Source organism: Scardinius erythrophthalmus, assembly GCF_964197995.2.
Source record: "Scardinius erythrophthalmus genome assembly, chromosome: 6".
Taxonomy (NCBI): Eukaryota; Metazoa; Chordata; class Actinopteri; order Cypriniformes; family Leuciscidae; genus Scardinius; species Scardinius erythrophthalmus.
The window spans coordinates 13,636,583-13,708,671 of record NC_138226.1 but is presented as its reverse complement, the minus strand read 5'-3'; the positions used below and the strand labels follow the sequence as shown (position 1 = coordinate 13,708,671).

General features: G+C 36.8%; 4 protein-coding genes across 6 annotated transcripts; 3 read left to right on the top strand and 1 right to left on the bottom strand.

Annotated features, from left to right (window-relative positions):
* The first annotated feature begins 27,986 nt into the window (after nt 1–27,986).
* ccdc80 (coiled-coil domain containing 80) lies at nt 27,987–38,948 on the top strand. The gene is made up of 7 exons (XM_081368516.1): nt 27,987–30,145; nt 30,239–30,395; nt 32,748–32,884; nt 33,759–33,910; nt 34,757–34,860; nt 36,175–36,258; nt 38,297–38,948. Exons 1-7 carry the CDS (start codon nt 28,508–28,510, stop codon nt 38,602–38,604), a joined length of 2,580 nt encoding a protein of 859 aa, XP_081224642.1. The 5' UTR covers nt 27,987–28,507; the 3' UTR covers nt 38,605–38,948.
* Nucleotides 38,949–39,201: 253 nt separating this feature from the next.
* Nucleotides 39,202–43,887, bottom strand: slc35a5 (solute carrier family 35 member A5). The gene is made up of 7 exons (XM_081367883.1): nt 43,834–43,887; nt 43,000–43,210; nt 42,770–42,868; nt 42,491–42,624; nt 41,779–41,846; nt 40,940–41,705; nt 39,202–39,743 (listed from the first exon to the last, which is right to left on the bottom strand). The coding sequence occupies exons 2-7, from the start codon at nt 43,160–43,162 to the stop codon at nt 39,675–39,677; spliced, it is 1,299 nt and encodes a 432-aa protein (XP_081224009.1). The 5' UTR covers nt 43,163–43,210; nt 43,834–43,887; the 3' UTR covers nt 39,202–39,674.
* Nucleotides 43,888–45,434: 1,547 nt separating this feature from the next.
* On the top strand, nt 45,435–58,291 carry f5 (coagulation factor V). Its single transcript, XM_081368130.1, has 25 exons — nt 45,435–45,626; nt 45,960–46,042; nt 46,187–46,309; nt 46,764–46,976; nt 48,368–48,529; nt 48,609–48,830; nt 48,996–49,161; nt 49,247–49,427; nt 49,558–49,654; nt 50,427–50,632; nt 51,265–51,415; nt 51,509–51,721; nt 51,822–54,105; nt 54,213–54,381; nt 54,479–54,715; nt 54,883–55,099; nt 55,213–55,392; nt 55,471–55,587; nt 55,686–55,757; nt 55,838–55,923; nt 56,015–56,170; nt 57,369–57,513; nt 57,593–57,744; nt 57,838–58,020; nt 58,114–58,291. Exons 1-25 carry the CDS (start codon nt 45,484–45,486, stop codon nt 58,258–58,260), a joined length of 6,105 nt encoding a protein of 2,034 aa, XP_081224256.1. The 5' UTR covers nt 45,435–45,483; the 3' UTR covers nt 58,261–58,291.
* Nucleotides 58,292–60,846: 2,555 nt separating this feature from the next.
* On the top strand, nt 60,847–71,509 carry gpr161b (G protein-coupled receptor 161b; the record flags this gene model as incomplete). Of its 3 annotated transcripts, none has more annotated exons than XM_081369555.1 (7): nt 60,847–61,125; nt 62,109–62,517; nt 63,675–64,393; nt 64,483–64,590; nt 67,590–67,709; nt 70,282–70,548; nt 70,729–71,060. In XM_081369555.1, the coding sequence occupies 6 exons, from the start codon at nt 62,156–62,158 to the stop codon at nt 70,977–70,979; spliced, it is 1,827 nt and encodes a 608-aa protein (XP_081225681.1). In that variant the 3' UTR covers nt 70,980–71,060. The 3 variants fall into 3 exon arrangements, 2 of the variants coding, with proteins under 2 accessions (XP_081225681.1, XP_081225682.1); XR_014030383.1 differs by having other exon boundaries at nt 60,862–61,125; nt 70,282–70,626; nt 70,729–71,509; XM_081369556.1 differs by lacking the exons at nt 60,847–61,125; nt 70,729–71,060 and having other exon boundaries at nt 62,156–62,517; nt 70,282–70,682.
* Nucleotides 71,510–72,089: the final 580 nt, after the last annotated feature.

Below are 72,089 nucleotides of genomic sequence, written 5' to 3'. Positions count from 1 at the left end.
GGCAAAACTGACAGTAAAGACATTTATAATGTTACAAAAGATTTCTATTTCAAATAATGCTGTTCTTTTGAAATTTCTATTCATCAAAGAATCCTGAAAAAAAAAAAAAAAAAAAAGCATCACGGTTTCCACAAACACATTGAGAAGCTGTTTTAAGCATTGATGATAAGAAATGTTTCTTGTGCACCAAATCAGCATATTAGAATGTTTTCTGTAGAATCATGTGGCACTGAAGACTGGAGCAATGGCTGCTGAATATTCCAGTGATAGCAAAGCTGAATTAATTATATAAATATATTCAAATAGAAAACAGTCGCGTTTTGCATTTGGATTTAAATAGGCGAATGCTTAAGAGTATATGATTGGATCATTATTTCAGTGATTATTTTGTTTCTAGCATGTTATATGTTTGACAACAGTTCTTCTAACCCTAATTGATGGAGTGTGTAACTTTTTATTTCTTTAACAACCATGCAGGAAGACACATCATGGCCATATTCCAAGATTCATCAGACTCAAATTGTGATAGAATGGTTGAGAATGTGTCATTCTCACACATGAATTAGCACCTCTGACACTCCTGCATTGTCAATACAAGATCTCAGTATCTTGTATTGACAATACAAGAGTCGAGCACTCTGTAAAGTCTCCTCCAGCACATCCCAAAGACTTTCAATGAATTTAAGGTCTGGACTCAGAGGTGCCAATTCATGTGTGAGAATGATTCTTCATGCTCCCTCCCAACCATCTTTCACAATTTGAGACTGATGCATCTTGAAATTGTAATCCTGGAATATGACCATGATGTGTCTTCCTACATGATTGTTTAAGAAATGAAACCTACTCACTCCATCAATTAGGGTTAGAAGAACTGTTGCCAAACATATACTGTAACATGCTACAAACATAATTATCACTGCAATAATGATCCAATCATAGACTCTTAAGCATTTGCCTATTTAAATAAAAAAAGCCACTTTTTTTTTGGCCAGGCAGTGTATATTATTTGTTGTTGTTTAGAGAGTGACATCATATCCTGTTGCCCATATTCATTGCCTTTTCTTAAGTATTTAAGTATGTTCGCCATTTATGTCAGTACTGTCCGTTTCTGATCAATGGATATGTGCTGTAAAACCGACACCTTCTACACATACATCTATCTAGGGAGAGAATAAACATCTGATTTGCTCAGATAAATTCCTAAAGCATACCTGAATTGATAGTAGCGTTAATAAGTGATACTATTTTAATCAATAACTTTATTTAAATTAATTGTTCATCGCAGAATTCCAAAGGCTCTAAATACTTTATTCTCACAATTGTAACTGACTGTATATAAGACAATGAGTGAGTCTAAAATCTTCCTGACCTAATTTAAGAAGATAAGATAACGATTAATAGAACATTGTCATCCGTAGAACAGATATCTTCAACACAAGGGAAAAAAAAGAAGCATAACAATGGTCAAAAACTGAATAAAAAAAGGCCTGATTGTTTCAGCTACTATAGCTTATCATAGCCATGAAATTAATTTTTGGAAGCCAAATTATTTGCACTCATTGCATCATTATGCATAAATGTAACATATCATTAGCAGAAGTAATTTCATTTTAAAAAAAGAGAAAAAAACTGTACATTAAGTCTTTTCTCCTCAAATTAAATAATGTTACATCATCTGTGATACAACAGCTTAGAATTGAACACTGAGCAGAATGTGCGAAGATGCAAAATGAAAGAAATAATAAATAAATAAATCACAGCCAACATCACACCTGCCATGTTGGCCGTGGTTTTATTCCCTGCCTACAAGTCAGCAAGAATTCTTTCTAAATACCAGCTGAGGCCTTCGATGGTAAAGGGATACTTGTATAACATGTGACGTTTGCTACTCACTGCACAGTTTCTAGGCTATTCTCTGCACAGTTCTGTGATCTCGTCACACCACCAATGGCGTGTGAGGGCTGCTGGGATCCCAGCTGATCAGATCAAGGCAAACTGATAAAACCATGCCACGTTTAGTCAGAAAAGGAGAAATGATTTTGCCGCAAGTGTTTCATGTGCCCATAATCAAATGGTTTCGAAGGGCACGAAGGAAAACATAACTCAGATAAGACCATCCCCTGCCCTTTTATTTGGCTAGTCAGGAGGTCGCTTTATCAGGTCGGCCCACTTTGAAACACTTTACAAGGCCATAAATGTGTAAAAAAAGGTATTTGAATATTGAGGAAGCCAGCCCACGCACTCACACCTTTCTTATATTGGTTTTGGATTCTTCGACTGAAGTCTCAAAAGTTTCAGAAACCTACATTTAAAAAGTAATACTGACTTGAATTTGTATGAAACAGGTAATTTTTTACACAGGGGGGTTGATTGTTTGTAAAACCCATGATTTTACAGATGATAAAAGAGATCAGATGGGATAAGGTTACTTGAGTGCCTAGCAACAATGTTCAGTACACAATTAAAAGAATTCGGAGAAGCGAACTGTTTTGTTACCGCACCGTTGACATCAGTGGGCTTTCACAAGCTGATGTGACATAATCAGACTGTAAACTGGAAAGGGCACAAAATGTCATTGACCCCTTAGAAAAACCACTGCACAGAGCCAAAACAAAGAAAATGCCAACAGTGCAAAGCATAGTTCAAACCAACATGATAAGAGCATTGTATGTAAAAGATCACTCTCAAGGGCTCATTTAATTTGAACGCTTTCATAACTATTTTCTTACACATACAGTCAGTAGGCCTACATTTTCCAATGTAAGGAAAATGTGAGGAGAGTAAACCTAATGCTTTTTTCAGACACGGAAATTAGCCTACTTGAAAAATGTTTCTTGAAATCGGTGGCCTTCTTAGCATGGCTGTCCTGTACTCGTCTCCTCTCACCTGGCCTTACTCATCATCACTAAAGTCGAGGGCTTTATGTAAAGCACTGTGACATCTTTACGGCATCAATCATCCGAGGGAACGGAGAGGGTGGCTAAAGTAGATGCTCTTGACCTGAGGTAGGCAGTGTGTGGGCTTGTCTAATAAGCACACACTCCTGGCCCCTCAAAGGATGTCATCCACACAGGTCTGAGTCGAGAATACGGCAGGTTAATGAGGACTGGCTGAGAGCTGCATGCAGCATTCTGCTGGATTATGCACCGGTTTGACTGTATTGGCTGATGCCTGCCCTGCTCGTAGTCGCAGAGTCTGAGTTTAGGTCTCGCACGGGGGTTTGACAAAATGACAGAAAGAATCACGTGGATCTATCAAACTTAGTCTCAGACAACGCACCCACGGTGGCCATCTGATGCATACCGCAGTGCACACAGAAGGGGCTGAAATTGCCACTTCTGATTGGCTGATCACCTCGCCACATGCATCACGTGACAAATTACTTGGGAGCAGCAGAAAAGCACACTTCACACTTCTAAGAGCCCTCAAAATGTTTTTTTTAATTAAAAATCAGTCAATCAAATTTGAATGGCTGTCAATGAAGAAAGAGAAGACGCAGGGTACTTAATAGCAAGTAAATACATATCTGCAAGCATACGTATACTTTGAGTTGATCACACATTTTACAGATCTTTCTCTTCAACCTTCACAGTTTACTTATAGTTTATTTATAGACTTGTAATTTAAAGATTAACGTATAGTTTATTGTTTGTCACCATTCATTTATAGTTTAAAGGGGTCACGACATGGATTTTAATGTTCTTAAACATGTAATATGTTCAGTTGGCTGCTTCATCTTGCCACAAAAGTTTCTTTGCAAACTCTCCATTACACTGTGCCTCGTTAACAAAACCAAATGCTCCAAACAAACATATAATCCTAGGAAGTGATCCGGGATGACATTAAAATAAATCACTCATTTGTTTCCGAAGCTGGGAACCTACTGAAGTCTGTACAGAGATGCAAACAAGCTGTTAAACTGGACGCGTCAAAGCGAACATTCTTTCACTCTTCCATTTGTCCTCTTGTCGACAGACTCAAGAGCTCTGAGTACATCAGAAACTGAATGGGCATTATACTGTATCCCATGTGGACAACCTCAGTGATTTATAAAGGGTTCTATTTGCTTTTGACAAGACCCTTGCATCCTTTGGAGGCAAATATCAGCCATTAAGGGGCTGAACACCAGTGTGCGATGTGATGTGCGATCAGTGATGATGTAAAACTATTCGTCAATGTCATGCTCTGGAGACAGTCAAATGTATTAGCCTGTGTGACATCACAGATCCCGCAATATATATATAAAAAAGCTGTTTTTGAAGCTTTTTCTTCCGATAAAAAAAAAAGAGCTGTTTTTGGAGCTTCATTAAATAAATGCTTTGTTTATAATGAGGATGATGTTTTAAGTTATGAAACATTAACTTACAGAAATGAAATTTCCGAATTTATTTTAATATTCATGAGAAATTCTATTTGAATATATTCTTATAAGATATATAAGAGATATATAAGAACTATAATATGATAATTATCAGTATTAACAATAGATTTAATCGTTTATACCAGCCTATTAGTGTGGCATCATCAATTTAAGATTCACTTGTCCATAAATGATAAAAACAAAAACTGTGGTTGGTCGTTTTACGTCGTTTCCTGTATATCAGTATCTTCCTGTCTAAGGGGGTGATTTTTGGCCACAACAAGCTACAAAGTGAACCAAACATCATGTCATTAGTAGAAAGGCTGGCTGAGCACCATCAAACAGATGTGTGATGGCTTTTTGATTCTTTAAATAGAATAAGACAGGGAATTTTCTGTGTACAGGTGTATTATAAAGTCACTTTTTTGTGTGGCAAAGGAAGTAGTGTACACTGCACCGCATGTGCTCAGATATGTGCGTGCATGTGTGTGTTTAAGTATGTGAGAGTACTGGGCACGAAGTTACGCCCCACAGTCCTGTTCCCACAGCTGGGTTGGGCCAGGCAGGGAGGATAAAACAAGAACCACAAAAGCCCTTAGGAATGCACTTCCACTAGGACTGGGAAACAAATCTGTTTCGTTCAGGCATCAGAGTGAAATGTGCATTTGTTTGAATGCATGCATCTGGATGTAAGAAATACACTGAGGATGCAAATCATCCTAGAAAAAAAAAATGTTGTTGACAGGTTGCAATGCAACTTATTGTACAATATAAAAGCAAGAATTTAAGAATTAATTTTCTTATTGAATCTTCTCAGCTGCCTGCAATAACCTAACACAAGGTATACTGAAAATTGTAAAAAATAGAACATTTTAAGGCAGCAGCGAATAGAAATCATCTAAATCTGTTTTCCAGTGGTGCCTGAAAAAAATATATTTTTTTAAAATATATATACACATATAAAAGAAATCCAAGCATATCCTGGCAACCGCAGAACACAGAATGAAGAGAAGACCTTGGCATTTCTCTTCACATACCACATTTCATTCAAAGCTGTCCATCTCCATCCCTTATCTGGGAAGGAATTAGCTTCCAAGACTGTTTCATTGTTTCCCACACAAGCATTGTGAGCTTAATAACGCGTGGGTGTAGTTTCGATCAGTCAGGTAGGTCAGGTTTCTGTTAACGTGACTGCATACCTTTGAGCCATATCGGCATGCACAATGATCTGTGGAATTCTTGGCATGCCTGCCATGGTCGCAAAGACAGCAGTTTAGAGAGCAAACAGTGTTGACCCTCTTGTTTCAATCTGGTTTCTGCATTTGTGCAGCGAGTCACAGGTCAAAGCGTTCAGAATTCACACACTGCTGAAGCACTCAATATTCAGTCAGTTCTTTCATTCATTATCTCTTGAATTTGTACAAACATGGACACGAGAACGTATGGAGCAACTGATCTGACGTTCTCTAGATGAATGTGTATGTGTGCAGGCTATAGAGACCACCTGATATTCTTCCAGTCTTTGATAAGACAGTGAAAGCAGCTCTGCAGATGTTCAGTGCTTGATGTTAAATAATTACGCAAATAATATCTGTCATACAAAGCTTGGTTAATTAGTAATCAAGCTGCTGCCATTGCTTTATACAAACATTTCTGAAATTCTGTCAATTTAAAATGTGGTCCCATTTAGCTAGAAATAAACTGTAATTGCAACATCTGTATAATGAGCTAATCTGATTGATGCCACTATGACTTAAACCACAGACAATAGACCCAAAGTCATTCGTTTCCAATTAAGACCCAGACTGCAGATGCAGATTTCATATACAATATTGCCACATTAAACTATTTCAACTTGTGTGACGACACAAAATGCAACCATCCAGATGTGATTCATTCTTTAAATCCCAAACAAACTACTTGCAACTTCCGTAGAATGTAACTTTATAAATATTTACGCCGTTTAACACTGCAGCCTTGGGCAAAAGTATTGGCGGTCATTTCTTTTATTGCATTTCATGCATTAATAATTCATTCCACCATGGTCAATAAGAGGAAGGCAAATACTCCTACTTGTCCTGATTCTGTACAGGAGACGAAAAGAGAAATATCACAGCTTGTTTGGATAAAATTCGACTTCACAAATAAATTAATAGTTCATTAAGAACAGCATAAGGGGCGAATTGCGAAAGTCAAATTCTGAGGTAATTTGGCAATAACAGATATTGAAGTACTGGAAACTTTGGCTTCTCCAGCAACAGCTGCCAATTTTTTAGGTGTTTTCAATTCCTGTGTTACAGGGTTTGTCTACAATAAATTGATTTTACAAATGCTAATTCATCTTACTATTACCAGAGAAATAAAAGCTAAGTGAAATCTAATCAACTCTTATTAAAGCAGAATCAGTCTGAATGTGTGCAGAGCTTTTCTACAGCTGCTGATGTCCCTGACACAGTGGAATAGATAGAATGCCCTTTATGCTAACAATACACACCTATGTGCCTGCTCTCTTTCACTACGAGCGTGGAGATGTCACACACTTCTCCTAAAGACACAGCTGAGGGAGATGGTCAGCATCCAGCAGCTCTCATTTCATGCCACACTCTGGCAGCAATGCTGACTTTCACCGTCATGCTGTCATCCAACTGAAGCAGGAATATCTTTTACAGAGGGAAGAAATAAATAGAGGTTTGGAAAATAATATGCAGAATAAAATGTCCTGCACTCTCTTGTACTGCATGAATTGGAATGAGAAGGAATGAATAATGGGAAGGGTTGCAGGCAGTGAAATTTACTGATGAAAATGTTGATACATGTTTAACCTAGAAGAATGCATAAAGTAGGTCAAATTGACCTGACATACTATGATTTATTTTTAAATATATTTTATCAGTGAAAATGTTATGCATAAAGGAGGTCAAATTGTCCTGTATTCATTTATGGAATTTTGACTGTTTTGTTTTTGTACAGTGTTTTTTGGATACATCCTTACTATATAGTAGGTGAAAATCAGTATGTGAAATGACTAGTTTGTCTGAATACACAGTATTCATAAAACAGTAGGCAAAAAAAGATGACCTACTACTTCTGCCATGATTCTCAGGTGCTCATCCAATGGGCATTTTATTATCCATAGACCTTGAGAGATGAATGGAACGGATACCATGCATCTCACTCTATATCTCACATGACAATGCTGACAAAGGTACATTCAGATTACACTCATACAACACACATTCATGCTTCATAATACTTTTCATACTGTATTCATTCTGTGCACATGCACACTTTTTTAATGTAATGAAGTTCTCAGTATGCCTTTTCATATCTAGTATGAGTAAAGGCCACAGGAAAGGACAGCTGAAGGCCCAAACAAAGGAAGAGGGGTAAACTCTGCACAAAAGTTATGCTTAGAAAGGTGCAAATCTTAAGTGAAATGTTCTCTCTCTGTCTGCAAAGATCATTTTTACATGGTCTGTGAGAAAAGTGGGGAGCAAAGGTTCAGATCAAAATACATTTACAATAGATCTTTATTAGTTTAGAGTTTCTTTAGAATAAGAACAACTGCATTTTAAAAAGAATTACTTGAATCTTTTGTAATGCATATTCAAGGAAAGTGGACAAATAAACATGTTTGATATATTTAAACATTTGTGTATCATAAATTATTTGAATTATTTCATTAATTTTGTTCCTACATGTGAAGGGGAATGGGATGGATTTAGCTTTAATCCATTCTAGCAAATGACTTACTGCATCTGCGGTGCTCAAAATGATCATGTTTCCATTAATTAGCCATTGATTGCACATCGTGCCCTTTTGCTTGACTCCGAAGATGTTCATTATTAACCTCCTATACAGGTGGCTCACATCCCTCACCCCCTAACTGTGAAATCTTGAAACTTCAATTGTGACTCACATCATTACACTCCAGGCTAATGTAGTATATTTAATATAATACGACTATTGATATTCCAACTGAATTAAGTCTGTACTCCAGTATCAAATGGCGCTCCATAAACGTGGTACATTAAGATTAGATGAAAGCATTTTTACATTTATGTCAAGAAAGCACACAAAAACTGCGAGCTCTGACTCGGTGAAGCAACTCATCATTGTTTGCTGCACAAAAAGCATCCAGACCCAAGTCGCCTCTTCTCTCCCTCTCCCACTCTCGCGCACAGCCTAACTATCTGTGGCAGTGATTGAATTGCTCTGTCCTTTGCTGCGAGGGCCCTACCTTATTTAATCCTTTACGTAGCAGGTCACTCTGTGAGCGGATGCTGTGTAAACAGTGCGGGCCCTTGATGTGGGGGCTCTGGGGTAAGAGAGCAGGGGCCGAGGGTTATGGAGTCTCTCGGCTCTTGGGAACAATGGTCCTTTAGAATGTGGGGGCAATGGTGCACTGACCCTTAGCAAATAAGAATCATGTTCTGGCATTCCAGCCTTGATTGGCACTTTGAGCTTGAAAAAAATCTCAAAGGAACACAGGAAATGCTCCTTGTGTAATTGGTTATATATTAGTGCTGCATTCTCCTCATTTAAAGGATGGCAAATTCCTGGGTGACACATGGAAGAGACTGTGGCATTTCACGGGTTGAGGTTAGCCGGGGAGGAAGGCAAGATCAAACCTGGGGGCCATGGCGAAGAGATAACTACCTTAACACTACTTGCAGATAAATTATCTTTCTGGCTTGTTCTCTTTCTGTCTGTCATTGTTTTATCTCTCTCGCTTCAGAGTCTCTACTGAAATTGTTTGACTCACAAGTATGGATCAGTAATTGCACAAGCGGCATGTATTAGCACACAAATCAGATGGGCAAGAGATCACACCAATGAACGGTCAACTTGAAATTCATACAACTGTACTTGAGCGTGTCAAAAATGGGCCAATATTTTACTTTTGAAATTGGTTACGGCAATGCATTGCTTCAAACAGCTATGTGAAGCATAAAGGTACGGTAGCATGTACCATTGCTCTGCAAAAATTTGCAAGCGAAAGAAAGCGGAACCACATATGACAAAATATGATGAATGACATAGACATAATGACAACAAACATCCCAAGGTATTCTGCTAGGTAGCAAATGGCACAAAATAACTTTTCCAAATGCCTCTTTTTGATGGATCATTTTATAGTGTTGAAGTTTAATGTGATTCAAAACTGGCACCAGGATGAATGCCTCTTCCAGTGTGGATCTTCAATTTTGTTATGAATCTCCACCCACAGAGACCACTGCCTAACTGAGAGGCTTGCTAATAAGTCATGTTACCAGAAGAACAAGGCAAAATTCTTCATCGCACCAATTACCATTGAAATTGCTGGATTTCGCTCGTGGAATTTTGCCAAATAATGGTAATATTAACATTTTGAATAAATAAATGCTACAAGTGAATTTAGGCATCACAATTTTATAATGTACAAAAATTAATTTAGAAATTTGGTAAATATTACATTTAACTATTATTAACAGATTTTAAAGATAAACTTTAAGTGAGCGTTAGATGATGGCAAAGGTCATTAAAATGTAGAGGAAATGAGTACAATAAAATATCTGATATTGACTGATATGATAAATCTAAAAAAATCTATTGTCGGCCAATAACCAATACAGATACTGTGCATCCCTAGAGTAGATCTGTCGAGTACTTGAGTGCACACAGGATGGCAAAACTGAAGTCAAACATGAAAGAGGATGAATTTTGTATTCTATTTTTCTATCTAGCTATATAGTATGGATTTACCAATGAAATTACAACTTAATTTCTTAACTTAAAAACAACTTAAAAAAAAAAGTTTAAATTATTTTATATAAACTGAAACGTCTGAAACATACAGACGTAGATGACAAGGTTCAAATCATAGACGCGAGTAGACATAACCATCTATATGAATTCCAAATCTGAGGCAGGCCACCAAGCAATTTCTTTCAAGATATCATCTTTGTTGAACACAAACCTCAGGATAGGTAGGGCAGATAACACAACACAAGACGCCAAGCCAGCTTAACAACAGTGAGACCATTGCTAGGCAATGGAAACGTGAGACCAATTCTGTGCATGCAAAAACACACACTCTCTCTCTCTCACACACACACACACACACACACACAATCCTTGGTATGTGACCTGGGGAGAAACTACAAAAACAGGCCCATCTTCTCATAAATTAAACAAAGCTTGTCAGATTCCCACTGTCTCAGCCCATTAAATTCTAAACAAGACATGGGAACCGACTCGGACAGGACCAACCGCCAGCCATCCCTCCTTCACTCCTCATTCCTGTTTTTCCTGTGGAGAGCTGATCAGCCAGGAAGAGTTCGCCTATCACCTGCTCCATGTCCGACACCACAGTGTAGGCCCAAAAATGAGTCACAGAGGAGGGATCAGAATGAGGGCAATGTAAAACATGTGAAATCAGCTCAGGAATTTCAATAGCTCCACGGCATACCGCCACCCCCCGACAGCACCCCACCCCAAGCCAGAGGGAAATCTGATCAAGATAAAGTGTTGAGGTTAAGGATATGACCTGCTTTCACTGTAACAACCCGTTTCTGCTCTTGGGTGGGAAACCTGGAAGGGAGATTCGGAAGAGGCACGATAGTATGATTCGCAAATTTTGGTTGACACTATAAGATGGCAATTATTTTCATGTAATTGCTGATAACCAATAATTGGCAGATATTTAAATTCTACACTATTTTGACTAAAACCAAAAGTCATCAAGCACAACTTGATCTATTTGGGTTGTATTGATTCATTGATATGGATCAATGCCTCGATTAATTACTTACAATAAAAATTCAGATTTAAATTTTTTTTATTATTATATTATATTATATTTAAAAAACAAATCTTTTTTTTTTTGTGGAATTCCCAATTGAGATATAGCACTTGCAATTTTCAGAGAGTTGAATGAAATTTCCATGTTTTTGGTTACATTTGTGAGTTACTAAAAATGTAACTGGTTGTGTATTTATCACAATATCGTAATACTGGTCACAGGCTTCTGGATCTAATTCTAATCAAATCACAATCATATCGCAGCATTTTTTAAGGTATCAGCAACTATAGCTGGTTAAGATAATCAGTGTCAAATAGTATCATGATGAAACGTCCGGTATACAATCTTAATATCTATGGACAGCATTCAAGTTTATTTGGTCTGCTTACAAAAAATGTCTTTGAAAAAACACTGGGGGAAAAAGTCATCCATTTTAAAATGATACTGTAATGCAACCCTCAAAAAACCAGCACAACTTTAAAACACAAGTAAAATATCCAGAATATTTAAATATAGGGCTGATACGGATTAAGCTGATAATTATTTTCGTGAATGAAAACGAATATTTCTTTTGAGATTTGCTAAAGATTACATTTAACAGTGTTGAAAGTATTAAATTATTAATGTTTTAAAGATTACCTTTAATGGAAAGTAATCTAAACATAATAAATAAATAAATACAAAGTTCTGTCATGAAATTCTAGATGGCACAGACTGATAGGTCCTTCAATCAATCTGCTTGCAATCACATCATTCTCTATAGGGAACAGCTGATTGGTTCCTGCTGTATCAGTAGCTAATGACTGATTGGTCAGCATTTGCTATAGCAGTGCAGCAAGCTTAAAGAAACCCTCCACCATCCCCAGCTCCACCTGTGTAGATCTGCAACAGTTAACTCGTGTATGCTATTCTGTACAGCAGCATGTCTTACTTGCTCACAGCAGTGTGTTTTGTATATTGGCAGTCGCGAGTCCCTTACTTGCTCTGCAGCAGCAATAACAGCAGCAGCAGTGTACAAATCTATTCCGCCAATACCAAACATATCAACAAGGTTATATCTATTTCCATGCCAAACACTCCAAGAGATGTCATGACCTAAATAAATAAATGAGCAAGCACAATTGGATATGCAATATTAACCAACATTTCTCTAATATTTGTTCTTATAATATACGGGCCCCTTGCAGGTACGGCCTCTTTTCACAGGCTGATCTGATCTTGTCTACTTAACGGGTGCTAATACCTTCCACGTTGGAAAAGGATGTACACTAGGAAGATCATGGGTAAAATTAGATGTTTAACATTGCAGCTTCACAGAAACATGTTCCAGACATGACCTATATTCCCAAGCCTCACCGAAAGGCATTCTGACTGATGTCTATTGTATTATAAATAAACACACATACACATTCACTCTAATATCTTCTGGACAAACTATCCTCGTCTCTGCAGTGAAAAAGAAAGAATTGTTTCAGCTTTATTTCTGCCAGTCACATCTGATGTTCTCCCATCTAAAGAGTAGGATCAGGAGGGTTCACTCCCGGCATTCCCAAGCAGGGCAGAATTTACCAGTTTCTATCCAGTTATAGACTCTTTAAAGAGCCATAAGTGAACTCTGACATCCTGCGAGAGCTTTTAAAATGCCTCTGTAATCCCTTGTTTGAGCAGTCTGGAAACGTCTTGTCAATGCCTATCAGTGCGCCGTGACTGATGGCATGGGCAATGGCTATAAAACACGCTTATGGGTGGCATACGGTTTTGAGCGACTGCAAAAACAAACGGGTTACGAACACATCCCTGTTTTGAATAATCGTAGATATGGTGCCAGTTAGCCTGCATGTTATTTTGAATGTATGCTAAAGGCATTCCCTCTTAAAACAAACCAAGCTGCTGTGCAGTCTACAGCCACATGAACCTGGGAATGATCTGTTAAACATGGCTGATGGAAGACAGACCGATCAACTCTAGCTCCCCCAGATCACCACTATGCCTGTTTCTAAGTGCCGTTACTTGACCCTTATGTTCATCTTTAAAGGAAACGCCAAGGAATGCATGGGTTTGGGGAGAAAAACGAGATAACTTGGGATGTGAATCGACATGTCCTGTTTACACCACAATAACAATCTGAGCGAACGCTGCGGAGAACAAGCTTCAGGCATGCCGGTTATGCACTGCACCACACTGGAGGTGTGTGGGCAGCGCTGGAGGAAAAAATATGAACACAATAGAATGAAAATATGTTTATGTAAGTGAGGAGGGGTCAGGAGTAACAGTGTGCAAAGTATTTAAACGCTGGAAGGTGCAACATATATTGTTTGAGATCTGGCACCTTAAATTTGTTGATGCTGCATCTGCGTGAAAACAATTAACTGTTTGTTGGGCAAATAGACTATTAAAAAGATAAGAGAGTCTGTTAAGACTGAATCTTTGCACAAAACACTTTGTATAATGACTGAATCATACGAAAATGTAAATAGACCACTGAAAACTCAAGTACGAGGCTGAACATTGACCACACACATACTGACATGCCATCCATCCATTTTTTACTCAAAAGTAGCTCTCAAACATCCAAGTGACTTTCTTGCAGAGCAAACCATTCAGTATGCAATATCGCCATCATCTGGTGGTGTATTGTTTAAATGTACATTAGTGTTTGACTAAATCAAACTGAATGTAACAAATGTTTTCGCTCTCATCCATGCAGAAGATTACACACCCTATTGCTCTGTCCAACCTCTCACCTAAATAGCAAGATGTTGAGTCGGAGCACCATAAGAGCAGGCAAGTTTGAACAAGGAGGAGGCAATTTGTGGTTTTGGGAGACCATTAAAAAGATGATAGGTGCGGTGTTCAAAGCATAGCATTTACTTAATCATCACCACAAACTCATGTGCTAGTTATGAAAACAGTCTTTGGCATTTAAACAATATTACACAGACCAACAGCACTGCAAGTGTGATATGCTTTCTATACAGTATTTCAAAAGTATATCGTATAAGTATACAAAAGTTCATGTACAGTAGATTTTAAACAAAATGTAGTTAGCTTGTATATTATTTTTTAACGCAAAAAAAAGTTCTTAAAAAAAGTCAAACCATTCTGCCACTTTGCATTTATTTTGGCATTGTACTTGTTCAATTATGTTGTGGTGTGAAATACAGAAATGTATCAAATATCACACGCATAGCTGCAACTTTACTAGCCTAATTAAAAACAACTTTATTTGTTGTTTGTATTTTTAGTAGCATTTGTATTTTTTTATGCATAACTGCATAATGTTCAATATTTGCATTTGAATGAAATTTTATTGAATGAAAATGAAATGCTATTTATTAAAAACAAACAAACAAACAGGTATTTCCAACTTACAGAACTGGAACTATTCATGAGTTGAGTGGATCACAGCTTCCACTCTGGGTTTTCCATTTCTGCGCCCCACTTCAAGTGAACTTGGATTGATGGAAGACGCTTATAGCCCGTTGACACCAAGAACGATAACTATAAAGTTATTTAAATATACTAGCGTGCACGCTAACGTTTAGCTTACTATAAGCACACACTGCAGTTATGTCATCTGCCGCTTAAAATGCTCAAGCTCTTTAAAGTCTGTTGGTTTCTGATTTGCTGTCAATGTTTTATCGTTCATGTGATTTTTAACGATATCGCTCCGCTGTGCCGTTATCGTTGTAGTAGTGATGTGGACCATGTCATTCCTTATATGTTTGGAACGATTGTCGATATCTCTATTGTTATCGTCCTTGGTGTGAATGGGCCTTTAGCAGAGCTCCAAAGACTATTCTAAACTCCAGGCAAGTTCACGCAACTCTACACTGCTCACATACTCTGGTGGTCTGAAACGCCTTTAACACAGACGGACGGAGTGATACATGGACATCTTGCTGTTGCACTAGATACCAGAATGAATAAATAAATGGAACTAACAGCAACAGAGTTTATTACATGGCTCTGTGAAATACTTGATTCTGATTGGTCAATTGCGTCATCCGGCAAATTATTCCCAGATGACAACCACTCAAAACAGATAACGCAGGCTCATCCGGGTTACTGAAGTCAGCATTGCTATTGGCCTATGCCTGCTCGGAACGGTTTTTCTTTCATGGAAGTTTTGCACTTGGTGAGCTAATAGAATATTAAAACTCAGTCAAATCAATATTTTGTAGCCTATACAGTCATTTAATTATGCCATCCAGTATAGTGGACCCGCTCTCTCTTGTTTCATACAAACGCAGCTGCTGCCATTTTGTGATTGTTTCTGTGGATTATAGCCTAAAATACAAACATTGGCACGATTTTAAAAGAGTTTAATCTGAAATCAATATCTCTTATCTCTATAATTACTTATGTGGCGAAATGCTGTTTAATAAGTGGTATGATTGTAAACCGTATCTCTTGAATGTCCGTCTAGTTTGAACTTGCCGCGCTGCAACTGCACTCTCCGTGCTTTGCGTTTAAAGAGCTAATAAAATATTTCAACTCGGATCAATATATTTCGTGTCTAATTATTTACTTAAGTGGTAATTACCCTGTCTGGGGTTTATTTTGAGAGAACAACCGGCTGGATGTACATTATCCCTTACATAATTTGGAATTAAATGGGCATCAAAAGTGGATAAACAGTGACATCTACCGGAGTTTTTTTAGCCTATTGCAATGACTTATTAGCAACGACAGCTTGAACTCTCAGAATGGCACTTTGTAAAATACTGTAGCAATGTTTAAATGTTAAATAAGTGTAATAACCATGGATGCACCTGGCCCCTATCATCAGAGTCAAAATTAATTAGTTTACATTAGGGGTGTAATGTAACAATATATCGAATCACAATAGGCTACATCACTATACAAAAATGCAACAATATGTAGGCTATCGTGGATAGTGACAATATGTATTGTGTATAGTTCACCCAAAATGTGTGTAAGTACTAGGCTACATTAAACTACTAGCCTTTAATGTTGAATATAATGCCTAATAATGCAATGGGGGAATATGTGTGGGTCCCGGTAATGCCAAATGTCTTATGTTACCAGTAAAAAGTGTCCTATACATTATTTTAAATATATCTAGTCAGTGAAAGAGTGCAAGCTGTACTTTCAGCTTCAGAATCATGAATATTTTTTATTCTGGTGTCACCATTGTCCTGTGCATTGGGTTACCAGCACCAAGTCCAAGCCTATTTCCACACTCAATTTAATATCAAATTTAGCATTTTAATCAACAGTTTATTTTTGTGAACCTTTTACCGTATGACGGAGTATTCTAATAATTTTTGTTTTGTTTGTTTCTTTACACATGCAGTAATATGTAAATCCAGTGGTGTCGCTACGGTGATTCATTAGTATAGCTGCTATTCGACTTCCTTCGTCCATATGATGGTGAATATTTAAAAGGTTAGTTCACAAAAATAGAAGAAAAAAAATAGAAAATTCTGTTATCATTTACTCACCCTTATGTCGTTCCAAACCCGTAAGACTTTCGTTCAATCTGATCGATTTCTGTCCCTCCAAAGACAGATACTACCACTTTACCGCTTCAAAAAGTTCATAAAGAGATCCTAAAACTAATCCATATGAATCGAGCGGTTTAGTTTTTAGCTTTTATTCACATAAACATTGATCAACGAACATAAACAGAAGCTCAACCGAAAAGCTTGAAGCACGAGAACAAACCTCATTGGTTCTTTCTTGCAGAAGCTCAAGCGTGCTGCATAATACACGAGAAAAAACCTTATTGGTTCTCTCATGTCAAGCGAACATGCTTGAGCATGCTTGATCATAACTGATGTGTGCATAGATTAATGTTTAGTTTTACAATCTCATTACTAACTTTTTGAAGCATCAAAGTGGTAGTTGCATAGCTGTCAATGGAGAGTAGGGCCTACAGAACTGGCTCAGATTTTAAAATATATTCATTTGTGTTCCGAAGATGACCAAAAGTCTTACAAATTTGGAACAACACAAGGGTGAGTAAATGATGACAGAATTAAACATTTTTGGTGAACTAACCAAATTGGGTGGTTGGGCATAACCAAAGTGATGCTTGACACTAGCTACCAGTAGGAGGCATTACAGCCACATCTTATTGATGTAATGTCTTGAAAACCTGTCAAACATTTGCTTGCCAGTTCTTGTACCTTTTTTTCCAGCATAAATGCTCAGTCATCCTCCATTATTGTTCATAGACAAATAATTTTTAGGCTGTGAGCCAAACTAGAATACATCATGCTGTAAAATGTAAAGAGATATGAGATGCAAAAGCTCCATGTGTATACCATTTCTGATTTAGTTTTGTGGTAAAACGCATACCAATGCAATACATTTTCCAACACAGGTCCCATTTCTCTGGCAGAGGAAACAGGCTTTCTGATGCTTGTGTTAATTCTGTGTAAAGATTTTCTGCATCAGGACACCCAATTCAAGATAGCCAACTGTTTCAAGTATATTTTATGAGCTGCCAGCTTAATCCATGGGACAAGAGGACATATTTTAGAGGCTTCCGTGAGAGTGTGACAAACCGAAATAAACAGCCCTCAATTAACAAACTAGAGGGCCACATCACCATTTGAACGTGTGCAATAGTCACTGGATTTTTAAATAGCCTATGTTGCTCATGATGTCTGCAAAATACAGCGCTAAGCTTATCAACCTTCACCAACAGTCTTTTTCTGAAAATATCAATATGATAGAAAAATGTATCGACCACAGAAGGTAAAATGTACCACAAAATTTTTGATTATTCGTTTTTACTCATTAATTGTTCTCTGGAATTTATTAACAAGCTTATTTTATATTTTAAATGATTTAAAAATAGAAATCTGTGGTCTTTCTTGGTACTAAAAGTGTTAGCACACACTTGATTTAATGAGACATGCAGTTCTACGAAATTAAGATCAGCACATATTTTGGCAAACATACTCTTTAATATGGGATCCATTTACTGAAGTTAGCATTATTTCATTTTTATCCATGCCAAAAGCACAAATGCATCAGCAATTGCTGTTTCTGTATGTGAGAAATGGTTTGCCTGTACATTTTACATTTTTTTGTAAATTTGGAGTGCTGTCAATACAGTCGATTACTATGGACTTCGACCGAAAACAGGATGTAAATACAGGTATGTGCGCTGGCTGAAATAACATTATTTTTATTAATATCTTTCACATCTACTGCAGTCAGATTCACCCGTGATCACTCTGAAGGAATCACTCACATTAGCTGTGCACTTGTAATGACACATCAAGGATGTTAAGAGGCTAAAAGCAGGTTTAAAACTTGCCCCATTGAAGTCAACAGGGTGCAAATTTTTAAAGAGGATAACATGGTGTAGGCAACACTGATTTTTGTCGTTGTTCTCTGTACTGACACCACTCCAAATTTACAAAAAAAATGAGCTCAATGTTAAAATTGTCCGGAGTTCTCCTTTAAGGGAGCATTAGTGGTTTTTGACACCTGTGCATGGAATTGGTTGTAACTTTTTTTTACGTCTTTCTTCAATATTATTTACCCAAGGGCCTCATTAATTTACATGTGACAAAATATGTCCCTCTTGCTAAAACCACCTTATTATAATTATTCCCCCCACATTCCTCTCTTTGAAGTAACAACAACCAAAACACAACTTTTATTTGGGTTAGAGACCTCTACATATCATTTAAAGTGGAAATTCTCATACTTTCCCTGATTCACAAAGAAACGTGTGATGGTCTAAGTGAATCACAGCCTTTTCCTTGCTTTAGTTAGTTATTGGAAAGAATGTTCTAGTTGGATGATTCAGTTCCCTTTTTGTCACTGCTAGCTTTAACTGCCAGTGAGTTGACCTTATGAAGTTTCCATAGAAGAGGTCTGTTAGATCAATTAGCCTCTGTCATCCTTTCATTATGCATTCGTGCAAGGTTTGTTCAAGCTCTTCAACGGTGCCATAAAAAGTGAGCTTTACAAATTAGTGTAACACATCAAATTATTTTATTACCAAGGGCGTTGGATGAAGAATGTTCTAGAATTAATTGTTTAAAAATTGGAGTAAAACAAGAATGATGTAAACTCTATGCATAGGTTTTGTTGAATTATTAGCTGCAAGACACATTAGTTAAAACTGACACCCTGTCTCTACACCGGACCTGAGCGGCGCGATGCGACATGTCAAAACCCAATAGAACTCCTAAAAACATGCAGTCTACAATGGATGCGGCGCAGTGCGATGCGTACTTTAGCAAGTGACTTCATTAGCGGTCACATTAGTGACATTTCACTGGCAAAAAGGTCCATTGTCTATGGTGCAATGTATGAAGCACAGTTCATAAAGTCACTTTCAAACCAAACAGCTTTCTGTTGGTCAGCACTTGGTCCTGCATTTCTACTCAATTCACTGTGAAAAAAAAAGAAAAGAAAAAAAAACACTGAATAAAGGTAAATGGATAGCCTATGTCGTTCTATTTCTGACGTACTCCATGCGCTTGCTGTAATTTTGAGGACAAACGATTTGGAGCGTTCGCTTTGAGTGTCCAGTGTTGACAAAAACATTTTGTAACATTCAAATGTGAATTGCATGAACACCCTGCAGAACGCTCAAGTGTTCACAAACCATCTTCAATTATCACAGAACAAGAAGTTCAGTAATTGCAGTCAAGAGGTTTTCAAAAAATGTGAACTTTAACACACTCCATCTGCAGCAGAACCAATCAAACATGTCCTGACTCCACAAGAAGAGGTTATGGAAAAGTACTGGAAAAAGGATTTTTGGACACAAGCCCATCCAAATTTACAAGAGCAAAGAATGTGTCTCACGTTTGAACTGTGTTGATTCAACACATATAGCATATGCTTTATTTACTCTGGCATTTAACAGTCTAATTTAACCCGTGCAGATTTAGTTGTTGTGTTTATACATGTCAAAGTCAAAAGGGATTTTTTTTTTAACTTTTATAGAGCGCATATTAAATGAAAGAAGTATCCTAATGTTAACATAATTTATTTTGGTATAGTGCGTCTGCTTAAATTTTCAGACACGTTCTGTACAATATAATGGAATAACATTAATTGATAAGAAAAAGACAATAACAGAAGGACACATTTCATGCTCAGTATGGTGAGGTCAGCATTGGGAATAAACCACTGCATTGTAGCAAGAAAACTCAGCATCATCTACAGTTATTCTCATGATTGTGGGAAATGGCAGGCACTGAAAAAAAGAGGGCTGGCAATGTGGTATTTGAGCACTTGGAGAGAAACCTTGAACTTGCACTGAAACACTGTTCATTCACTGAAGTGCTTTATAGGTCTTTTTTCTCTAAACTAGAAAACTTTTCTCTAAATCTAGGTGGAAAAAGGTAAGTGGATAGATAAGTTGATAAAGTAAATTGCGTCTACAATGTTTTTTTTTGTTTTTTTTTCATTTATTCTGATATCGAATGATGTTAGGGTCTGTTTGTCTTGAATATGGAGCTTAATTCAAAGCTGTAATCCAGATATCACACACAATTCACTATCATTACGATTCTGAGGAAATAAAAAACAGATGTTCCTCAAGGTTTTGTCCATAAGAAATCAATTACACTGGCCCTCAGTAAACTTTTCATTGCCTCACAAATCAATAGATGTCTCACCCGCAACACTGCTATATTAGCCTCAATAATCAATAGTTTGTAAAAGAAAAAGAAAAGAGTATAAATACTAATGTGACTGTCTAAATTGACGACATTCTTAATTGGCCCTTAAAAGTCCCTCCCAGTGGTGATGTTCAGAAGACCACCATCATAAACATAATTTTTCCTGCAACCAAACATTTCTCAGTGTCAAGTATAGTCTTCAAATTATTTACAGCTAAACAGTAAGTACAACAAAGGTCACATATTTTGTCATAGCACAATAAGAGTCATGTAACCCACCAGATCTGCTTGGGTGTGTCACCACAAACGTGAAAAGCTCTGGTCCGCAGCATACACTCATACACAGACACACACACACACACAGAGAGAGAGAGAGAGAACAAATGTCCACAGGAAACCCATGAGACTAAACCACCACTGATGGTTCTTATTAGAGAACTACAACAGACCATCCTGGCTTTTACAGTCAAAGACACATGTCTGAGTGCTTTCTTCTCATAAAGGAATTCCTCTGAAGAGTAAATGTGTTTTTAAAGTGCTATCATGAAGAGAAACAGAAAAGAAGAGGGTGAAAAACTATTAAGATATACTGATGATTACGAGTACTACTAGTGCAGCAATTGCTTATTCATTTCTGTATTATGTATATTTGCTTTGAATAAAATCTTCTGCAAAATAAATAGGAGTGGTGACATTCAATGTTTTGGGCACTCAAAAAAACAATTAAGTTAAATAAATATGGTCCTGTACAAGCTGTACAAATCTGTTTAATTTCTATTCAAGCCTGCAGAACGGTGTCGAAGAAGTGCACAGAAATAACATGCCACAGCATTCCATCACTATTGGCTGAATATTTTGCTTTATATCATAAACACATAGGCTATAACATTAAATCATCACTCATAAGTAAAAGTCATCAAGTGGCTGGTTTCTTTTAAAGGGATAGTTCACCCAAAAATGAAAATTCTTTAATAATTTACTGACCCTCATGTTGTTCCAAAGCTATATGAGTTTGACCTATCCCTTTAATTTGACTTAATGGCAGAAGCAGGTCTTCAGAATGATGGATTCAGCCTTTTTTATTTTAATTGAATTGAATTTGAAGTTTAATGTTAAACGCCATTTTTTCATGTTATTTCCAACCTGTATGAATGAATAGAGACTGAAACACAAAAGCACCTTTAAGTAAGTCACTATTTCTGCATCTTAAACAGTAGAACATGGGGGTTCGATTCTCAGGGAATGCATGAATTAATGAAATGACTTAGTAAATGTTAGTTACTTTGAATAAAAGTGTCTGCCAAATGAATGAGCATATGATAGCTTTGTGTTCAAATGTTAAGTTGTGATGCACTTGCCTTGCCCTGCAATTTACAGTGTATAATGGATTAAAGGAAATAATGTCAATTGTGAATTTTCCCCATGGAATTGGGCTGCTTTTAAAATGCTGTTGCGGGTTAAAGGTTTGACATATTGCATAAATGACATTTGACTAAAATGCTTATATTGAAAAATGTTACATTTTACCAATGATAAAACTGTGCTAGATTTTGTGAAGGAGGGCCACTGGTGAAATACAGCCTTTGAGTTGTATTTATGATCACTATCATATAGTGGTTTTCAGTTTTCATAACAGTGACTGTAAAATATGTATTTTAGGTTTGGGAGTGGCATATTTAGAGTTTTGATATTTGGAATATAGTCATATAGGGTTATTTTTAGGCTATTTTTGATTTGCCATCAGGCTAGTTTTGTTAAGCAGACCTGTGCCAAATGTTACGACTTTTTTTTAAGACAAAATTTGTTTTACAGATACAAAATACCCGTTTATTTCCATTATGATAACCTCTCGGACTGGATTCACTGAATTAAACATGCAACTCGATTAAGTTATTTTATATAGTGGGATCATTTGACGTGGCGTTCTAATTTATTTAAAAGATCTATGTGTGTGTGTGTGTGTGTGTGTGTGTGTGTGTGTGTGTGTGTGTGTGTGTGTGTGTGTGTGTGTGTGTGTGTGTGTGTGTGTGTGTGTGTGTGTGTGTGTGTGTGTGTGTGTGTGTGTGTGTGTGTGTGTGTGTGTGTGTTGCAAAAAGGAAGTGGAAACTGGGAGAGAGGTGAATGTGTGGGGGCGAGGAGTGGGAGAGGTGGGTGAGTCCTGCCTGGAGCTGAGCACAGAATGTTGTTCTAATGCCTGAATGTGGAATGCCTTATTCAAACACTGAAGTCAGAGCTGGCTCCTTAAAGGTTTAATATAAAATAGCGGGCTATCCTTCTTCAAACATAATTCCGAGGGACGCATTTGATGTTGTGGGCTGACTGAAAGGTACATCAAATGAACAATAATGAGGTCTTTGAATTCTAATTTTTTAAGAGAGGGAGGTAAGTAAACATTTTCAAACGGGTTAAGAATGAAATGAAAGCATAAAACCCCCCAGTAAGTTGAAACATTCTCATAACGAATGACATCTGAAATGACATACAATTGTTACATTTTTTCTCAATAAACAAAATAGATTAGTTTGTTTAAACTAGGATTTTTGACATGCTCTCTGAGAGATGTTCATTTAAAACGCTGCGTTGTTAATACAAACTCTATTTATTATAACAAAAAACAGGTGCTTTATCTGGTAAAATTCAAGATGGTCTGGATCTTATTATGAATAAACCCTATACTAAGAGCTAACTATGAAGACTGAAAATGTGGCAGCAGATTGATGATTAAACACACTAAAACTCCAATAATAATGTGTTTCCAGGGAATCGATTTTATATCATTGACAGTACCATACTAAAGCAGTTGAGCTTCAGAAACATCAATCACTTTGCTAAAACAATCACCACGATTATATTTTAATAAATACATTTAACAACATGTTTTAGTGAGAGCTGTGTCGTCCTGATCCCATTCCAATTAAAGGAGAACTCCGGTCAATTTTAACATTGAGCTAATTTTTTTGTACATTTGGAGTGCTGTCAATACAGCAATATTTTTAAAATTTGCACCCTGTTGACAATGGGGCAAGTACTAAACCTGCTTTTAGCCTCTTAACATCCTTGATGTGTCATTACAAGTGCACAGAAAATGTGAGTGATTCCTTCAGAGTGAACATGAGTGAATCTGACTGCAGTAGATGTGAAAGATATGTATAAAAATTATGTTATTTAAGCCAGCGCAAATACCTGTGTTTACATCCTGTTTTCGGGTGAAGTCCAAAATAGTCGATTGCCGAGTTCACGCGCGTGATCATAGGTACTAAACCTATGCGCGTGAACTCGACAATCGACTATAATAATGATCGAATTTTCTAAATAAAAACAAAACGTTTTAGTCATGCTTATTATTACTAAAACCAAAACCATAAAAAAAATCATTACTTGAAATAAAATTCACATTAACTGAAATAAAACAAAATAAAATAAATGTATTTAGTTTAAGTTGAAGTACTAAAATAACTCAAATTAAATCAAACTAAAACTTAATAAAACCTACAGTATATAGGTATAAATAAATCATTTAGAAAAAAATAGCAAAACACAAAGCAACTTTCCCTATAATACATAACTTTTACATGTCCATATAACCTATTCTGGGTCACTACATGGTCAAGCTCTACACCTGACAAAGACTGACGGCACTCTGCTGTAATGTTTGCAAGGTCATATGTGCACTCTGTTGCAAGCGGTCCAGGTACACAAACAGTGAGAAGGAAATTTATGATTTGTCCTAAGGGTTTAATTTCACATGGAGCACATACACTTCATGCTCTTCCTGTACAGTCTGTTTGACAGAAGTCTGAGCTATAGTGGAAATACCCTCGGAGAGATTATGGGTTTTACCTAGTTTTTATGGGCTGTTGAGGTCATTTCAACTGGAAGCAGGATGGGACAACAAATGTTTGAGATGCCTTCATTTGATCTGTGTAAAACAGAAAGGAACAAGAGTTGAAAATATTAGCACAAAACATTGTTAACAGGCAACTTATGAAAACCAGAGATGTACAATTTCAATTCATTTTATCATAAGTAAATATTTTGCTTGGATACAGTGACATTGAAACTTACATTAAACACTGTATTTTACTTACTATGGTGCCTTGTATTTGTGTGGGTAGATTTCAGACATTTTATTTTTAATATACAGGTAGGTAGCCTACTCATGCATGCAGCGTGAAAGTGACACATAGTGTGCCAAAAACTATAAATGGAATGATTTAATGGCACATTTGATCTGAAGCTTTGGTCAGGCCATTTATTTTAATACAAACAAACTAAATAGCTAGTTTTAATTCTGTTCTCCGCTATTCAACATGTGCCAACACACTGGTCTGTTTCCTGGCACATTCACCAGTAGTTTTTGCTCTTTACTCAGTGAGGTCCTTACAGTCTTGTTGTGTATAAAAGCCTCCAAACATTATTAAGAGTGAAAATATGGCTCTGTCCTTAAAATTAAATTTGATGGCATATTAGCCTACCTTTCACCTCTAAGTTTACAATGAAGACTTAACATTTGGAAACAAGAGCAGCTGTGTATTCGATTGAAAGAGGACTGTGACGTTCATGAGTACAGGTTTGAGCAATAGGAATTAGGCATTCTGTAGAGGTCTGTGTCCATAGCCATATAAACTTTTTATTGTTGCCAAATGTTCTCCTCCTATTCATATTTGACATTGAGGGGGTGCATACAACATATTTGCCCACCGGCAACTATAACCGTTGCACATTCAAATACAATTTTCAAGAAGAAGAAAAAAAACCTGGGGAAAATAAATGCAGAACATGTTCATATAGGACACTATTAACATGACTACAGTATATGCATGAAACCATTCAGAAAAATTTGGGCACAAATGGGTTAATGGCCGATTAAATTAAATGAATAATAGCCAACAATAGAAAATGTTGTCATAATTATTTTAAAAAGATCTGCAGAATCCCGTGCTTCTGAGGGTTCATTTAATGGATTTTATCCAGGCTGTTTTCATCTCTTCTATCAAACCTGATAACAGGGGACTCTGAGGTGGACACTATTACGTCAATTTTCAATTACAGCTCTGTAAAATTAAGGGAATATTGCCAGTGTCTCCTTGTATTATGGTTGGATGTGATGAATTGTAGCTTCCAATCTTCATATCCCTCATTTTTGTTTTCTGCTATTTAGTTATTTTCATTACCTTGTAAAAGGCATTCAGTTATATCATGTTTCCCCACTTTTTAAAGCAAAAGTCTATTTTTATTCTTATATATTTATGCCTCAGCTCTGCTCAGATGAATGCTTAAGTATAGCGTAGAGAGCCCACACACAACTTCTGTCCGCAGAACTCCTCAAAATGTTCCAAAGATAAAAATAAAAAAGGACATAATTTACAAAGTTCTACACATCCTCTACCCATTGAATGTTTGTTATTAAATATCATGCTATTTTAAATCTTTTTTTATTTAATTTTTTTAAGCATTTCGCCATTTCTCAAAATTCCACAGATTAGCAAAGAAAATGTGTGAAAAGTCAGATTCCATTTTGGCCTAATTAGTAATACGTCTAATATTGGCACAAAGATGTAAAGTGTTATTAGTTTAATTGCACATTTCTGAGATTCCCATCATTTAAAAGGCTTTGTTTGTATGATGTGATGATCTTAGCTGTTTACGCAAATGTTTTTTTTACAAACTGATGCACTGTATTAAGAGCCACATGTGTCAGGAAGCGAGTATGAAGGCTAATAGTGGATTGTAAGCTAAAAAAAAAAAGCCTTGAGCATGTGCTGCTCACATTGGGCTGCTATGAGAGTAAAACCCAAAAGTATAGGTAAGAAAGGTAAGAAAGACACTGGGCTTATAAGCAGTAGAAAATTTCAGCAAACCAAGCCTGATATCAGATGATATCAAATTAGAGGAGAGTGGAAAATAATGGAATAGAATGTGTGCACTGTATAGACCTTCCTCTAGAAGATGTATGGGACCTTTCCCTCTCATAAAATAATAATAGGCCTCATAATAATTATTTCACCTTTGCAATATTTCAGAAATCTGTGTATTGAGTTCAGAGACATAATGTAACAACTGCTCAGAAGAATCTGCGTGTTTAGTGTACTGGTAGGCTATATATATTTTTTATCATGTAGGCTAGCTGGTGTATTATGGTGATATACTCATACCCTCTTTTAAAGGGTATATACACCATTATATACCCCTGGATTCTCCTCAGCAGCTGTAATCCAGTTACATCATCCAGGCCTGATATCTGGGGCTGTTTTAAGGCACAGAGCCAAACATGTGCTGAGTATACATGTTAAAGCACGTGACTTTAATTTGATATTACACATCTCAATTGTTGAGATTGTTTAGTTAGAGTATTTTGACCTGTTAGTTTGATTCTTAAAAAAAAAAAACATTAAGCCATATGTTAAGACTAATTAAAAAGTTAGGTTACTGTTAGGCCTTCTGACAAAAATATTTAATGATTTATTTATATATTGTTTATTTATGTTGTGATAACAAAAACGTCTCAAGATTCAAGATTATGAATGTAAAATCGGTATAATGAGAAATATTCTAAAATATGTGATCCCATTCCCAATCCTTACATTTAAGACTTACATTTAAAGCTATTTTCTTTACTCTGAATGAAATATGACCCTATCATAGATTACCAGAGTTACGTGATTTTCATGATATTTTCTATGGGTTGCCAGTTGTTGAATATCTGTGCAATGTATCAATTCAAAATCAGCGACCTTGAAAATGAGCAATGATAGGAGATTCAACATCTATGTCATGTCTTGGCATAATCATATGCAAATTCTCCCATTGTCACCTTTAGTTTGCTCACTATTTTCTTGAAACAATATTTATTGAAAATGTTTCCTTCAGATTTATAATTAACATTAGGCTACAATAGTGGGAAGGGCAAAATATATAGAACTTTTAATCAAAACTATTTTCCAGATACTATTTTAAGAACTTGCTTAATTTGGCTTTAGAACAGTGACAAAATAAGACATTTATTTAGTTTGCTATAGGCCTATTTCTCACACAGTATAAATGGACCCCTATACATACCTTTTTAAGAAATGTTCACTCGCAAATGGATCATCATATGTTTAGAATTTGAAAGCCAGTTTTAAGGTAAAGGTTCATTCTGATTGCATTTACAGGAGTAAATCTATGCGCACTGGCATCCCTCGGCTGCATGGGTTGGTCCCGTGCGCTCGTCAGAGGATACGGAGGCTGCTGTGCTGTTACTTTTTGACATGTCTGGCAAAGCTTCCAGTGATAAGGAGCCGCACAGAGCGTTTTCCATACTTTTGGAAGTATTTTTGACTTCTAATTTTTCGCGACGTGCATTGTGTTGAAGTGGCGCGTTTCAAACTTCTCAAAACTGACTAAGACCGGAGCTTGACTTCATGGAAACTATTTTCAGTTGGTTAAAGGATTATATGTATTTCAATATAGCTACAATGAGATGAGAAAATTTGGCGCTGGGCAGCTGTTAATGCCCCTTTGCTTTGAAGTAGCCATATCTCGCGCTGAATGTTACAGGTAAACAAAGATCGATACATATTTTGTCTTTATTAAATAAATAATTGTATTGGTTTGTTAAGTATCTAAAGATGGTTTTAACGAACTTTTGCACTGTTTTGCACTGAGCATCCGAATTATAAACTCGATAAGAATACATCGGATCTTATGACTATTTACTGGATTCTGCTGACTTAAGTGTTTCTGAAGTTTTCAATCATGAGGGGAAGGTACATGCTTGGTTTCGGTGTTTTGTGTCTGTTTGCATGGGCTGTTTACGTGTCAGAGAGCAGCCCGACCGATAAACAAGCAAAACTCAGACTGCTGTCCATAAGACGAACAAGGCAAAACAAATCACGACACAGTCAGATTATCAGAACACGTACTTCTTCATGGATCAATGATAAACGCCAGCAGTTGCAGGGAGATGAAGGTATAAACGTTACCAGGAATGTCCAATCCAGAAAAATCTTGGGACAAAGGAGACCAGCACAGGGTGGGACTATGAATCCAATCCAGCAAGATGATGGAACACCTGGAGCCAGGGCCAGGGTATCCCGCATGCCAAACAGTGCCGGTTCTCCAAACTTATTGGCGTCATTTGCGGGAAAAAATCGCCTGCTGGTTATTTCCGCACCCCACGACTCTGATGGTTACTACAGATTGATGATGAGTCTTCTTAAACCAGAGGTTTACTGTGAGTTGGCAGAGCGGCACGTGCATCAGATTGTCATGTTTCACCAGGAAGGGGAGTTGGGTGGGAAAATCAGACGCATTACTAATGAAGGCAAAGTGATGGAAGAGCCGTTGGATACGACTCTTATTCCCAGGCTCATTAACTTTCTTAAATTAGAGAAAGGAAAGTTTGGGATGGTCCTTCTTAAGAAGACGCTTCAGGTAGAGGAGCGCTACCCATACCCTGTCAGACTGGAAGCGATGTATGAAGTTATCGACCAGTCGCCTATGCGCAAAATGGAGAAAGTCAGGCAGAAAGGCTTTGTGCAGAAGTGTAAAGGGGCTGGGGTGGAGGGTCAGGTGGTCGAGGGTGTCCCCAGCACTGACTCCCATATGGACCCACCAACAGAGAGGAGAAGAGAGGAGTGGAAACCCAAGCGAAGACCAACCACAACAACAACTCCAACTCCAACAAGACCAACAACCACTACCACCACTACCAAAGGAACTACCACCACCACACGTCCCCCAACTACAACTCGATCCACCACCACAACAACGACAACAACGCGGCCGACCACAACGCGGGCCACCACCACTCCAAGGACGACCAGAGCTCATACTACCCCACAATGGATCCCAGCCCACAAGACCACCGCCGAGCCTTACTACAACGGAAGGGACAGATTCCAGACAACCTCACCCACGACACTTCCCGTCTACACCAAGGCTGACACAGCAAAATACAGGGACAACCACACTGATAAAAAAGAAAACAACCACAGACATACCAACATTATACCTACACAACACAAACCACCTAAAGTTAAGCCTACGAATAAAAAGAATGGTGATAAGGAAATTAGCAATGCTCACGAGGAGAAATATGATGTAGGCGGGCCCACCGACGGCTATCCTGAAGAGAAGGAGGAAGAGATTGTGCCCGTCAAGAAAGGCAAGGGCAAGACAGATAAAAAGAAGAAAAAGTCGTCCAAGAAAGACAAGGCGGAGAGGAGGGGAAAGGATGGAAAGGGCAGTAAGAAAAATGGAAAGAAAGTTTCAAAGATCCCCGAGAAAGAAGAGTATCAGAAACCAACAAAGAGACCACCGCCGCCGCCTCCACCACATAAAGGAGCTCTGGCAACCTTTTTGGACTATTTTGAAAGCAGAAGGAGACTAATTGTGAGTAGCTTTGCAAGTAGTCTGATTTAGAAATGTGGATTTCTTTATTATAATATTATTAACTGTTCTTCTGTTTTAAACTCTTTACTTCAGTTGATCACCTCTCCAACAGAGGAGAACAACATGTATGTTCAGCAGAGGGATGAATACTTGGAACATGTGTGTGAGATGGCAATCAGAAAGGTCTCCATCATCAGCATCTTTGGCACACTTACAAACAGCACCATGAAGATAGATCATTATCAACTTGGTAAGCCACTTTAGATTTTTTTTACATATTATCCAAACCACCAACCATCATTTCAGTTGGCATAACTCTTACAAAATGATAGGAGAAGGTTTTCATCACTGCATGCATTTTTCCTGTTATCTTTTTCTATTGTTTTACTTTCCTCATTCTTAAACAGTAACTGCTGAAAATCCGTGTCATGGTTGACATATGGACATTTAAGCACAGGTTATGTAGATTCCTGTCAAAGCATTCTATCCATTCCCACTGAGCCAAACTGAATTCAGGCCACCCATCATAAAATCCTGTAACGTTCATGAAAAAAGAACAACTGTTTCCTGTTCTTTGCGAGTTTTACTAGCTGTGACATGCAGCTATGAATGATTAGGCCGAAGATGGATATGATAAACACAAGCCATTTTCTTATGCTGGAGATTTAGAGCTATTAATTGTATGGCAAACAAAAAGGGCCTTTTATCCAACAGTTGGCACTCACTTGTAAGTTAGGGAAGCACTTTTCCAGATTATGACCTCATATGACACAAAACCTCACAGCAAAGGAACTTGAAGTTTGGTCTGGGAATGGAGTGAATGGTGCTTGTTCAAGTGTCACGGAATGCTGCTAGATGAATCAAATGGAAGATTGGGAGCAGAGTCTGCCATGGCACGTTATTCTCTCTTGTTCATTATCCAAGACATGGGAAAATGTATGTTTCCTTTGTAGCTGATATTCTGACTGGAGAGTTTTAGCTCAGCAACAGCAGTCAGTTCTTGGCAGGCAAGACAGTTTGTAGGGATTACTCTACTCTTACAATTTCTTCATTCGACATTTTTGATGCACTACTCCAGAGTTTTATCTGCTTTCAATTCTACCTGTGCCAAATTGAGAATGCCATTTAAATTCCAATTCGATTCCTGTTTTTGATGCAGAATTGCATCCACAATTTGAATTGGAATGTAAGTAGATTTGAAATGAATTGAAATTCATATAGTTGTAATTTTAACTCTTTTTAAAATGCTTAGTTTTAAAAAAACATTTCAAAATCAAGCCAATTCTTCAATCCCAGATTTTGCGCAGCCCTGGATGTCACTGTTATTGATAATTCTCCAGACGTCACACAATTAGATTCTACAAGCATTAAGACAAAATGCTGTGAAATAATAATGAAATCATCATAATCTGGACTGCCTTTGAATGAGTCACTGCTTTGACTTTTGTTCCATATACTCATCAGTCTGGACTGTGTCAAATGGTTGTGTGTGAGGGGTCACTTTCGCTGCCACAGGATGGACAAATAGAAGCAAAGCAGGTGCTCATAAACATCTCTCTAAAGTGAACACAAGGCTCTCTGTGATCGCATATATCTGTCTGGCACGTTCTGAGCATTTAAAGCCTGCCAGCTCACTGTGACTGGTTCCAGTACAGCATCAGAGGTACTAGAAAGGAAACATGACTGACTGTATGATCAGCGGTTCCTGAACCACAATTAAAGGTTCTCTGCTGTGGCTATGGTAGGTATATATAATTAGGAGCACTGCTGAGGCTAAACCAAATCTTTCATTTTCCGTTTGTAATTTCTATGATGTAACTCCGCAGAAAGGCTCTTTCGTTTTATCATTATTATTTAAAAATTACCGTTATTTATATTTTATATTAAGATTGCTAGTTGTTGTTTATCTAGTGTCATTGAGTAGGAAATTATTTATTTCGTTTTTGCCCTGAGAGATAAATAAAGACCATATTTAATGAAAACCCAATGCTTATAGGAAGAAATACCATTTTGCCTCCGCTTTGATTTGTTTTTGATTGTAGTTCACCTCCCGTGCTGAAAGTGAAGTGCCTTAAACCATCTGTTTTGTTGTCCGCTAGAAATCAGAGTGAGAAATTCTTTGGATTTTGTGGAAAGGAAAACAAATATTTTGGGTTGGCCGCATCCTCCCGTGCTGTTTAATGCACCCGCAGAGTTTCCACAGACTAAAGAGTGTCTTTCACATGAGTTGCTCTGTTTTTATCTGTCTCTTTTAGAGCAAAGGAAGCCATGTTCCCAGAATAAACACACAGAGCAGCCATCCCTAAGGCCTGCAGCAATTCATTAAAAGACTGCATGTCTGGTGATTTTCCGTTTAGATAAACAGCAGAACAGCATTGGGCTACTCATATAGCAGAGGGCCTCAGTGTCCCGAGTTCTACCGGCGTTGACCCCACCGGAGGGGTCGCCCTAAGTACCGTATGTTATGAAAGACACGCATGTCTCTTTGAACTGCAGTCAAAACAAAACTAGCAGACTGTGGAGCCATCTGTAATCTTCTGTATTTATCTCTCTGGTTGGTTGATCAGTCTGTGGGATTTTTTTTTTTGTGGCGTCTTTGCAGAGAATGACAAGCCCATGAAAGGTTTGAGACAGGAGGATTTGGAGAACCAGGATCTCATCACAGAGCTGAGGAAAGAGTATGGAATGACCTACAACGATTTCTACATGGTCCTCACAGATCTGGACATGAAAGCGAAGGTGAAAGACACGTAACATGACACGTAGTACATTTTCACAGCTTTAAAGCTCTCTTCTTCCACAGCGCTTTTCAGCGGTACGTGAGGTGTGCCAGCGCAAAGCTGAGTTCTGTTTGCAGACAGCTGGAATAAACAAAGAAGCCACTGTGCAGTCGGGAGGTGGATAGAAAGTAAAATTTATTGAAAATCCTCAGAGACACCCACAAATGCTGATTTAATTCTGGGCATGGAGAGTTTAGACAGAGTTGTGAGAGCTGAATGTTGACGTAACTGACTATACATAAACTGCCCACAAATAAAAACGGATCATCACGGCCCTTGTAAATGAGTTTTACTCTTTGTTATGAGAACATGTTTTAACATCCAAAGTAATTTAATTCAGTGCCATTATGAGCTGTATTTGATGTAATGGTCAATATAAAACAAATAAAATAATGTAGCATTTGCATTAAATGTAGGTGTTTACATAATAAATAAGTGTAAATATTAGTGTTATAATAAATATTAAATATAAATTATATTAAAAAAATAATAATACAAAGTATATTAATAAAATTAAATAATACAGTTTAAACACAATAATACAATTACTAATAAAAAATACTAAATAAAATAACTTCCACAGAAGAAATGTGATATTGGATTTTGAGTTTTGCATTGCATTCTTGCTAGAACAGCATGTTTGTTGTGGTTTGCAAAAAAATGTCAAGAATTCTTCACAGCTCTGTCAATTTGACACATAATTTTAGGTTCGGCATTCTTGGCTGCCCAGAACCTATTGAGAAAATCCCCTTACTAGTAAAGGTATTCGGTTTCTAACCCTCTATGAGCCTGCATATTTCTCTAAGTTGTATATCTCTTTTTATTATTTCCAGCAATACTATGAAGTGCCAATTGCAATGAAGGCTGTTTTTGACTATATCGACACGTTTTCCTCGCGCATCAGAGAGATGGAACAACAGAAACGTGATGGGGTGACGTGTAAAAAAGAAGACAAGCCAAGATCATTAGAGAACTTCCTTTCCAGGTAAAGCTTTTTCCGTTGAAATTGTGCTGTGCTGGAGCCAGGGCTCACAGGGGGATCTCCAAAAGAATGAAATCTGTGCTTTTATGCCATCACAAGCTGTCTTAGATGTCATTATATACTGAATACAATTTTTGTTTAAATTTATTTCTATTTTTTGATACAGACGAAAAGGAAAAGCCCATGTAAAAATATTACCAATAATGTATTTGTCAGATGGTCCAGATGGTGTAGTTACAGAAATCTACCAAGAGTTAACCAGACCATGCTAACCAACAACACCAGACATATCATTTTATAAAAGCTGTTCAAACATGTTTGGTTGAACTTTTTTATCTGTTAGGTAAGATCTAAAATGTTCAATAGTGGTTCCATGTAATCTGCTCTAAATCTGGACCAAGAACCAGTCAGGGGGGACCAGGGAAAACAGAAATAAATACTATATGATACATGCTACATAAGGGGATTTTACGGTACTAAATATTTACCTCTAAGTTATGCACTATTTGTTATCTGTAAAATTCAATTGAAAAATTGACAAATTCAGATTCAAGTAGTGTTGTTAGTATGGTAAAAAGGCGTTACATTGCCAAAGCATTGACAGGGCTCTGATCCAACTGTGTTGAGAATTGTCAAATTTTGCATGTATGCTGTGTGCTCATCAGTTGCCTGTTATTTTAAAACCTCTATCCAGTAACACTATGAATGTAGAACTAGATCAGAAAATATTTGCAAAAACCGCTGAACAGAGGCCGCCTGATCAGGTGGGCCCATTGCTACAACCTAGATTTGCCTATGCATTAATCCGCACCTGCATTGATCTAATGATTTTGTTCTATCATCGCGTAGGTTCCGCTGGAGACGTAGGTTGTTTGTCATATCTGCACCAAATGATGAGGAATGGGCCTATCAGCAACAACTCTATGCGCTGACCAGTCAGGCGTGCAACCTGGGTAAGCATGATAATCACTGAACTATATGATGTCATTGACGGAGAATTTTGATAAAATTACCAGATCACATTTTTGCAGGGATAGTTATTCTTTAGGGACTCTTAATACAAATTGATATTTTTACCCGCAGGGTTTGCATATGTTTCTTACTCATGTCTTAAGTTTGCCAAGATAATATCTCACATTGATTTTCTCTTGTCACTCAGCAAAGATTGAAACCAGATCGTTGTTACTGTAGTTCAGACCAAGCCAGTTCTAATAAACTCCACTGAGTTATGGATTTGAAATTTTTCTTGGTATTATTCCCAAGAACAATGTGTATTCCCGATGATACTTGACAGTCAGAAATGTTTCCCACTAAATAAGCTCAACACAACAGCAGCCATTTTTGTATCTTGTCCCAGAAATCTTGACAAGCTTATAACTCATGTAATTAGCTAAGCATTTATTCATCATTGCAGCAAGCTCTCGAGTACCTCCTTTTTATGTTATAGCTTTGCATAGACTTGGTGGATTTGACTTATTTTCAAGAATATATATTTAGTACGGTAGTTGTTTTCTAGCCAGTTCTATACCTATTGGTCTAAGTGTTGACCAGGTGTGGTCACTGGCCTTGGAACAGCTAATAGTGAGGTGTAACCTCATGTTCTTAGTCCAGAAGAAGCCCATTCCACATGAAATTAGTGTGGAAATCATAGAGATGTTCCTAGTTGTAAATAAAATGCTAAATAATAGCAATTTAACAACTTGTTAGCAACTTACATAAAAAAACAGCTGCTTCATATTTCACATGACATACTGTATGATTTGTGTCATCTGCAAATAATAATGTGTATAATTTTGGTGGTGTGAAAGTGTCTTCAAATAATGTTAACCATATGCTTTATTTTACTCAGAAAATTTAAACTGCTATTTAAAAAACAGTATTAAAAATACTTACGTAGCTCTGTAAAAAGAATATTATGTGGCAGAATGTGACCCGGAAAAGATCTTAGAACAATAAGAATGATGTTTGACAAGACATGAACAAAAAAAAAAGAAGAAGAAAAGACTGGCTTTCTCTTCCATTTAAACTGACATCGGTTACCACAGTGGATCTGAATTTGGCAATCAATTCAAACATAAATGACTTGAGAAATATTTCTGTGTATTAATACATCACCCACATATTCCATTAGCAACAGTTAAGTCACAGACATGCCATTAAACAGCCTAAATGTCAACAGGGGAACATTTGAAGTCTCAGAGGGGTGTTTAGATTTTAGTCTGTTACACTTTAACCTTACAATTCCTTTTGTGTTGGTCGATTTGCAGGTCTTCGCCATGTATCAATACTGAAGCTGGTTGGGACAGATATGATAGACATGGGAGGAGTGTTAGAGCTTTACCCCATCAATGGTAAGACTGCCGCTGAAACACTAACAAAAAAAGATTTGACACTTCCGTCTACACTCTTTAAAATGAAAGGTTCTTTAGTGGCATCATTTGTTGCATGATGAACCTTTCCACTGCACAAAAGGTTATTTTAAGTACTGTTCACTTAACGGTTATTTGGGGAACCTAAAATGGATCTTCTACCTCCTTTAGTAATCTTTATTTTTAAGAGTGCTCCTAAAATGTAATATATAGACTTTGTGGTGCGAAAAGCTCTATTAACGTGAATGTAAACATTTGTAGAAATGGTTTAAAAAGCAGTTTAAAATATCAGCTGACCCAGATGCTTATTTATTGTGGTCACTTGTATGAAAATATAAAAAGCATACCTGTAGCTGTCAGAGCAGCCAGGTGCTTAGTAAGTGTGTTAAGGGTTAATCAGCACATTAGATGAGAGCGGTGGTGTTGTGTTGACATTGGCTGCTTTTTTGTCAGTCAAAAGTAGCCAGTAGCCTCTGGTTTCAGGCGCCTCCCTGCATGAGTCAGCCTCTCCAGCTCAGGCCGGGCTCAGAAATGTCCAAACAGTTCCCACAGGAATTATATTTTGCAGGACAGAAATGAAAGAGGGCTCAGGTGTTTACATATTTTCCATCATTGTTGAAACTACAGACAGCTTTGCCTTCATTGGCACCCGGGCCCCTGTGCATCAGCAGTCTGTCTGATACATTAAGATCAAACAGTGATTCTGGGAGCTGTATTTAGAGTGCTGGAACTCAAGTCTTCTATGTAAGATGAAAGCAATATCTGATGAAAAACATGTTGGTTTCATGAAATGAAATCTGGTTTCTATTTGAAAATGTTTTGTCAAAGATTTGTATTACTCTTCATTTAGAGACGGTCAGTGTTATTTAGTTTTTAAAAAAGATGAATAAATGGAAGGAAAGTTGGTAGACCAATATATCTTATTTATTTTATCATTTCAAAAGGTTACTAAACATCCAAGAAATCATATTTTCTCCATTTTGAAGGACCTCCCCACCACATTATATATATGTATGTATGTGTGATCCTTTATATAAATTATTTTTCCCATAAAATCGAAGATTTTGGGATCAGTACATTTTTTGCCACAAGAAATGAATACATTTATTGGACAAGGTTGCATTAAATTGATCAAAAGTGACAGTACATTTATAATACTACAAAATATTTCTATTTCAAATAGATATATATATATATATATTTTACATTATATTAATTAAACAATCTTGAAAGAAATGTATCATGGTTTCCACAAAAATTCTAAGCAGCACAACTGTTTTCAACATTGATCAAAAATAAATGTTTCTTGAGCACCAAATCAGCATATTAGAATGATTTCTGAAGGATCATGTGACACTGAAGACTGGAGTAATGATGCTGAAAGTTCAGCTTTGCCATCACAGAAATTACACTTTAGAATATCATGAAATAGAAAACAGTTGTTTGAAATTGTAACATTTTACAATATTACTGTTTTTAATGTATTTTTGATAACATAAATGCCTTGGGGAGTATAAAAGATTTGTTTAAAAAAAAAAAAATCAAATCTCACTGACCCCAAACTTTTAAACGGCAGTGTAGTGTCACTATTGAGATTTTTCTTTTAAATTAACTTAATAATTTTTTTTTTTTTAATAAAAAAAAGTAAAAGTCAGAGCTGAAGAAAAAGCTGGCTCAAAACCTCACAACACCCTCCCCCTGTCAGTGATTGGTTGGAACACTATTTGTTTTGGTTTTGAGTGTTTGGCTAAACCATTTGTTTTTGTGTGCAGATCTCAGAGCCTAGGCTGCCTACAGAGACGCGGTTTTTGATGGCATGCTTATGGGGCGGGCAGCTAGCGGATCGTTAGGAAAGATTAGATGAATGTGATAAAAATATTTTTGGGCCTGAAATCACTGATACCACCTTTAAGTCATTTGTGGTGCACAAATGGCAGAACTTAGATTTTGCCACCATATTTTGTTTATCTGCATGGTGCACACCTGTTTCTGACACCCACGACATGCGTCTCTGTTTCAGGAAGTGCAACGGTGGACCGTGAGGGGATATCTGCCAGTCTAGTGCGGGACATTAGAAACTATTTCCAGATCAGCCCTGAATACTTCTCCATGCTGCTGGTGGGAAAAGATGGAAATGTCAAGTCCTGGTACCCGTCTCCCATGTGGTCCATGGCCATCATCTACGACTTGATCGACTCCATGCAGCTCCGAAGACAGGAAATGGCCATCCAGCAGTCTCTAGGCATGCGCTGCCCAGAAGATGAGTACGGTGGCTACGGTTACCACCACGGCTATCAGGATGGCTATCATCAGGGTTATGGATATTAGGGTTTATAACATTCATAAGACAGTGTCATGGTAAGAAATAACTGAAAACTTCCTTTCTGAACTGGTTTTATAATTATCGTATACAGCTGATATATTTATATTTAAAGATGCATCTTATCTGCTATACATCTGTCTCTATGGACATAATCTTTTGTAGATAAAAGACGTTGACGAAACATTTGTATTTATTGAATGTCTTCACTATACGAAGTGATCATTTTTAAAGGTCACAACCTGCTTTTTCGTGTTGAACTATGTATTGTTACTCTATTTTTAAAGAGCACTGTCTTATTTATAAACGTATAAATTGTGCTTTAATTTCAATAAAAAATATATATATATTGATATGCCTTTGTTCATAATACATTCTAAACATTGCAGGCCATTTTTAGCTGAACTAATGTATACTACAGTTGGGAATTATGCTTATGTGACGCTTGAATTTCCCCCCCTTATTTTATGAAGGCACTGTGCTGATACAGCTTAGCCTACTTCATTGTCAAACTATGACTTTGACTTTTTCTTTGCTTTATTTCCCTCTGCTGGTCAGTGATATGTTGGCAGTTGCCACAAAATATCAGTATTAAGCCTTATTTGCGCATATATGATTAAAATGTGGACTTTATTATTCCAAAAACCCAATATAATCATATTTATTCCAAAAACCCATATTTCATTAAATACAACATGCATCTACAGTATGGCACATTATACATGATGCTTTCAAATGTGATTGTTCCCATTAGAGTTGTTTATTAAAATGAGTTCCTCTTACCTTAATACCTTCATTGTAACCTTATGACATACAGTCAACTACTGTATGAAGAAACAAATAACTTAAATAACCGAACAATAAAAATGAAAGCAATAATTTCACAAAACCTCCTGAGGTTGTAACATGCTCATAATGGTTATACAAACAATTTGTAAGAGAGGACAATATACAGTATTAAACAACTCTTTGATTCAACTAGACATTCCACATGATTGAAACACTTATCATTCATTATACATATACACAGGCTGATTCCAGAATATTTACACGATAATTACAGAGATTCAAAACTGACTTAAAAAGATTCTTCTTCCGATTCGCTCTCTGTGTTAGCCTTGGTAAGCCTCTCCAACTCTTCCCCATCCTAAAGTAAAAACATGACACACAATCATGAAATACTAAATACTTTTTAGACCACTGTAGTTATACAGAAAAACTTGACAGCTTGTTGTGATTTTATAGATGATACAGTAGATCCAATAAAAAAAGGTTCATACAGTACTGTATGTTCTGGAAATAACGGGGTCGTTCATACAGAAAAGTTGCGATACTCTTTTCTTCCCTATTGTGACGTATACCGGCTTCTCGAACAAGAAAGAATCTAGGGTGAGACTTGATTTTGTCAACGGGGGAAATGATTGGATCGTTGGATTGTTAAAAACACATCATAAGAGAAGAGAAGAGATGTTGCAAGAGGAAGGGAAGTTATTTTGATTGAAGATTATGAAGGCACGTGGATTTTAATAAAAAATACTGCAATATTACATTAAAAAAATCATGGTGACTTAAAAAAATGGAAAATAACTCGAGCCATAGAAACACATTTGTTTATAGATTACCTTTTTTTAACCTGACAGCGTTTAAAATAAATGGCGGTCAAGTGAGACACCAAAAAGGCAATGAGAAGCGAAGGACCAGTCAAATACTTCCGTCTAGCAAATGTCTATATTAAAAAAGACGTGAAAAACACACACAAATGCGTTCTGTGTAAATCGGCCCCTACTAAATGGACAACACAAACTCGTTTGGAACTTTGTAGCTTGTTGAAACAAGCAGGGCTGGTTCTCTTGCGTTACACTGAGTTGCTTTTTAGTCATTTTTCTCTGTAAACATCCGTTAGACATGGGGGTCTTAATTTGAACGTTGCGCAGTCTCACGGCTATTTTAAATGCTATCAAATTAAAGTTAAAGTGAACTTTTAAAAAACGGGTCTTTTCAACGGGTCTCAGAAGAATGCGTTCTATAAGAAGTGCCAACAAGCCACTAATAGAATTCCCTGCTGCATGATATATTTGATCTAAATAATGCAATAATCTAAGGTAGGGCTTTGCTCCTCCAAATTACGTTTTCTTTATTAGGAATTCCGGGTTCTTACTCTTCCACACTACTTAATCAGATTATAGTTTGCCAGATCTCCTCTACAAAGAGCCCCTTGTTTAAACTGTCAGTGTGTACTTCAAAAATTAAGGTGGAAACGAACGGGTCGAATTAAACAAATGATTAGCTTAGCTGCAAGTGACCAACGTTTTAAAATGAAGCAAGTCTATATTTGACCCTTACCCCTCTTGACCTCTCAAACACCTCTCCATTGATGACCCTGAGCCTCTCCTGCAGCAGAGTGTACTCTGGATCTTTCAGTCTGCTGCTGTGGTAGATAAAGATGGCCAGCAGTACTATAGGCGCCTGCAGGAAGAAATCCATCGATGGGCGAAAGTCAAATAGGAAGAGAGAGAGCGCAGTGACGATGACCGTGGTGATCTGACCCGTCAGAACGTGGAACATGTTATCACGGAACTTGAGAATGAAAGCCACCGACAGGCCTAGAGCGGCTGTGGCGAAGACCAGGGCGATGGAGAAGATGTTGTGGCCGTAGAGGAGGCCGCAGTGCAGCGTCAATTCACGGTAGTCAGAGTGCAGGAGCAGCGTGAGGCTGTTGAAGATCAAACCGAACACATACAGCTTGCTGTTCTGGATGAAGATGCTCTCCACGAGCTGCTCCCCCTCTTTGAGGATCTTCTCGTTGTAGATGTTGGCCAGCGCAGAGATGAAGCACTGCAGCAGCAGTAGGACGTAACCCAGGCCGAAGCTGTTCAGCTTGTGGATGAGCTGACTGTCCCACAGCTTACGCCAGTACGTTTCATTATGGCTTTGATGCTTTATCTCGGGATGGGCGTATTTCAGACAGCTGTTGGAAGGGGTGGAAATGTTGGCTGGGTGGAGGCCGTGTACGGCGATGGCATGCTGGTCACCACTGCCGGTGGTCAACGACACGATGGACAGAAACAAAATGATCACAGATGCCCACTGCACCCAAGACAAGCGCCTCCTGTAGGCCAAAGGATGAAAAGTCAGCAACGGAAATATTTCAAGGATAGATAACAAGAAATGCCAGTACTTACTTCAGAACAACTCGGAAGAGAAGGGCTGTTGTAAAAATAACAATGTTGGAAAACATTACTGCCATAGCCTATTAAAACATGAGAAAAAAATGATGAATTAAATTCATTGCTGATTAAAAGTAACAGTAAAGACATTTATAATGTTATTTATATTTTAAATAAATGCTGTTTTTTATTCATCAAAGATTCCTAAAAAAAAATGTAACACGGTTTACACATTTTTTTTTAAATAATATTGATAATACCCCCAAATAAATGTTACTTGAGCAGCAAATTAGAATGATCTTTAAAGGATCATGTGACACTGAAGACTTTAGTATTGATTGCTAAAAATTCACCTTTGCCATCACAGGAATAAATTACATTTCAAAACATATTCAAAAAGAAAACATTTGAATTGTAATAATATTTCTCAATATTACTGATTTAACTGTATTTTTAATCAAATAAATACAAATAAACTTCTACCCAAACCATTTAAAAATATATATCACTGACCCCAAACTATATTGTGTTACGAACATCAGAACAATCAATATCGAATATGCAAAATCTCACTGACCCCAAACTATTGAACGGTAGTGTAAATAAATAAATGTATTTATTTTTTATATGAATTTAATTACACTAATGTCAGAAAATATATATTTTTTTGTTATTTCACTACTAACATATTATAAATCAGTTATAAGTTTTTAATAATCCAACATACAGGTTGCAGATAGGTCATCACATAGAAGATTATAAGGTTGTCAAGGAAGTAGAGGAATGCAGGAACGGACCACTTCAGGTAGCTGAGAAAAGAGGCACCAGATGAACATCCCAAATCTTTATAAGAGCGGCCCTCTGGAAAACAAAAGCAATAGTTCTAGTTCTATATGCTGAAATAATGACATACATCACAATCCAACAGACTGTATATACAGTATAGCTTAGTATATTAATGAGTATGGTATGAGAATGGTATTTTGGGACAACAAATCTGACTCACCTTGAATGATCACCCGTACTGACATCACTAAACAAAATACTAGTTTGATGGCCTCTGCCATTAAATTCACAGATGCAGGAAGAAAGTCATATTTGTTTTCTGTAATTTAGAAAAAGACAGATTTAACAATATTTAAAATTCTCTACATTGCAAAAAGTAAAGTTATCTATTGATGGTATTACGGTAAGGAATCATACATCGAGTTGCTCCATGGTGGTGTAATATGTTACCTTCATTGGCTGAGAATTTTAGTAATAGGATACGACTGGTTCCCAAGGTGACAAAACCCAGACCCAGAGCCAAAGTGTAGGCTGAAGATCTTGAGCACAGCCGCGAACAGGGACAGCAGCAGCGGCATGAAGAAGAAGAGGAGGAGGAGGAGGACCGGGCCATTACGGAGAACGTGAGCTGAGGCTGGTCATAGGAGGATGAACAGGATCACTGAGAAAACATCACACAATCATATTAACCAGACTCATAACACTGAAAAAATTATACATGTTTTCATGAAATAATAAATCAGATTGGTCTCTAATTTATCAAGACCTTCTGTATCTAGTGCTTTATTTTCAACATGATTCACAGGCACAAATTATGAGTCAACCATCAAAACATGCAGCGATGAAATCATGGAACATTGTGGTTTAGTGTTTACAGATGGTTCGGAATGGAAGGAACATGAACATGAACATTGTGTCTTATGTGAAGGCAATGACATTGTTTAAATGTTAAATCTTTCAGTACAGCACTGTTTATAAACATCAAACTACAAAATGAATAATAACTAAAGACGATAATGACTTGCTATGATCTTAGAAACATAGAAATAGGCATTCTTATTGTAAAAAAAATAAATACAACGCAAATTAATAATAGGATTTGCAATGATGTGGATCATCACATTTCCAACATTGTGCAATTCGATATTGATTGTTCTGATGTTCGTAAAGCAATAAGAAAGTAGTGCAGCGTCCAGTTACAAGACAGGATATTTACAATGTGTCTATTATAATGTGAATGTCGTGATGAAGCACAAACAGATTCACATTCGGTGCTTTATTTACCTGTCCATATGTTCTCACTCCAAACAAACAACCTGCCCACGACTTCCGCATCTTTGCGCATGCGTACATCAAAATCTACGTCATCGTTTTATTTGACGTTGCAGGGCAACAGGCTTTGCTTATTAATATTAATATGATCACACTGGCTTTCAACGGCGAGGGCTCGGTTATCTGATGAATATTAAAATGATCCTTAGCCACAGTTTTTCCGCTAAAGAGGATTTTAGGATTGATTTTAATCACTGGATGTATTTTTTTTATTTTATTTAGGCTATTGGTTGGATAAAGTGTTAAAATGTTTCTAGAAAAAAATAAACAGAAAAATGATCATCTAAAGTTTTAGTGAATTTTTGTTAGTTTACTTTAGGATTGAAAGTAGCATTTGTTGGCTATACTGTATTTATGTAAGACTGAATAATTGAGTGCTTTCTCTTCAGATGACAAAACCTAGACATTTCCCCATCACTTTTAGCATCAATGCTGTACATTTAAAAGTGTAGGCTATTTAATGTTGTAGAGTATTTAAGGTTTAATAAATAAGTTTGTATTTATTAGCTTCTGTCTGGAACTTTTAACAAGGGTAGTTTGTTAGGAAATTTCAGCCTATGTCTTCACCCAACAGGCACTTCTTAGGGAAATGTGGTCATGTGTGAGTCATGCGCCAAATCGCTTTAAGTTTGGTTTGTAATAATTTTCTTTATTATTGTTATTATTATATGACGTGATGCTCATAGAGTTGGAGTGCACACAAAGTCCAGACAGTAATCTTCAGATGCATGACTCATTTTACTCACACATTTATGCAACTTGTACACTATAAACAAACAATGTATTAAGAAACTATTCAAGGGAAATCAGAGGGATTATGAGTAAATCCTTATAATGGAATTGGTGTCTGGGGCGGAAAAGTGCTACGATGGTATTTCACAGGAAACTGAAGCCCACATTAATTTAGTTCTGATTTCATGATTACGGTGTACCTCTTCATTTTGTGCAGATAGTAGTTAGTTGGTTGCATTATGAAATTTTGCAATATTTGTGTGTAATCTATGCCTGCATGCACAAATTATAAGATTATACACTAAGTAGCATTTGTTCCCAAAGGGAGGGATTCAAATGGCACTGACAAACACACTCAGAAAAGAAGATCAGGTCACTGCGGGGCAATACGCTAAGGTACAAAAGCAAAAAGGTACATCTTCGTAACTTATTTACCTGTAGCCTACATACTTTAAAAGTATGTATTAGTACCTTAAGTGTACATATTGGTACCTTTTAGCTTTTGTACCTTAGGGCACAACCCCAGTGACAGTTTTTTCTGAGAGTGAATATGTTCATGGAAACTTGAAAAAATAAAATAGTTTTACATGTTCAAAAAACCTCAGAGTACTAATGATGACTAAACAAAAACAAGAAGTTTCAGTTTTTTTTTAATAATGATATTTATTAGAAAGTGCGCTGCCCTTGAAAGTGCAAGTGAAAGTGTGTGTCTCTGTGTGTGTGTGTGTGTGTGTGTGCGTGTGTCTGTATCTGTGTCTGTGTGTTCAACAAAGGGGTGGGGGGTATAAAGCTCACTGTCATTTCCCTGAAAGTTCAGAATTTCCTAAACTCTGGAACAGACCGTTTCTACCTGGAGTTTCATTGTCAGATATGAAACTCCACTCCTGGCCAGGGGCCTTGTGTGGTTTGGCCCTTCTGGCATTCCTGTGTCATTGTGCAACAGCTGTGGAGAGACGCTATTACATTGCAGCTGTTAATATTAACTGGGACTACACATCTGCCGGACACCAAAGGTATGAAAAATAACATTATTTGTTGGGGTTCAAATTGATTCTTATATTTTTCTAAGCAGTTATATTAAATGTTTGTCTTTTATTTGTTGGGTTCTTGTATTTCAGAGATAAAGTAACTCACTGTTGTAAAACTGTATCAAATAATTACATATCTGTCCTGAGACAGTTTATTATCTGACAAGAAGTAGCATTCAAACAAAATATTTTAAATATCAATTTTACATGCAAGGCAAACAAGGACATTTTTATATGAAAAATGTTAAACCAGCATATATTGGTTATTTTTCATATAAAAATTCATGTTAGCAATATATTTATTGTTGTTGTACACAGGACTGGACCATCGTATAAAAAAGTAGTATACAGGGAGTACAATGAGGGATTCACACAGCCTAAAACACATCCCTTGTCTTCAGGTACCTGTTTTCGAACACCTATTGACTTTGTTTCAACATTAAAATCCATTTAATAATGCATGAAAATACATGCTAATGCATAAGTCATTTACACTACTGTTACATTAAGTTTTAAATTATGATTGTTCAAAACGAATGTTCTAGGGTTACTTGGGCCTACATTACGCGGACAAGAGGGCGACACAATCATCGTCACATTCAAGAACATGGCTGATCATCCCTGCAGCATCCACCCACACGGCATTGCTTACGAGAAGCAGTCAGAGGGTGTGTTCTGATGTGTTTGCGGTAACAGTATGATTGACGCAATAGTGTTGTAATGTAGAGCATGTTAGAAACAAGTAGACATGGTGCTATGAAATAATAGAGATGATACATTTCAAGAGGAATGTTGTTTAAAGGACATTATGGATTATTTTAGTAGTCATCATTTAGTTGAGTAAACACCTTGAGCAACACAAACAGCTGTGTTTGATTTCTTCGGAAATATTAACCCAGGATACAAATTAACCACAGGCTGTACCTAAGTCCAAAGCATTGAGTCATAAATAAATATTTACTTATACAATATCTCCATGTTTTTAAGTACAATTTGTTAACCAAGATACATGGTTTAGTTTAATTCGTATATACATCATCATTAGTTTCATTCATATCATCATTAGTTTCATTTGTGTATGATGAAGCTAAATCCTTTTTGCACCATAATGTTTCCATATAGGATCTTCATACTTTGACAACACGTCACTTCTTGAGAAAATGGATGACATCATTCTCCCCGGCCAAGAGCACACATACTATTGGGAGGTGACATCTGAGGTGACCCCGACAGCTGCGGACCCCCCATGCCTCACCTACACATACCTTTCCCATTATGACATTGTCAAGGACTACAACACAGGGTTAATAGGCACTATGCTGATCTGCAAGAAAGGTATGTGAGAGAAAAAAAAAACTAGATCCTGTATTTAAAATGTGATGTTTATTATGACATTTGTGCTTGGATGGGTTAAGACTTTTTTCCTTTTGACCACTAAATCTAATCTCAACACATTTGCTACTGTAAATAGCTATGCTTTTATTTTTATTTCCTTGCTTTTATTATGAGATTAAATTATATATTTTTGACAAGGATTATAGTGATCTGTAAATGTATTCTTTGGTAGATATTAAAAGTGTTGTCGACATAATTCATTTAGATTTATACAATACACTTCTTTTTTTAATTTTATTTAAGTGAAAAGCTCAAGTGAAACTCTTGGGACAAGATGCTCCCTTTAGAAAGCTGGTATATTTTAAATATAAGATTTAAAATGGAAACGTTGATTTACTGTCAATTGTAGTATACTATAGGTAAAAACCCTCTATACAGTGAAACCAGTAATGGAATATTTTATTATAGTAATAATATAACTAATAATAGGCCTTATACTAGTGCTACCATTGTACTGTAAAATAAAAAAAATAGCATTTAATAATAATAATAATAATAATAATTTTATTTTTACAGAACAACAGTTTCATAAATCCATACATAATGTCTTTCAAATGTTAAACCAGCGATTTCATTTTGGTTAAAACTGTGATTCTATTTTCATTGCTTATGAATCCTTGCAGACCTGTTATGGATTTTAAATGGTGATTTTTGTAGAAACTGAATCATTCAGCTACATTCACACTGTCAGTCTTGAAGATTGACAACCGCATTTATGTGCATCTCAGAATGTCTCATTTGCACATCTTACAGTAACGTCTCGAATAGGCCTACTGTCAGTATGAACGTGTAAGTCGAGTTTATCTGTCGAATCTTCATTAACCAACAACAGCAGCTTTTATAGAGCAGAACACCAAACTAGCATGAGCCCCATTGGAGAACAGTGACTGGATGTATTGGGATCTAAAACGTTCAGATATCTCACAGCTCTTATCTCTGTCACTGCAAGTTATCGTAACTACGCAAGAAAACCCGCAACACACGGAAGACGCAGTTTATGCAGCTGAGTGGCTCTCTCGCACTGATGTGACAGACAACTAGTTGTCTAGTCCGGTTCCGTTCAGCACGTTTTTTCCTAGAATAAGGTTGAAAGTCCTGAAAATGGGGGTTCAGATATAGAATGCGGCCTCAGTCAAATGTCTTCATTTATTTCCGTTAATAATGTAATACTTTGAATGATGCATCATCATCCTGTAGGCTACATGCTGAACTAATTTTCAAATGTTCAACAATGCAGACTAGTGTCCCCAGCTTATCATTTTGACTTTCCCAGAAATTACACAACTATAAACAGCTCTGTTTGTTTAGAAGAATATGTCCTTGTCCCACAGGCACCCTAGACAGCTCCGGAAATCAGATTCATTTCCATCAGGAGGCTGTGCTGTTGTTCGGAGTGTTTGATGAGAGCAAGACATGGTACAGCACAGGGGACCCTCCGCGGGCACAGGATGTCAAATACACTATAAATGGCTACACAAATGGCACTGTACCAGGTTGGTTTGATGTATTTCACACATAGCATGGTCATTTCTGCAAATCTACTTACGCATAAAACTTCTTGTCATCCTCCAGATCTGGACATCTGTGCTCACTCCAAAGTCAGCTGGCACCTGCTGGGAATGAGCTCTGAGCCAGAGCTCTTCTCTGTACACTTCAATGGGCAAGTCCTTCTGCATGATGGGCACAAAACCTCAGCTGTTGGCATCATTAGTGGAACTGGCACTAGTGCCAGTATGACTGGTGTCCACCCAGGCCGCTGGCTCTTTTCCTCTCACATTAGCAGGCACTTGGAAGGTAAGACCTGCCAGAGACACCACAAAACATGAATTATTCATTAAAACACTAACATATACAGTCTCTATTTCATAGCTTTGTAGAATAACTATTAATTCTGACAGGTTGTACTTTATAAAAGTTATTACAGTGCCATACACTGTAAATGTGATGTCATATTTGCAGCTGGCTTGCATGGATATCTAAGTATCAGGACGTGTGATGAGTACACAGCACCAAAAAGACAAATTACTATTCAGCAGAAACAAGAAAGCCAAGAGTGGACTTACTATATAGCAGCAGAAGAGATCATTTGGGATTATGCTCCAAATATGGCAAACAACATTGATGGGTATGTGTGTGTCATGATTCATCAACAGGGCATGCTCTTGTGTGAGCTCCATTCTAATGTTTTTTTCTCACTTTATTCCACTCAGGGATTTCCGGATAAAATATTTAAAGCAGGGGTCTCAGCGGATAGGTAAAAAATACAAAAAAGCTGTGTTCACCCAGTATAAAGATGGCACGTTTAAAGAGAGAGCGGAAGAAAAGCAGAGAAAGAAGGAGCTTGGGATTCTCGGGCCAGTGATAAGAGCCCAAATCAGAGATGTCATAAAGGTACAGCTTCTCACATAATCACAGCTCTAATCATTATTATATTATTTTATCTTGTGATTAAAGGTAAACAGTATAATATTTCCAATGTTTCTGGTCAGGATGCATGATGATTTTGATGTTGTTTCTATAGATTGTCTTTAAAAACAAAGCATCGCGTCCGTATAGTATCTATCCTCATGGACTGACCATTGATAAAGCAGCAGAAGGAGCCAGTTATCCTGAGGGAGGTTCGTCTAATATCTATGAATCTACACCACACGCATGCAATTCATCAATGTATCTCTATTTAAATAAGCATACAACATTGGGAGATGTTCTGATATCTCTAATATAGGGTTGCACAATTCATCTAAATAAAATCTAAATAGCGATATGGCTTAGTGTGATTATCAAATCGCGAAGGCTGCAATTTAATTCAATAAATATATGCGTTGCTTGTTTCAGAGGTAAGTGCGCCACTGTGCTCATGATCCAGTTTTTGTTTCAGTGAAGCACACGAAAAAAAGGAGTAGATAACAAAAAGAGTCTTTATTAAATCTACACAGAAATTGCAGGAGATCGCAGGAGGAAACAATGACAACCATGTATAACACTGATGATACAAGACAATAAACTGAACAAAACAGGGAATACAGAGAAGCAAACAAGGGAGCTAAATGATACACGTGTAATTTAAAAACACAAAAAATCTAAACATAACTGTGACTCAGAGCAGCTCGGTTCATTTACTGTGAACTGAGCTGCTCCGATACACTGAAAACACAATTATCACACGTGTAAATGAACAGTGAAACAGCTTCATTCTGAAACAAACAATGCATATTTATTTAAATCACAGCCTTTGATAATCGTCTGTTTTTTTCCCCAGTATCATGCAGCTCTAATCTATAAACTTCTTTATCCATGGCGAAGATACATGTAAAATCAATGTAAAATAAAAGCTTAAGTGTGACTGAACCGAGAAAAGTTATTTAAACAAACCTGCTGTTTATTTGAAAGGGAACCAGACACACGGCATTCAGCCAGGAGAGACCTACACCTATACATGGAGTGTGTCTGAGGAAGATGTACCAATGGACAGTGACCCCAGATGTCTGACCAGGATGTACCACAGTGCAGTGGACATTCCTCGAGACATTGCGTCTGGTCTTCTGGGTCCTCTTCTCATCTGTAAGAGCCAGTCTCTCACCAAAAAGAATATACAGGTAAGTGTTCTGTTTGTGAAATATTAGGTCACTGAATCAGAGTCAGATGCTCAAATAATTCAAACAAATCCATTCTATATAATGGCTCTATATAAGGCATCATAGGAGCACCTTGTATGGGACGACTGTTCCAACCAGTAGGCAGCAAAGTAAGATACAGATTTTTTTTTTTTACAGATAAGACGATATTTTTTATTTACAGATAAGATGGTATCAGAATGTGGTGATAAATACTATACTTATTTTTTTCATTTACATTTTATCCAAAGCGACTTACATTGCATTTCAAGGTACACATTTTTACATTCTTATCAGGTCTTGCTTTCCCTGGGAATTGAACCCATGACCTCAGCGTTGCAAGCGCCAACGCTCTACTGTTTGAGCTACATTACATTTTTCAAAAATGCAAAATAGGTCTATCTATAAGTTGTATATAATATATATATATAGCGGTTTGTGCATAGAGTTCCACATTGTTACCTTAGTGACAAGTTAACATCAAATGTGAGTAATGGTTTATGGAGTTGCTGCTTTATAGAGTGTTTTGAAGTTATGAGGCTCTATTATGGTTGACATGCTAAGTAAGATGGTCGCAAAGCAGCTCACTAGAAAGCAATTCTTCTCTTTTTCAGCTAAAAGCCGACAAAGAACAGCATGCCATGTTTACAGTTTTTGATGAGAACAAGAGCTGGTACCATGATGAGAACATTAACACATACTGCAGTGACCCCAAAAGAGTTAAAATAGATGATCCAGAGTTTTACATATCAAATGTTATGCACAGTGAGTGATTTTCTGATGTAATCATGTTAGTGTTGTTGATTCATACATGGTATGATATGGTACATAATGTATTTATTGCATCAACTCTTACAGCAATCAATGGTTATGTTTATGAAAGTGGCCAAGAACTGGGATTTTGTCATGGTGAAATTGTGACCTGGCATGTGTCGAATGTTGGCGAACAAGATTACATCCAGACTGCCACTTTTTATGGCCATACATTTGAACTAAAAAACAGAGAAGAGGATGTACTCAGTCTGTTTCCCATGACTGGCGAAACTATTTCTATGAACATGGTTAATATAGGTGAGTATCCAAATTATTTATAATTTTTATTTTATTTTAAGATTTAAATATTGAATATACACATTCTCCACATTCATATATGACACTCTCCACTTTATAGGTATTTGGCTTATAGCATCACTGAACTCTCATGATTCCACTAAAGGCATGAGGGTGAAATTCCACGACGTTGAATGCTTCAGAGATTATGTAATGGAATATGATTATGAGACAGATAAGTCAGATAAATTCACTGTATGGAAACCTGTGTCCATCACTGACATCAAAAAAGAGGCACCAAAACCAGTAAACCCTGGCATGGTTGACGAGGATACTGATAACTATGCAGAATTCTTAGGCTTGAGGACATTAAAAAATTTTGCAGATGACGTTGAGCAAATCGATTTTTCAATGCTAGATGAAGATGATGGTTCATTGCCGACTGTTGAGGCACAAAGTCCGGCCAACTTAGCAGATGAAGTTGAGCAAATTGGCCTTTCGATGCCAGATCATCATGATGATGATTTATTGCCGACTGTTGAAACAAAAAGTCCGACACTAAGTAACGAGTTGGACAAATACAAATCACACAATGTTACTTTAGGAACTTTCAATCAAACTCAGACTCATGGTTTATCAGCTGAGGCGGCTGGTTTGGACAAGATACAATCTTCATATAAAGTCTTGAATAAGAGCACAGAAGAGGCATTGCTAGACATGGTGAGCATTTTTAAATCCAATTCAGAGGACATGTCAAACAATGAAACAGACAGTATTATCTCACATTTTTCGGTTGTAGAAAGAAAGGTTCGCAGTCTACCAACAAAGCCAGTGAATGAAACGGAAATTGTCTCCACAAACGACACTCTGGATATTCAAATGAATGCAAACATAGCAGAAAACGGCAATTCATCATTAGACACAGAAAGTGTCCCTGCTAATACTACTCATGCTCCAATAATTGAAACAAACATTAACAACACAATGAATGAAACACACATTTTCCCCACTAATACAAGTATCACTTCATCTGATGCTCCAAATGGTGAAAGAAACATCACCATGGAGGATGAAAATGCATCTTTAAATTCATCTGCGTTGAAGCCCCTGCTATCAAACCAAACCTTAGTAAACAAAACAGTTATTCAAGAAGAGCTAAACGCTAAAAATAGCACTGACGTAGCAGATGGTGACCGGGATAGTTCGGGTCACGTCTTCATATACAACGTGCCTAGTCCTGACTCTCTGTCCAATATCTCAGAGACACAAGTTGAGGAGAAATTTGTCCTTCTGGACATTGATTATCCCTTAGAAATTTCAACAGATTTAACGACTAGGTTGGAATATGATGTCTCACTATTGGACATTGGTGAACTAACTGAAAACACAACAAGGATTCTGGAACTCAACAGCACAAAAGGGAATAACACCAGTGAGATGTTTTTGCAGATAAATTCGGAAACTGATAGCATTTTTAATCTCAATTTGTCTTCGCCTTTGAGAAACAGCACCTCACAGAGCAATGAGTCTGAATCTTCAAATGAAACCTTGCCTGACTTCAGCCTCCACCTTGAACCTGAAATAACAGAGAACATAACATCATCCACTAATGATTCAATGCAACCTCACAGTGAAATTTCAAGGAATGCATCACAGTTCTTCCCTTTAGACAGTAAAGAGAATACATCCTTTTCTCTTGGCCCTTTCAATGTTTCACCGAAGAAAAACGGCTCAGAAAGCGAAGGTGAAGAGGAAGTGGTCATCTATCTGAAGAACAATCACAGCGAGGCCATACTCACATCTCATATCGACTCAAGAGAAGAGCACTGGGGTTATGAAGGCAAACACGAACTTGTTCCTATGGAGATCCCAGATCACATGAAAAAATACATGACAGACACAGCAAATTCAAGTAAGCCAAAGAGTGAAAAGAAAAAAAAAGTAGTTCACCAAAGGATAAAGCCGAGAAAAGGACATGGCATGAAGACAAAGAAAAGGAAAGAGTATAAGCCTCAGCCACGTTCTGCTTTTTCTCCAAGGGGTCTTTCTCCAAGAGGTTTTGGACCTTCTGTGTTGAGCCCAAGGGGAACCAAGCCTTTCTCGAGTGAGGACGACTTGATGGGGAAGGCCATCGTCATAGGAGTGCCAAGACGGGATTTCAATGATTATGATATATATGTTCCAAAACAAGGGCAGGAAACAGATTTTGATGGTATGTTTGATCCCCCAGAAGAATATGAATATGTAGAGTACAAAGACCCTTATAGCAAAACGGCAGATGTTCAAAACCCAGTTCTTGATACAACATCCCAGCATTTCTTAAAAATGGCTGGAGACAAGAATACCAGGACTTATTTCATCTCAGTTGAAGAGGAAGAATGGGATTATGCTGGTTATGGGCAGAGGTACTGTCGGCATCATGCATTTCAAATAATAATACATTTTTTCATTTCTAGAAATAGTGTAAGAGTGTAATTAATTTGTGAAATTACTTTGTTTTATGTTTCCAAAGGAGGCATGATAAAACATCTCAAAACGAGAGGCCCACAGCTTTCAAAAAAGTGGTGTTCAGAAAGTACCTGGACATGGCCTTTAGTATCCAAGACATCCGAGGGGAAATGGATGAACACTTGGGAATTCTGGGTCCGGTTATTAAAGCTGAAGTTGATCAGACTGTTCTGGTACACCATTAAATATATGGACATGCTTGTGCAGAAATGAGAATTAGAAGCAAATCGAAATAAACATTAATAATTACATTCCTGTTTTCTGTGCTAGGTATTTTTCAGGAACCGTGCCAGCCGTGCTTACTCTTTGCATGCAAAAGGAGTAAAATACTTAAAACAAATGGAAGGCCTGAGTTATGATGACCAATCACCATACTGGTTCAAACAGGACGATGCAGTTCAACCCAACAGCACCTTTACCTACATGTGGACTATAAATTCCAAATCTGGACCTCAAAATAATGAATCTGACTGTCGAACATGGGCCTACTACTCTGCAGTGAATCCTGTAAGCATGAATGTTCCTTCATATTCCTTCAAGGAGCAAGCACTTTACCCAAGATTGCTCCAGGGAGCTATCCATTTAATGAATGTACTGTAAGTTAATTTGGATAAAAACGAGTGCAAAATGACTATTATTCATTTTCACTTAAACTGAATTACTTTCGTGCATAGGAGAGAGATATGAACTCTGGGCTGATCGGGCCACTTCTGGTGTGTAGGAAGGGTACACTGGCTAACAAGCCTGTGGACAGAAGAGAGTTTGTCCTGCTCTTTATGACGTTTGATGAGAATAAGAGCTGGTACTACGAGGAGAATAGGGAGAGGATTGAAAGGAAAAACAGAAGAGCAATCATGGATCCAAACTTTCATGATAATTTAAAGTTTGACGGTAAGAAAGTTATTTTCAGCTATTTGTTGTGCAAGTATTGAGATAAAAAAAATAGTTTTACATAAAATTACTTAATATTTATACTATCTTATTTGTACATTTTATTTCATCAGCTATCAATGGAATTATCTACAGTCTCAAAGGACTTAGAATGTACACAAATCAGCTAGTGAAGTGGCATCTGATCAACATGGGCTCTCCCAAAGACCTCCACAGTGTCCATTTCCATGGTCAAACATTCATAAATAAGGAATTAAAGGACCACCGTCAGGGTGTTTACCCACTTTTACCAGGTTTGTAGTGGTGTTAGAAGATAGCTACTTACCTAGATGACCTAAAAAAGCCATTCACACTCAGCCCCCATAATTAAGGTGGATTTGCCACATTGGAAATGCTGCCTTCAAAGCCTGGTCTCTGGCAGCTGGAGTCTGAAGTTGGACTTTCACAGCAGAGAGGAATGCAGACCCTATTCCTTGTGTTAGATAACGGTATGACATAGACATATGGTAATTTATCATGCTGATTTTATTACACGAAAACAACAGATTTTGTCAGATCTTAAAATCTTACCTGGTCTGTTTTGCAGTCTGTGATCACCCTCTTGGTCTCATGTCTGGAACTGTGCAAGATGAACACATAACAGCATCAGACTATAAAGGTAGGATCTGAAAGCATAGCTTTTTATGTACTATAGTCATGGTTGGTCATACTATTAACACATTTAACTCTGTGTTTAAGAACCATGGTATCCTAATTTGGCCAGACTACATAATACAGGGAAATACAATGCATGGAGTACAACAAAGGCAGGACAGCATATTCAGGTAACCAATCATAATGGTGTGTAGACAATTAGCCCATAAATAAAGAATGCTAATGACCAGTAACTTAAGGTGGCTGTATCCTGCTTTCCAGGTGGACTTTCAGAGGCCAGTAGCGGTTAGTAAAGTTGTCACACAGGGAGCCAAGCATTACTTTGCACATTATTTTGTGCGGAACTACACCATTTCCTACAGTACAGACAAAAAGAAGTGGATCTTCTACAAGGGAGACAGTGATACTGTCAGAAAGGCAAGTGACTATTTCTGTGTGGTTGGCAAGGGACGGTCCTGGAGCTATGCTCCTGCAGAGTTTTGCTTCAACCCTGATAAATCTCACCTGCCTCAGCTTTCTAGTAATCCTGAAGACATTGATTAACAGTGTTAGGGGTAACGCAAGTAATCAGATTACTTTTTTCAAGTAACTAGTAAAGTAACACATTACTTTTAAATTTACAACAAAATATCTCAGTAACTTCTTTTGTTGAGTTTTCCCATTTATTGATCGACACTTTGTAAACATGATGGTTATTGACTGTAGTTCTAGACTAAGTGTGAGCATACATTTACTCATCTCACTTGCACAAAAGCAGATTCAGTCTTCCTCCTCAAAATGAATAAAACAGTTCAATCCAAACTTAAAATATTACACCAACCTCATTAATTATGTTAAATCAAACAAATATACTTTATGTATTTAAGCTCACTTTATTGCTACTGACCTTCGATGATCCAGTTCAACCATACTAAGTATAAGGGGTTTGTTATTAAAAAACAAACAAGCAAGTCCACCTCAGGTGAGGAAAAAGTCATGTAAATCAATTAGTTACTTTTTTAGGGAGTACAGCAATATTGTAACGCATTACATTTGAAATTAACTGTTCAGTGTTGTTTAGCTTGTTCAGGTGTGTTTGATTATGGTTGGAGCATCCCAGCACTAGGGGGCCTAAGCAAACTTCAAAAAAAATTTAAATGAGATAAAACAAGCTAAGACATCTAAAATATATTTATTATTTTAATTAACCTCTTCAGCAGCAGTTTGCTTTCTTTGAGGAACCAGGGTTCCCACGGTCTTAGAAAACCTGGATAGCTTATATAATGAAAAGTCAAAAACATTCAGTTACAAAAATCTGGAATGCTGCAATTGTATAGTTTATATGAAATGATTGTAGTTTATTTTACAGAAACTAGAAGTGGCCATTGATTAAAATAGTCTGAAAACAAAACTATGGCTAGGGGGACCTTTGAATTTTGTTGCAGACATTAGGGGGCCTTGGAGTCACTTGGAACCACTGCAATAGACGGATGGCTTTGGCCTTGAAGCTGCTTCTCACTGTTTTTTTAGCACCACATTTTTAAGATGCTGTGTCAAGTTAATCATTTAAATGCATCTCAATACCCATAGGGCCCATAGGATGTGAGCAATAAACTTTGTTTTTCAATGCCGACAGACTATTGAAGGGAACAGTGATGCTTCCAATACGAAGGAGAATATATTTTTCCCACCTCTGATTGGTCGATATGTGAGGCTGCATCCTTCACATTCTTACAACGACCCAACTGTCCGTTTGGAGTACTTTGGTTGTGAGCTTGATGGTATGGACTAAATCAAACAGATTTTGTTTCCCTATATGGCTCAGATATACTATACCAAACCTCCTCATTGTGTTGGCAGGTTGTTCTCTGCCATTGGGAATGGAAAATGGCCTCATTGAAGATACTCAAATCACTGCCAGTTCTGTGGCCTCCAGTTGGTACTCTGGACAGTGGCATCCTTGGTATGCACGCTTAAATAAGCAAGGCATCGTCAATGCATGGCAAGCCAAGGTAGCTAAGACATACCTCATAAATTAAACCTTTAATGGCACTGTTACACTGCAAACAAACCTCAAGCCTCACTAAACTGCCTGCAATTTACAGAACAATGACATTCAGCCATGGATCCAAGTGGAACTCAAGGATATAACGAAAATAACTGGGATTATAACACAGGGGGCCAAAACGTTACGCAGTGAGATGTTTGTGACAGCATATACTCTGGAGTACAGTGAAGATGGAAGAAGATGGACAAAGTACACAGATGATGAGGATTATGAACAAAAGGTAAGCAACCTCACTTTTTGGGATTACATTTGTGGAAAAAAACAACAGTGTTTTATGTCTTCAGAATGACAGAGTGACTTCTTTTATTTCCAGACATTTCAAGGCAACACAGATAACAATGGCCAAGTAAAGAACTACATCTACCCACCAATATATTCCAGATTCATCCGAATTATTCCAAAACGATGGCAGAAATGCATTACTATGAGGATTGAGCTGCTTGGTTGTGATTTTAAATAAACACATGCACTATCTTTCACTAATATGACAACACGTGTTATATATATATATATATATATATATATATATATATATATATATATATATATATATGTGTGTGTGTGTGTGTGTGTGTGTGTGTGTGTGTGTGTGTGTGTGTGTGTGTGTGTGTGTGTGTGTGTGTGTGTGTGTGTGTGTATGTGTGTGTGTGTGTGTGTGTGTGTATGTATGTTGTGTGTTAGTATTAATTGTATTATGCTAAAACTCTGAATAAATTAATGGATCATTTCCCAAAAAGTGAGGTGGATGAAGAGCTTTATTGCCAAATATATGTTTACACACATAATGAATTTGTCTTGGTGACAGGAGCTTTCAGTGCAGAAGGAAAGTAAAGACATAGTGCAGACAAAATAAATATAAAACAATCATTATGATCACAGCATGCATACGCCACCTAGTGTTGCATAAATGTCTGCTCGCTCTTTCTCTCACACAAACACACACACGCACGCACGCACGCACACACACGTGTTTGCAACACAATGCCTATAGGTGGTCTTGGCCAAAAGAATCAGGTTTAACCACTGTATAAAAACACTGAAATGTTAAAGAGTTTTTCCTTTCTCATATCAGCCACAATATTTGAATCTATGTTATGAAACTTAATTCATTTTCAGATTTCTCATTCAGACTAAGCAAATAAAACATTTTGTTTAAATTTGTATTCATAGGCTACATTTAGCCTATTCACAGAATGTCAGCATCCGAGCAGTACTTCTTAACTAGGGGCCACAAGATGATTTAAAGTTATTTAATTCCTGTAATTTCACCCTTTAATTGTATTTACTTTTTATTTATTTGATGTGCTATGCATTTTAATAGGCAGGCCTATGCATTGGCAATATTGTAAATGTTAATAAGCATGGCAATACAGTTTTATTGATGTCAAATATAGATAGGAAAATGCCCTCCCCACTCTCCAAGAACTGTACTCATCCAGAGTGAGTAGATATGGGATGGCAAAATCATCCTGGAGTCTGGACCCCTCACACCCAGGCCACTTCCTCTTAGAACTTTTGCTGTCTGGTCAGCGCTCCAGAGTACTGAACACCAGAACAGCCAGGCATAGGAACAGTTTCTTCCCTAAGGCAATCCATCTCATTAACAGTTAATGCTCCCGATTGGCAATAAACCTGCAATACACAACACTATTTATACATTTGTTTATTTAACACACCATACTTATTTACATTTCCTTGCATTTGTATAATATACCATACCTGTACATATAACGTCTATTGTCTATTTTTGTATATTGTGTTTTTCCTGTTTACTTATTCTATTTTTATTCTTTTTATTATCTCTGTCCTGTCACTGTCATTCTATTTGTGCTGTGGAAGCTTCTGTCACCAAAACAAATTCCTTATGTTTAAACATACCTGGCAATAAAGCTCTTTCTGATAGATAGATAGATAGATAGATAGATAGATAGATAGATAGATAGATAGATAGATAGATAGATAGATAGATAGATAGATAGATAGATAGATAGATAGATAGATAGATAGATAGATAGATAGATAGCAATAAAGCTCTTTCAGATAGATAGATAGATAGATAGATAGATAGATAGATAGATAGATAGATAGATAGATAGATAGATAGATAGATAGATAGATAGATAGATAGATAGATAGATAGATAGATAGATAGATAGATAATAGGCAATAAAGCTCTTTCTGATAGATAGATAGATAGATAGATAGATAGATAGATAGATAGATAGATAGATAGATAGATAGATAGATAGATAGATAGATAGATAGATAGATAGATAGATAGATAGATAATAGGCAATAAAGCTCTTTCTGATAGATAGATAGATAGATAGATAGATAGATAGATAGATAGATAGATAGATAGATAGATAGATAGATAGATAATAGGCAATAAAGCTCTTTCTGATAGATAGATAGATAGATAGATAGATAGATAGATAGATAGATAGATAGATAGATAGATAGATAGATAGATAGATAGATAGATAGATAGATAGATAGGCAATAAAACTTTCTGATAGATAGATAGATAGATAGATAGATAGATAGATAGATAGATAGATAGATAGATAGATAGATAGATAGATAGATAGATAATAGGCAATAAAACTTTCTGATAGATAGATAGATAGATAGATAGATAGATAGATAGATAGATAGATAGATAGATAGATAGATAGATAGATAGATAGATAGATAGATAGATAGATAGATAGATAGATAGATAGATAGATAGATTAACTTAATAACTTTACTTGAGATACTACATCTATACAGGAGAATATATCCTGAGTTTAATTGAGTGTTAAATTGTATATTATTATACTAGGCTATGTTGTTGTTGCTAAGATTTAACATGTTTAGATATTTTTAGTGGAAAACAGACATAAATACCGACTGAACAAAATAATTTGCAGTGTATATAGATATTATACCCCATGAGAAGACAGTAGAGCACATTGTGTGGTCGGTGAGAGTGAGACCCTCTGGACAGTCTGCCGGAGAGACGGAGGGAACTTTTCAAGACGAGGGTTTTCGACGCCATTGTGACGTCAGCAGCGCCTCTTTATTCACCGGCGACCGCAACAGCCGCAACAAATGAACATCCCCTAATCGTTTGATACTTTGTAATTGCGTTGAAACTTCGAGCATGCGTCTCCGAAAAGCTTTTTTGTTCCGCGTGAGCGTGAGAAAACCCAGCATCTTGCAGGAGGGGATAAAGTTTTGGGATTAAAGTTAGTAGTCGCCGCTCACTAACAAAGCCAGCCGGAGCAAGTTACCAACCAGCACTGCACTATAGCGGGATATCGCCTGGCCCGGGGAGCTGGTACGTTATTCATACATCTATCATTTAATAATTGGGATAAACTGTGCGTTTTGAATCTAAACAATCAGGAGCACATTTTTTGAGCAAATGCAAAATATCGCTGTTGTTGGAAATTTGAGAAAGAAATCTGCTTGCTGTTCACTCTCTCGGCTAGCTGATCACATTGCGGTGCTGTGGTTGTTCATTGAATGGGCATCATGGTGAACGATTTATTGAAGAGGCATGACAGATCCACATGCAGTGGCCCCAAACGCATTAGGAAACTTAGGCTTAGTCACACATAAACTGTAAACAACTTAAACATATACCTCAAGGCTACTACTACTACATATATGTTATGGTTTGATATTTTGTTATCTAATGCAGTGATTATTATGATTATTATTAAATAAAATATAATTTTATTTTGTTGTCATTGTTTTTTATAAAAGAATTTCTGATTATCTTAATCTCAGTATTGTAAACGTATTGTTATCATTAGTCAGCCGCCTACAGTAAGCCTGCTAACCTTATGTAAAGCTTGCATATTTTGTGTAGCCTACGTATAATACACAAATTATGCGAAATAGTTGAATAAATGTGATGTTCTCTGAATTCTTCTCAGCTCAGTTATATGATTTCTCATTATCTTAAATCAAATTTTTTTATTGTTATTTTTTGTCAGCCATCTGCTGGAAGCCTGCTGATGTAAATTATTGTGTGCATATAGTTAAATGTGACTTATATTTTATTCACATGCTGTGATTCTGGTAGGAGTCTTATTTATACTTAAAATCTGAGATCAAATGGTCTCTGAATTCTTCACAGCACAGCTCAGTTCTTAACAAAAAGCACATTGTGAGAGTGTGCGTAATCCACTTTTGTACAATGTTTTGCATTGTACAACTTTACTCAGTACACCCTTGAATTAACTCACCACACCAGATTATTTCTCAAGTTCCAGACAGCTTTAACCAGGCTGCTTTTTCTCTCATATGTTGTAGTTTGTCAACATGTCTGTCCAGTCCTGGGTAGCCAGCAACCTCCCATAATGAACAGCTCTAAGAATGGGACAGCGGTGGCCAACTCCAGTAATGGCCTGGACGACGGTGGGCTCGTGGTCTTGGAGTCTGTCTCTATCATCATCATAGCCATATTGGCATGTCTGGGGAATCTGGTCATTGTGGTGACGCTATATAAGAAGCCCTACTTGCTGACACCCAGTAACAAGTTTGTCTTCAGCCTGACTTTGTCCAATTTGCTGCTGTCTGTACTAACGCTGCCCTTCGTTGCGGCCAGCTCTGTGCGTCGGGATTGGATGTTTGGGGTGGTGTGGTGCAACTTCACAGCACTCCTCCATCTTCTCGTCAGCTCGTCTAGCATGCTTACATTGGGAGCCATCGCCATTGACAGGTCAGTCGTTGTGTTATTATATCCTGTAGTTTGAGGAATCCTTGGGTATAAGGGCCAATAAAAGTGTTCATGACAAAGAAAAGGAACAAACTTTGGTTACATATGGTTTCAAGGAAAATGTAATGACTCTAAAAAAGGCCTTGTGGTGTAACCATCATGTAAAAACATATTTCCCTTACACCGTATACTTGTGAGTGTACAGAATTTTACATAATCTGTTAGGCTAAACATTATTATATACACTTTTTTTTTTTAAATGTGAAAATATTTCTCAGCATAAAAGTATTTTTATTTTTTACAAACATCATGATTAATACATAAATATAATTCATTTTAAAAGTAACTCCACATGGCATTTTACAGCTTGAACCATGTCATAAAAATGTCAAATTATTTTATATTTTAAAAGATTAATTGACCTTGACACAAGGTCATAAGGGTTTGCAGGGGTCCTCTCTATGATATAATTTCCTGTTTTATGTTTGTTTCAGCATGGTGGTCTTAGTTAGATTTGGTATTAAATATTAATGAGCACTTTTGTTTTTCATTTCTTCCAAAGAAATAATAATAATATATTTTGCCGAACTACTTATTAATATTTTTGACGTTATACGGCAGAAATCAAACACAGAATTTCATTACAGAAGTTAAAAACATGCTCATTCAAGTCATTGTATTTATAAATTGCATTTTTAATGTATTTTTTAATAAATAAATTGTAAAGATTGAAACAAAAAAATAATGTAATGCTATTGACCCATAAGTAAATACATATGAATGTTCAATCACATGTATTATTATAAAAGCTCTAATTCAAGTTAATTCAAGAACAGTTCTTGGCGAAACATGCTTTTTGACTGCTGTACTCAATAATCATAATGTAATTCTTTAATTCTGCAGTTCACTATGACACTGAAGTCTAGTCTTGCTTGAACAGTTCCTCTGTTTTTAAGAACAAGATGCACATTGAAAAATATCAGACCTATTCAACTCTATCAATACAAAAAACCCTCGTGCCCATCTGAGAAACATAAAGACCATACTTATTCTGGCAGTTTGAGAGTCTTAGAGAAAGACCCCCTTGTCGTTTAAATGGCTAGTCATGTGTATCTCATGAGGAACTAATTGAAGTGTATCTGTTTTATTTCAATGTCTAGGTACTATGCTGTATTATATCCCATGATCTACCCCATGAAAATCACGGGAAACCGAGCTGTGCTCGTTATTGTTTACGTGTGGCTCCACTCCCTGGTCGGATGCCTTCCACCGCTTTTCGGTTGGTCCGCTTTCGAGTTTGACCGCTTCAAGTGGACCTGCACGGTGGCTTGGCACAAGGAGATCAGCTATACCGCCTTCTGGGTTACGTGGTGCTGCCTTCTTCCACTGGTGGCCATGCTGGTCTGCTATGGCGTCATCTTCCGCGTGGCCCGCATCAAAGCTCGCAAGGTTTACTGCGGTAGCGTGGTGGTGGCTCAGGAGGAGTCCAGCTCTCAGAAGAACGGCCGCAAGAACTCCAATACGTCAACGTCTTCTAATGGTAGCCGCAAGAGCCTGATCTACTCTGGGAGCCAATGCAAGGCGTTCGTCACCATTCTGGTGGTGCTTGGGACGTTTCTGACAACTTGGGGTCCATATGTGGTAGTTATCAGCACCGAAGCACTGTGGGGTAAATACAGTGTTTCTCCACAGATGGAGACGCTAGTGTCCTGGCTGTCCTTTACCAGTGCCGTCTGCCTTCCACTTATTTATGGGCTGTGGAACAAGACGGTGCGCAAGGAGCTGTTGGGCATGTGCTACGGCGACCGGTACTACAGAGAATCTTTTGTTATTCGGCACCGTACCTCTCGTCTCTTTAGCATCTCTAACCGGATAACGGGTGAGCCTGCTACTGTTATCTTTATTTCCTAGGGTTCTTCATAACCTAATGTTTGGGTGAGATGTCTGAGAGTCTTTGTTGTTTAACAGATCTGGGGATGTCTCCTCACCTGACGGCCATGTTTGTGGGTGGTGGGCAGCTCGTGGGCCGTGGCAGCAGCACGGGAGACACTGGCTTCAGCTACACACAAGACTCAGGTAGACCTTCTACTGCTGATCACACATGGGACAAAAAGCTTTTAAAGGAATAGTTCATCCTGAAATTAAAGTTCTGTCATAATTAACGCACCCTCATGGTCCAAACCTGTATGACTGACTTTCTTCTGTGGAACAAAAAAGAACGTATTAAGCTAATTGTTCTGGGTGCTTTTTTCTCATAGAATAAAAGTAAATGGAGGCAATTTCTTTTAGTTTCAAAAAAGCATGTGAGCATCGTAAAAAATAGTACATGCTACTCATGCTGTGTTTCAAGTCATCTGAAGCCATACAAGATACATTTTCTGTAAGGAAAAGGCCAAAATTCATGTTGCTATTCACTGAAAATCTTCTCTTTTGCTGTAGCTCTTGAATCTCATTCACACTTCTTCATAAACTGACATATTACATTCAGCCACATGGTATGCAACAAATACAGTTAGACCACTTTTGAATATATATGGAAACCGAATCAGATTTGAGAGCTACAACAAACTAGAAGGTTTTCAGTGTATACAAATTCCAGTCTGTTAGTCACACAAAATCAAATGGCTTTAGATGACTTGGATAACTGATGAATGGTAGACTACTTTTATGATACTTTAACGATTTTTTTTTGTCATTTTTGGAACTCCATCCGTCACCTTTGAATTCCATTGAGCCGCGCAAACTTTATGCATAATATCTCATTTTTCCTTTTCCATGAAAGATTTTAAAATGGATGAGTATATTGAAAAAACTGTTAATTTTTGAGGAAACTGTCTTTAAAGAAGTTTGTGAAGATTATGATAGGTTAAATACCTTTTTGGTTTTGTGATGATATCCTTTTTTTGTATGGATCCACAATATACAGTAGTCAACATTTGAAGTGGATCAAAGCTTTTCATCAAAGTTATACATGAATTTTGAACAATACCAGCTCTTGATCCACTTTTTTGGTGACTTGATGAAACTTTTTTGATCCACTTCAAATGTTGACAACTATAGTTGTAGTTGTGCATTGTCCGATATTTAGAGATTTGTTTTTGTTTATTTTGTCCGAATCAGCCAATATTGTATAATCATTTATGCATGCTATTTTTACATCTAGATTACCTTTGTCTTCATCTAATGTAGTGGTTCTCAACAGGGGGGGGGGGTTCAGAGAACAACGGGGGGCGTTGGAAGCAAGATTTTTGTTCAGGTGTTCATGGGGGGTGTTCACGAGTTTACACCAAAGATGCAGGCAAGACCAGATTAAACATGTAATTACTTGCAAAATAATTGCCTACAACATTCTAAAATCTGCCAGTTTAATGCGACATGTAAGCTATGTATCGTTTCTTTTGCAACGACTCTATTATTTTTCCAGTCAGAGACCAGTGCTCAAGCACTGACTAGAATCCAGCGCTGACAAGAATTAGCATTCACATGCTTAAAAATGTGTTTCACGCTGACAACAATCCGGTGGTGGCTAGAATCCAGTGCTGACTAGAATCACGCAGCGGAGGAAGCCATTAAAAAAGTATTGACTTAAGAACCACTTATATATTTTCGAATATTTTCCCATTCACTCCAGTGATGAATTTTAAAATTAATTAAACTAAATTCTATTTATATGGTAAAACTTTAAAAAATTTTGCCATTAAGTAATGCCATTGCCTAATGCCAAAAATGTTTTCTTTTCACCAAGTAATTTACTGGTCAGGCATTATTATTAACTCGCAAGACTGTAAGGAGAAAATGACAATTTGATGGATAATTTAAATATATTCTGTAATCACATTTTTGTAATGTATTAATTCCGCCGTCACATTCACTGTCACTGAGCACGAAATGCTGCTTGGATAGTTTCAAGATAGTTAAAAATAATTATTAATACAATAAGTTAATTGTTCATATGTGTTCATTCTTGTTAGATTGTTTTACTGATTATGAACACAAATTAATCATGACAAACCAAATTAATTGTAATTGTATTAATTATACCATTGATGAAAACAAGCTGATACCAAGGTATTTTAGGCCTAAAATTCGAACATAATTTTTCATGAAAAATCATGATTGTATTTATTTTTTTTTTTTTCGAAAGTAAGGTTAATGTAAGCTGCTTCTTGCAATACTCTCCTAAATGCGTAACAAAACCTAAGTGCAAACATTACCGCTTTAATGACGTATAGCCTACGGTCGTTTTTACTTTCCAATGACAGCCCGTCTAATATCTACTTTGAGTGGCATGGGAGAGAGTCGGAAGTTCATTTGTTGCCCCTACGAGTTTGTAATGGCATATTTTAAGATTTTCAAATGGATAAAAAAAAACTGCCTAAATGTTGGCTTTGTTAAACTATGTTTTAAACAAGCAAATAAACAGTCTCATATGTCTATTTATTTAATATAGACCTACTATTTATTAATTTATTGTTCTATTTTATTTAACATTTTTACATTTAACATGAATAATCAAACCTGGATTATTGAGTACCTGGAATATTGATAGGGGGCGCTGGCCCAAAAAAGGTTGAGAACCACTGATCTAATGCTTATGTTAGTCTTTAAAAACACCGTTAAATGTAATCCTTAACAAATATAAAAGTAAATGTTTTGTCACATATATTATTGTGATGCCTAAATTCACTTTTCAAAATTCTAATTCAAAATTTTAGATTTTTAAAAAATTGAAATGTATTTTTAAAACAATGGAATCAAATATTAATTTCACCATTTATCGGTATCAGCCAGAATTTTGATATCGCGGCATCCTTACCTCTTTGAGTATTAGAAAACCAAACAGCAGCAACCCCCACAGCTCTGAGCAGTCAGCAGAGGTGGTTTGTTGGCCTGCAGACTACTGTTATCAGGGTATGCCATTTGAGGAAACACAGAGCCCATGAGTATCGCATAACAGACAGACGGCGATGCTCAGCGGCTCTCCCACAGTGTCCAGACTGGTGTAGGTGGGTGGTGGTGAGCAGTGTTAAAACTGATATTTGATTGAAAGATGCCTGCTGTGATTTACCCACTAGCTACAGACGTCATGCTGTTGGACAGCTACACCTCAGAGCCCTCCCACTCAGCCCTCTGTGTTGCCAATAAGAGAAGAAGTTCTGTCACATTCGAGGACCAAGTGGATCAGATTCCTAAAGGTATCTATCATGGTGTTATTTTACATCTGACTAATGCAAAAATGTATTTTTAGTTGTCATCAGTACAAAACCAGGCAAGTAGATCCTTGTGAACAGTTGTAGTTTACAAAATTTTGATTGGCACCAATACAGTTGGGTTTATTCTGAATGGGGTTTTAATGTTTCTGAAAGTGTCTTATGCTCACCAAGGCTGAACTGCTTAAAATAACTGTTTTCTATTTTAAAATGTAAATTATTCCTGTGATGCCAAATTTGAATTTTCAGCATCATTGCTCCAGTGTCACATGATTCTTCAGAAATCTTTCTAATATGCTGATTTGGTGCTCAAGAAACTTTTTTTTTTTTTTATCATTATCAATAATAAAAATGGTTGTTTTATAAATTTTGTGGAAAGTGATACATTTCTTCAGGATTCTTTAATGAATAGAAAGTTCAAAAGAACAGCATTTATTTTAAATATAATATGTTTACATATTTTTTATTTTTATACACTGACAATGTAAAAGTATTTTCTGAGTTTTGATCAATTTAATGCATCCTTGGTGAATAAAAGTAATAATTTATTTTTGTAATATTATTGACCCACGCTTTTGAACAGCATTGTATATATAAGTGTACATACACATCGTTTAGAAAGTATAGTCATAGGACTTTATACGCGTTTACTTGAGACTAATGCAGTAAAGCACTTTGCAAAGTTATATCCAGTCTGTGGACTGTTATGTCCATGTTAATCCATTAAAATGGGTTGTTTTCACCTGATACATTTATGGAAATGTAGACTTGCAAAATAATGTTTGTGCATACTTGGTTTAACTGTTTAGAACTAGTCCCAGCTCAAAAGTTTGAATTAAACATCTTTCATCTAAAAAATGTATGCAGAAGAAACTTCAATTGTAAACCTCCATTTTAAAGACACTAGTATAAATGTCGTTTTCACAAACTGACAGAAAACACTAATTAATTAACAAAGCAGCATCTGAAAGTGTCAGACAGAGGTGTAAAAAGTACTCAAAAATGTTACTCAAGTGAAAGTACAAGTACTGAGGGAAAATTTTACTCAATTAAAAGTGAAAGTATCTGGCCAGAATCGTACTTGAGTAAAAGTAAAAAAGTACCACACTAAAATTGTACTTGAGTATTAAAGAAGTAAAAGTAAAAGCAAGAATTCTTGTTCTTAAAAAAAACTAGAGATTCTTGTTTAAGCTTTTAATCTCTAAAAACATGAATTGAATGAACCACATACAAGGTTTCATACTGCTTTAGAACTGTTTGTATTTAATTGTATTTAATTATCAAACTATAATACTACTATCTAATGCCAGTATGCAACATGCTTTAAACAATCCACTAAACATACTTTTACCACTAAAAGAAAATAATTTGCTACGGTACGGCCACGGGTTCGCAGCTGAATCACATTCTTCCTCCATTTTCTTTCACTGATAGACTGTTATAATTTATCTAATTTCCAGTTCAAGGTTCTGTGCATTGAGAGCCTAAGCCCCTCCCCTCCGCTTCAGGCTCATGGGACCTTATTTAGAAAAAAACATGTATGGTAGTCAATGGCGAGAGACAACTTATCTTTTTATTCCGTCTGAACTGTGCCCTGAATTACACATATGAAGTTTGTCAATTTAAAAGATAATTATGAAAGTCAAGAAAGTCGCATAAATTGTCATAAAACAGAAGAGTAACATTTAGTTTTATGTGAAAATCGTTCAATGAACTACATCTCTCGTCTCGCACTATGTACGTCACCATCCGTTGCTCGTATGTGTGCAGTCTGGTACAAAACACCTTCAGGCTTGACGGCGTAATGTTACGATTATAACATATAAGACTATCGAAAAAATGACAGACGTTAGCTTCAGTAAAGTTAGCTTCATTCATTGAGAGAAAAGGTATGACGTCACATGTGCGCCTTTTGGGTTTGTAGTCTTTGTAATTACGTATTTTCACAGTCTTATACCTCAGCAGTTTTACATCAAACTGCGACTTTCTTGACTTTAAAATGCATATTTTAAAATGACAAACATCAAATGTGTAATTTAGAGCACAATTCAAACGAGATCAAAATACTTGTTGTCTCTCGCCATTGACTACCATACAATATTTTTCTGAAATAAGGTCCCATAGTGGTCACCCAGAAGGGGAGGGACTTACGCTCTCTATAGATGCATGAAGTCACTCCCAAAGGACCAATGAACATGTCTGACCAATTTCATGGAATGTGAAAATGAATCTCATTGGCAGAATAAATTACATTTAAATTAAACTGGGCACGAGCGCAATTCAATTGGTTTGCTAATAGCAAGGGAAAATAGAATGAAGTGATCTCTAAAAAAGAAATACTTTTTGACTATAAATAAAATTGTAAGGAGTAAAAAGTACTTTTTTTTCTTAAAAAATGTAATTAAGTAAAAGTAAAAGTATTGATTTTTAATTGTACTCAAGTAAAGTAAAAATCCCCAAAAATAATACTTAAGTACAGTAATCAAGTAAAAGTACTCAAGTATTTTACACCTCTGGTGTCAGATATTTAAATTTTCTTCCATTTCTTTTTCTCAAGGTGACCCCTCAATAGAACAAGTGACAGCAGACGTCCATAACTCTTTGGACAGCTTTGCGTCCTCTCTGGCTAAAGCTATAGAGAATGATGCCAAGCTACAACTCTTTGGGGAATGGACTCAAATTCCCACAAGTCTGTTTACAGTACGAAACACACAGAGAGCTCCCCGTTACCTGGATGGACAGAGACTCAGGATGGAAAGCATCGATGAAGGAATAGTTAAAGATGATGATGATGAGGAGGAGGAGGAGCATGAGGAAAAAATAGGTGACAGTTCCATGTAGTTCTTTCACTCAGTGAACCACTTAAACAACCAGAATCTTGTGTAATCTTTAGCTTTTAAAGGTACAGAACATTCAACAAACACATTGGCAAATGTTTACAAATATACAGTGGTTTATGTGTAATTTACATACTAGGTAACGAACTTATACTTGATTATTTTAGAAGCAATGCTGCTACTTGGCTTGGTGAGACCAAAGACCTACAATGATGGCTGTACCTGTGAGGTATCAGGTATTAGAAGCCCTACTGTCACTCACCAGAACAAGTTATGTTTTTATAACATACAAGATATTGTAAAATCATGTTCAGCCCTCATATATTGTCAGGTATTTTGCCTCTTTTGGGTACTGTATGTATTATGTTTACTCTTTTCTTACAAGGAAACTGTAACCACTCTGTTTTATATGTACTGACTGTTTGTAAGAATGAATATCTTAGAGAAAGTCTTCTCTCAGCTTTTCAAGTTCATTATTAATATATTCAATTATTTTTTTAGTGCCACAAGGTTTAAAGAAAATATACCAAATCTCTTGGGGGTTATATTGATGTGGACAAAGAAAAAGAACCTATTTTCAGGCCCTTACAGTGAAAGGGCCTGTATTTTTCCAGGCATTGAATTGGCATTGGAGAATCATGTAAAGGACAGGAAGATACTGGGCATAATGTAAGGTAGAATGTCTCTTAAAATGCATAATATTATTTTATCCATAGTTTCCGGTGGAAAATCTGATTAAAATGCTTTGGCTGAATGTAATGGTGTGAGAAAGCAAGAACAATATAGTTGCTGTGTCTTCGGTGTCATTAGTCAATGGTACAATTGCACTTGAAGATTTTACGTTTGATCAGTGACTGATCACATTTGTGTTTTCACTCCTACCTTTTTCGGTTAGTATACTCTGAAAATGTGTTCGGAAATAAGGATAAATCATTCCTGTGGAATCTTCTTTTTTTGCATTGTGCCAGTCATTTACAGTTGTGGTCAGAATTATTTGCACCCCTGGTAAATATGATCAAAGATGGCTGTAAAAATACATTTGTTTATTGTTTATCCTTTTGATGTTTCGTTCAATTTTTTTGTGTGACAAAATCTAACCTTTCATTGAAGTAAATTAATTAAAAGTGGGGGGTAAATAACATTATGAAATAAATGCTTTTCTCCAGAACACGTTGGCAATAATTAGTCACCCTTTTATTGAATGCTTTTTGCAACCTCCTTTTGCCAAGATAACAGCTCTGAGTTTTCTCCTACAATGCCTGATGAGTTTACAGAATCCTTAAGATTCCCAGATCCATGTTGGTGCTTTTCTTCAGTTCACCCCACTCATTTTCTATAGGGTTCAGGTCAGGGGACTGGAATGGCCATGGCAGAAACTTCTTTTTGTGTTCAGTGACACATTTTTTGTGTTGATTTTGATGTTTGTTTTGGATCATTGTCTAATGGAAGATCCAACCACAGACCATTATAAGATTTCTAGCAGAGGCTGTCAGGTTTTGATTTTTTATCTGTTGGTATTTGATAGAAT

Coding starts and splice junctions, on each gene's coding strand:
- slc35a5 (XM_081367883.1), bottom strand. CDS start 43,162: ATGGCCCGGTCCTCCTCCTCCTCCTCTTCTTCTTCATGCCGCTGCTGC. Junction 41,847..42,490: donor TGATGACCTATCTGCAACCT/GTATGTTGGATT, acceptor ATGTTTTAATAG/GCTATGGCAGTAATGTTTTC. Junction 39,744..40,939: donor TGTTTGAGAGGTCAAGAGGG/GTAAGGGTCAAA, acceptor TTTTTACTTTAG/GATGGGGAAGAGTTGGAGAG.
- f5 (XM_081368130.1), top strand. CDS start 45,484: ATGAAACTCCACTCCTGGCCAGGGGCCTTGTGTGGTTTGGCCCTTCTG. Junction 48,530..48,608: donor CACAAATGGCACTGTACCAG/GTTGGTTTGATG, acceptor GTCATCCTCCAG/ATCTGGACATCTGTGCTCAC. Junction 56,171..57,368: donor ACAGTGATACTGTCAGAAAG/GCAAGTGACTAT, acceptor CAATGCCGACAG/ACTATTGAAGGGAACAGTGA.
- ccdc80 (XM_081368516.1), top strand. CDS start 28,508: ATGAGGGGAAGGTACATGCTTGGTTTCGGTGTTTTGTGTCTGTTTGCA. Junction 32,885..33,758: donor ATCTGGACATGAAAGCGAAG/GTGAAAGACACG, acceptor TATTATTTCCAG/CAATACTATGAAGTGCCAAT. Junction 33,911..34,756: donor TTAGAGAACTTCCTTTCCAG/GTAAAGCTTTTT, acceptor ATCATCGCGTAG/GTTCCGCTGGAGACGTAGGT.